Below are 72,089 nucleotides of genomic sequence, written 5' to 3' on the forward strand. Positions count from 1 at the left end.
TGTCACCTAGATGAACAGGTTTGACCCCTTAACGATCCAGGGATAAACCTTAGGTCTAGCTATGGCCCAGGTCTACCCACTGGGAAACAACAGAGTAGACCTGGTATACAATTTTCTCAGAGGCTAGATCTACCTAGATCTATTTTGGTGGTCCTTGTTTCCAGGCTTTATCACTGCTCAGTCACCAGATCTACCAGGAATGGTAGGCCTGTTCTCTGATGCTAACAGGACTTTTTTAAAAAAATGTGCAACACAAAATGTACAGTTCAAGGAAAATATGCAAATTTCAAAAGAACATTAGTTCAAAATTCAAGCCATGCAAAAGTTGTATCGTTAGCGGATGTAAAAAAAAAGGCTAATAGTAATGTGAAAAGTAAAGTGAGTAGTCCAGGTTCCTCTAGAACACTAAAATCTGATCAAGCATACTCATTTCTCTTCCCAGTGCTAAATATACTCCCCACAGACTCCACTACTACTCTCTAGGGTTGCCTTCCCCAACCTGATCCCCTTCCGTTGTTTCAGAGGGCACCATGTTAAGAAAAACTGCTGTAGGGAGTGTTCACCAGTGTTTCCAAGATGAAGTAAATTATCCTAGGACGAGCGATGTGAAGTTGTCAATGCTATGAGATGAGCAGTGATGCCATAAAAGAAATGATATGATATTCTTAAGGCAGCTACACTGTGTTTGTGCATTTGTTTTTCAACTTGTTCCTAGGTGTGTGTGGTTTTGTTTTTTTTAATCCCAAATGAATGAACTTTTGTTGGAGTTCAAGATGCTTCTTGAATATAACACTCTTCTGCATTACAGCTGTTCAATTCCCAGCACCTTCTACTGCTCTGTGTAGGCTTCTAAATGTCATAGAACGTGATTCTCAGCCAAAAACAGCAGCACACACAAGGAAAATGCACGGGTGTGATGTAGCGGTGCCCATGCCTTTACAGCCTTCTCAGAAGAATCCTCCCTCAAATAATCAAAAGAGTGAGTCCTCTTTTAGATCTGACTAAGATGTTTGTGAAATGGGTACTCCTTCCAGCTCAGTGGCCCTACAGAACACATTATCATAAATGTGGAACTCACCCTATCTTTCATAGAACAGCTGAAACTTCTTCAGAAAGCCAAACTATGTGTACATTGTAAATATGAATATGGAACAATCAAAGAAGCACTCACACGGCAAATAATATATCAGCAGTCTGCAGCCTAGAGCAGGCTAGTATCAAATATTTGTTGTACATTTTTAGGTAAAAGGGTGGGTGGAGAGAAATAGAACCACACTGATGGTCTTGGAGTGTTTTCTTTCTTTTTCTTCATTCCCCCCACCCTAATGAATTATTTCATGGGAGCTATTTGTCCAGCTACTGTATATATTATTTACATACTTAACATGCAACCAGAGAGGAGGATATTACAACTGTCTCTGCAGAGGCCATCCATGGGGGAGGAAGCAGCAGCCAGGTACCTCTCCATCGTGCCTGGGACCAGCTCCAGCGGAGAGCCCCCTCCCTCCTGCTACCAACTGTCACTGCTGAGCTTTGCAACTAAGGCCTTAGCTAGGAAAAAAGAAAGGAAAGGAACCTCTCTTGCAAGCACTGAGTCATTACTGACTCTTGGAGGGATGCCAGCTTTTGCTGACGTTTTCTTGGCAGGCCTTATAGCGGGGTGGTTTGCCGTTGCCTTCCCCGGCCGTTATTACCTTTCCCCCAGCTAACTAGGTACTCATTTTACCGACTTCGGAAGGATGGAAGGCTGAGTCGACCCGAGCCGGCTGCCTGAAACCAGCTTCCGCTGGGATCAAACTCAGGCCGTGGGAAGAGTTTCAGCTGCAGAAACTGCTGCTTCACCACTCTGCACCACACGAGGCTACTTAGACCTAAAGTTTATCCCAGGGTCGTCCCTGCCTGCTCCCGGGATATCCTGTGTGTCATAGGCCTTAGCTGGACCTAAGGTTTATCCCGGGATCGTCTCAGGGTCATCCCTGCCTGCTCCCAGGATCCCCTCTGTGTCATTTACATGAACAGGGATGACCCCGGGACAATCCCGGGATAAACCTTAGGTCTAGCTAAGGCCTAAGAATCTAGGGCCTGAATTTGCTTTTCTTTTTCTTTCCCTCCTCCCTCCCAATCCCCTTTCCTTCTGTGTCATTTTTTTTTTTTTAGATTGTAAGCCTGTGGGCAGGGGGGGCTGTCTTAAGAAATATTTTTGTAAGCTGCGTTGAGAGTCTTTTTGGCTAAAGGGCGGGATAAAAATGCATATATATACACACACACACACACACACACACACACACACACACACACACAGAGAGAGAGAGAGAGAGAGAGAGAGAGAGAATATTGGTGTTGAATATCATAGAGATAATGAGAGGAAGAAAACTGGAGGCATCAGGATGTAGAGGTCAAAGAAGTAGATGAAGATAGTTGACATAATTTTTCAGGAAGTGTTGGCAAGTGTGCCACTTAAGCAGTGAAGGAGGAAAGGAGTTCAATTGTTCCTTGTCTCTGACTGAATGTGATTATTCCTCAGGTGTATTTATATCTGTATCATTGTCCAGACAGCCCACTGGAGAACTCAACACTGAACTGAAGAAGATACTGAACATTATAAGGAACACATGGTTGCCACTGTAAATGACCGGCCCATGTCAACTTCTCCATATCTGTAGTGTGTGTTACAAGTCAACTCATACCCTGACATCACAATATTGAGCATTCTTTGCTCCGTGTCAGCCATGGCGATGATGCAAAGCATAACAATTTTAGGTTGTGAGGTACAGAGAAGTCAGCCTGGGGCTGCCATGTGTGGTAGAAGCCCAGTGTAATTCCTTCCTGAAATTCAGCTTTACATAGAATTTGACTGCAACTCGAGTGAAAACTATAAGCATCATCTCTTAGCAAGGGTGAAATTAGGGATCTGCTCTGCTTCTAATCGGACCAGCGAATTAGAAGCGGAGCGGGGTGCTTCGCCTCCCCTTAGGGTGGAGACGAAGAGGATTGGGGGGCTGGCGGAGCGTGGCGAAGAGGATCGAGGTGAAGTCGGATCCTTTGCCTCGATCCGGAGCTCCGCCGGAAAGGTAAGTGGGGTTTACCGGGCCCTGCCGCTGTCGCCCATGCGACGACAGCAGCAGGGCCCGGTAAACCCCCTCTCTTCTCCCTTACCTGCCTCCGTCCACGGTCCCTCGGCTTCTTCAATTGAGCCCGCGGTTCAACCAGGAAGTCTAGGCTGCACTTGCGGCCCAGACTTCCTGGCTGAACCGCGGGCTCAATTGAAGAAGCCGACGGACTGCGGATGGAGGCAGGTAAGGCCCCCCTCCCCCTTGGTCCCTTACCGGGCTCTGCCGCCATCACCGCACGGGCGGCGACGGCGGCAGGGCCCGGTAACCCCCCCCCCGCCCTCCTCTCCCGGCCTTACCTGGCACCACTCCCCTCCACTGCGGAGCTCCGATTCGGAGCTGGAGCTCCGCGGCGAAGAGGAGTGAAGTATGGGCGGAGCGGCGCGGGCCGATCCAAAATTTTTGGATCGGCCCGCGGGGCGGAGCAGGGGGTCCGTGCACACCCCTAGGTGAAATGAAAACAACAGACTTTTCATAACAGAAAATGGAGAACATGGAATAAATATTTTCCAAAAGTAAAAGATAAATGACAATTATGTTCAAAATCAACAAATGGAAATTAAATGCAAAAGACATACTTTGAACATATTGGTGGAAAATGTAAATAAATGAGCATGGCATTTTTTCCAGTTTGGTGGAATTTTAATTTGAATGCTTTACAACTATTCAATGTTATATTATTAATCACTGCTTTCCCTCCTCCCTGTAATAGTGTATCATCATATTTTTAGGTTTGCCTTGCTAAAAAGCTGTAACCATGCCTTTGCCCTATTCATGTGGATTTGCATGGTCTGAGAGAATGTTCTTTGCTCTTAAAGTCTCTTCCCCCATTGAGAAATTTCACTAGTCTTGACAAAGCTATGCTTGCTTTTCTCAAAATTTCCCTGATGTTTTGCCTGAGCAGGAAATACCAAATTTACCTTGAAATTTCACTTTAGACAAAATTGGATGGGAATATCTATCTATCTATCTAAAGGACAAAAAGCATCAATCCAAATTCTCAAGATAACCTTCAATTTAATTTTTAGAAGGAACAGCTGTCCATCAAATGTATATTTTCCAAATGCAGTTATGCAGCCTCTGTAGTTACTTCTGCAACTTTGTCCTGCATGTATCCTGTCAGAAAAAGATGCAAGAGTTACTAATCCCATCTTTAATATTTTTTGAAATATTTATCCAGAAAACCACCACTTCAGCAATTCATAATGCCCCAACACTTAAAGTTGCAGACACTGTGAAAGGGAGAGGTGTCTAAGAACAGAGAAAGTAAATCAAGGGTATGTTTAAAGATTTGGTATCTGAACTTTAGCCAGCTGGCAACAAGAGGGAAGAAGCTGATAGGCAGAACACAGAAGAGAAAAAATAAAAGAGAGGAAAGTATTCATAGTGCAACTCATTGAGTCCTGAATGGTTATACATAACTTTATGCATCTTAAGACATGGTAAACTACATGTGTGCCTTTCAACACCCTAGGAAGAGGACTCCACATTGCCATCCCTCATTCTCTACTCTGTCCCAGAGGAACAATTTGGATCCATGGAAGGGCTGTTCATTTTCTACGCCCAGTCAAGATTTGGGCTCATTGCAGGGATGAATACATTGCATTGCCCAGAATAACTTAACATCAGAGGCCCCCAGAAAGGTAGATTTTGGTGTCTAGGCCACAATTCTGAAGTCAGCTCACTTCATCTCAAACTGAAGGTGATTTCTTGTTCTTTTCTTTCTTTCTTTTTAATATTGAAGCCCATAGTAGTCAATGGGGCACTTCGTAGTGATGAAGCATGCCCTTGAAAATGTTATCAGCGAACACAACTTGTAAACAGTAAGCTGCTCTTTAGAGCTGGGCACCACTTCTAGCTTCATCACACCAGGGTTATACTGTGCAATCACTGCGGATTGCGTGCAAAGGACTCCAAGGTTTTCCAGTTTATAATCTGCTTTGACTGTGAAGTACCCCCATGCATCCTGATTTGATTGTGCTTCTCATATAAAGGAACTGACCTATTTAACTACCTCTTTAGCGAATCTTTTGTTGTTCTCCGAGCGGCCACTGGGGGCGCAGGAGAATGATTTGATATGTTTAAAGTACAAATTAAACAAATGCTTACATCTGTGTAAGTTTTAAAGATAAAGACATCAAAATTGGCACAGTAATAGATATTAAGGAGGGCTTTAAGCATACCAAATTTGAATCAGATTGGGTCATCCGTTGATTTTTTAATGAGTTTTTACATTTCTCCCCCTTAAACCCTTTTCCTGGTGTACAAAGGATCTTAGGAGCGCCGCCGCCCGGGATGTGATTTAGCTAACAACAACAACATCAACTTTATGCTATGGGGATAATTCGAGGGAAACGGGTACGTGGGATGAAGCCCTTTGACTCCGGATCTGAATCAGTCCGGAGCAGGAGCAGGTTGGAGTAGGTCACCATTACAGGTATAATATTGCATTCAAGGCAACTTTATGGCCACCATTTCTGCAGAATTTTTTTCATGGAAATAGATGTCACCATTTCTAAAATAGTGACTTCCTTGAAGAGGTGCAGATGGCTGTGGGCACTCACGATGGAGCAGGGGGCTTGCAAGGCTCAGCAGGCATGAGTGGGAGGGGGCGGGCACCCAGAAAAGACAGGCGCCCAGCTGTCCAGCCTGCCGGATGTCCAAATAATTCAGACATCCAAATTTTGCTTTGGCTCCAGAGTGGGTAGGATCTGGTCCAAAGCAGGCTCCAGATCGGAATCCAAAGCAGGTAGGGGTGCCATGCTCAGCCCTACTGCTTTCCCCCTAAGAAATCCAATGACGCCAAGTGATGCTTTGCCATTCATATGTCTTCAATCCAAATATAAAGCATACATTTGGCTTAACTCCCTTGTCCACATCCTCAACTGAAATGATGCCAAAGTATAACTGCGTTTGCTCATATTTGTCCCTGACTATGCGTCTGTCTCTTTTTTCCTCCTTTTATTTTCTTTCCGCCTCTGTTGAGGTTTAGTTTGTCAGCTCCTTGGGGCAAGGACCTATCTTTTTGTTCTCTAAATCTGAAGGGTGTCCCATGTACTGATAGCACAATATAAATAATAATAGTAATAATGATGTCAACTATCTGATCACCATCAGGTGTGTGTGTGGGGTGTGTGTGTGCAGCTGTATGTGTTTGTGTAAGTGTGTGTGCATGACAGAGAATCTCTTCAGTATGTATATGAATGCAGGAGTGTTTTTTTTATTGTATTTATTAATTTCTATCATGTATACTCAAATGTTCAATGGCCAGTCAGCATTCCCTGGGAGGCTAGGTATATGAGTCTCTCCCTCTCTGGGCTCATCTACACCAAGCAGGATATATAAAAGGCAGGAGTCACACTACTGCTTTATAGTGGGACTGAAGTGCACTGACAACAGTTGGGGCCCATTGACACATCTACAGCCAGCAGGATATAACACTATGAAAGTGGTATGAAAGCAGTATATGGTCTGTGTCAATGGGCCCCAACCGTTGTCAGTGCACTTCAATACCGCTATAAAGTAGTAGTGTGGCTCCTGCCTCTTATATACCACTTTCATAGTGGAATATCCTGCTTGGTGTAGATGAGCCCTCTGTGTGTGTGTGTGTGTGTGTGTGTGTGTGTGTGTGTGTGTATGAAAAATGAGGAGTAGGCACTGAGTAAATGTTTTCTACATGCTTAATTCCTTGACCGTATAATGCTTATTGGCCCGGTTCAGAAGACACTTTAAACCATGACTTTAACCATGGTGGTTAAGCAAGAAAACTGGGCTGTGTTCAGAAGACACGTTAAATCATAGAATCATAGAATAGTAGAGTTGGAAGGGGCCTATAAGGCCATCGAGTCCAACCCCCTGCTCAATGCCAAAAAAGCCTTATTCACCATGGTTAAAGCCATGGTTTAAGGTGTCTTCTGAACTGGCCCTTCGCGATGCTCTGTACTGTGTGGTTCACTTTCTGGAGTGCTTGCTCTGCATGAGCGTAGAGTGGTGCAGGAAGTAAACATGCTGTAGCAACTCTACACTGCAAAGGCACGGTCAGAAGGGGCCCACAGGTTGCAGAGGTCCTGGTTTTCCATGTAGCTCTTTTCAGAACTGGGTCCCTCACAGGCGCTCCAGATGCTTCTTCAAAACAGGAAATCAGCCTATGCACCTCAACATGAAAAAATGATTAAATACACAATCCTATGCTTGCTTAGACAGAAAAAAGTCCTACAACTCCCAGCATTCCCTATCCAGCCATACTAATTGAGGAATGCTGGGAGTTGTGGGTGGGTGTTTTTTCTGTCTAAACACGCCCTTAATTTAAAACCATCTAAACTGAAAACCAGTAACAGCAACGTAAAAAATAAATGTTTTTTTTTTTTAAATGTAAACCATTAAAGACGAGATAGCACTTTAAAAATATCCACAGATTGGTTGGGATCGATCACATGTATGAACAAGCTTTGGGAAGGCCCAGACGTTGCATTTCCTTTGTCTCAGTGTAACAATAACAACCACCTGCAACAGATCCCCTCCTTGCAGAGACAGGACAATGGACTAGATGAACCATTGCCCTGACCCAAGATGGCTGTTGTTAGGTTTTCATGAACATTCTTTGTCTTCCCCTTTTGTTCAGGGGCTAAATTAAGACTTGTTTTTAAAAGCACTCTGCAATTCACAGATGGGGTGTGTACTGAACAGTCAGGGCAAGTCATTATTTTTCAACTTATTTTTGTAATATACTGACTGCAGTTGAGAGAAAGCTGTGTCGAAATATCTGAAATACAAAGCCTGTTCTGTTTGCCAGTACTCTGCCTTTTGCCTTATTCATGAGTGAAGGATGCAATGGCATGACCTGACATGTCAATCAAACTTCAAATTGGGATTTCTGGGGCTATCATAGCAAGGTTAAATGGCATTGTATACAAAAATATTCCACTAATGAAACTACAAGTCAGACAGGGTTACTACAAGCAAATAGTTTGCGGCAAAAGAGAAAGAAAGGAAAGGAAAACACCACCACCATATATGAAAAGCATACGGAGTTGTTATAATCTAATTCATAGTGTTCTGTCCCCCCCTCCCCCCTTTTTTCCACCCAACTGTCTCTAATGAATACTTTTCAGAACATTTGGTGAAAATTCAATGGCAATTTAATATTTCTTTATTACATGCATCAGGTGAAATATTCCTTTCCCTTCCCTGATTGTTTACAGGGGCAATTCTGTGCTAGGGATGTGTATGAACGCCGCTCCATCAGATTTTCTTGGCGATTTCCCCCCAATATGCATTGCCCAGAAACAGATGTGGGCCAGATGCAATTTGCGTCTGGAAATCCATACATTTCCCGAGTTGCAACACATTCTGCAAACCAGGAAAAATGAATCCTAAAAAGAACATGCAGCTTTGAAAAACAACATTAATGTATCTTAAATGTATGTGACGGTATCAGTACCTCAGAGAATCAGGCCTCACCTTTGAGATGATTTTCTTTTAAGCCCTTTTGGTGACCCAAGGAAAACAAAGTAAGAGATGTGCACTGCAAATGTTTAATGGGACTTACTCAGAAACAAACCCTGCCGTGTTCAGTGGGGCATATTTGGTAATAAGTGTTAAGGATTGCAGCGTAATTTGGTTGTTTAAGTAAATGTATGTATTTATTTATTACATTTATATACCGCCCCACAGCCGAAGCTCTCTGGGCGGTTTACAACAGTTAAAAATGGTAAACCTTAAAAAGTATACAAAAGTTAAAAACCATCAAAAACATAAAAACAGTATAAAAACAGTATCCATTTAAAAACAGCAATTCTGGGGTCCATTTAAAACAAACTTAACTTTGTTAAATGCTATTAAAATGCCTGGGAGAAGAGAAAAGTCTTGACCTGGTGCCGAAAAGATAACAAGTTGGCACCAGGCGAGCCTCATCGGGGAGATCAGGGGCCACCACCGAGAAGGCCCTCTCCCTTGTTGTCATCCTCCGAGCTTCCCTCGGAGTAGGCACTTGGAGGAGGACCTTAGATGTTGAGTGCAGTGTATGGGTAGGTTCATGTTGGGAGAGGCGTTCCATCAGGTATTGCGGTCCCAAGCCATGTAGGGCTTTATCGGTTAAAACCAGCTCCAAACATACGTGGGACAACCAAAAAATAAAGGTAGGTCTCAGAGGTGGACAAAGGCCCTCCTCTACCTTGGATTAATTGGACTGTTTATCTGGACATCTGAACAAGCTGGTGTTTCACTTCACCCCTCTAAAATAACACATATACCCCCTCTGATGTTTAGAGGCCTCTAGACTCTGAAAGCCTGATCTAGTCTTATTTGGGCCAGACTCCAGACAGTCTAGAGACCAATCCCAAAGGAGCCAGACTCCCAGTTTTTCTGCCCAGTTATTGAGTATTCCAGAATTTGGCAGCAACTTTTTTTTTAGGCCATTCCTAGCCCATGTTTTAGAAAAAGGTTGCAAGACAGAAACATAATACGTTAACGTCATTCTCTGCACAAAGAGCACCCGGTCTTCCTTTTTCAGGGGCCTGAAATAACTATAAAGGCACGGGGGGGGGGTGTCCTGAAGCTTGCAATGTGTGTAATTGCTGGCTATAGAGCCAAATGCAATGATTTAGCACTCTATGAACTATGCATATATCATCATGATGGGGCTTGCCACTGCGGCTTAGCCCCTTGGCCGCCTCTATCAGAAGCGTTGTTATATTTGTTCAAGATTAAGTGGTACGAGTGAAACGTAGCATGTGCCAGCTTTAGTATTCATCTCAGGCTGCAAAAAACAACAACACCCAGCACTTTTGCAGGGGGGGTGGGGAAAGGTGTTCCGATTGCTCTTCTACTCCGCAAGTGCTTAAATATTTTGGCATGTTTATTTCTCCCAGAACAATGATGGCAGTTGCATTAAAAAAAAAAAAACACCCACCCCACTGATGATGTGCCATCTAATAAAATGGCTGTGTCATTTCTACTGGCTTCTCATCACAGAGAAGGAAAAAAGAAACATCCATGTTTCAGTGGAAGAGTGACTGATGTATTTTTCCTCAGATTTGCAGGACCACTCATTCCCTGGGAAAGGGGGAAGGAAAATATTGGTACCTTGATGGGATGAGGGAGAAGCATAAAATACAGCACTTTTGATTAGGGGTGGACTTGCATCCCACCCCCTATTTTTAATTTTTTTAAAAACAAGCTGAGGTGATGCTCTAAATTATGGCTGTGTTTACTTTGAAAATATGGCCCACTGGACATGATGTAGCTTTGTTTCTAGAGGCGTTCTTCAGCGGGAAAGGTGGCTGGCCCCACGGTGATCAAAATGTAAGTTCACCACCATGTAAAAGTACTGTGATACTCCCCACGCAAAGAATAATACAATTTAGGGGAGGTTCCCTCCTGAAAGCACACACAAACACAGACAGAAAGCTAGGCAGAATACTTCAGTTTAGCACAAATCTAATGGTTGGGCAGTTGCCTAATTGCCTTTGCCCAGATGCCTGCACTCTTTCTCCCTTCTAATCCTACTTTATAGTATGATTAATGGTACATTTACACATGCAAAATTCATTCAGTGTGTGTGTACCTGACACAACATCCAGAGTGGCTAAAGGCACCTTATGTCAATATGTTCAAAGACAGCATCTCAGTAAAAACAAAGGCCATAGCTAGACCTAGGTTTATCCCTGGGTCGTCCAGGGGTCAAACCTGTTCATCTAGATAACACACAAGGGATCCAGTGCTCAGGCAGGGGCAAACCTTGGATGATCCCAGAATAAACCTTAGGTCTAGCTCTGGCCAAAAACAAAAAAAACCACTTTCATTTTGCCTCTGTGATCAAGGCCACTATGGCCTGGTTCAGACAACACGGTAAACCATGCTGCTTAACCACAAAATGGTTAATGGAATGCTTTAAGGTCAAATGCATTCCATTAACCATTTTGTGGTTAAGCAGCATGGTTTAGCGTGTTGTCTGAACCAGGCCAGAGACTGACACAGGGAGGTGTCGCTAATGTTTAGGGGGAGCACCTATATCTATGGTCAGCTCACTGGTTCTCCACACTGTGAGCATCGTTATAAACAATTTCATGGTCTTACATATAAATATGAATGCCAGACACAAATGGCCTCCAGCTTGGGTGCTCTTATAAGCTAGAAGGGTGGTCAACTGTTTTAAGAATGGATAAAATGGATAAAACTATTTGCTTAAAGTAGTGGGGGAGTTTGCCCATCTTGTGTACCCGGTTTTATCAGAGGTATGAAAAATGACAATATATGCCATGGGCATTTTTGTACTTTAACATTCAACACATACAATAGCTTTTGGACCTTGCTCTGAAACATCCCCAACCCCAACCCCAACATGGCATCTGTTGCTTGCTGTGTGCTATAAGAATGTAGGTACGTCTTAGAGATGTGTGGGGCCTCTGAGGACTGTCTGGTCCTGGTGAAGAGTTACCCTCACCACTGGGAATGATTAAGGAACGGAAGGGTGGGGAAAAGTTTTTTGAGGGCAAGGTGTAGGGAACGCTTCAGGGAAAGAGTGGTGGAGATAGGACTTCCTCGCTGTACACCTGGATGTTCATACAAGCAGGAAGGGAAATTTAGGGTTTGAAGACTCACCTCTCCTTTTGAGGTAGGTTTTCTAAAGCCACAAGGTCTGTCTCCAAGCCAGGCTCAGCCGATCTCCCAAATAACCTCCATTTAAAGCCATCCAAATTGGTGGCCATCACTACACCTTCTGGTAGTGAATTCCATAGTTTAACTGTGTGAAGAAGTCCTTCCTTCTATCTGTCCTGAATCTCCCACCAATCAGCTTCATGGCATGACCCAGATTCTAGTATTTTGAGAAAGGGAGAACGGCTGTATGTGTGAATGCATCTTAGTACTGCAAGAAAGAAAATTAGTCAGAATTAACCATTTGGCAAGGCAGAGTTTTAAAACGATGAAAGATTATAACAAAGCAAGTCAGAAAGGCAAAAGTATTCCAATAGCACAGTCTGTTGCAGGTTTAATCACATGTGTACTTAGTCCAATGCAACTGACTCCCAAATAAATATGCATAGGATTGCAGTCCTTGGAAGGTAATAGGAGAAGTAAATGATCCCAGATATATATTTTTAAAAGAGGCATGCTGTGCTTGTAGAAGTGAACCTGTAGAAATGTGAGGGATCTTGTCTGTTTAATTCTTTCTAATACTCCCCAAATCTCATCTTGCATGGAGAGAAGCAAAACAGCAGGTGGTATCTATTAGTATTCTCAAATTCATCACTGTCTGAAAGAGAAGAGATTGATAGGATGAATTTCTGCATTAACATGTGTTTTAGAGTAGAAGCCAAGGTGGGTTGAAATATTTAAAAACTGCAAAAGATGGGAGCTACCCACCACCATCAGAATAAACACATTAAAGAGGAAATTACTGCATGACATTCAGTCTGACTGATCCTAAATATGAAAGAGAGAAGTTTGGGAGGGAGGCAGAGGACCTGAGATAAGTAACGCATATGCTTAACCAAGATAATGTTAGGTATGAATACTGTCATCTCTTATTGAGAAAGCTCATCGCATAATACTTGAAGTAAAAGCAATACCTATAGGTGACTGGGATTTTACTTGGATTAGGCTGCAATCCTACGGCCCCTGAGACAGCAGCTCAGGGCCATACGACAGACTGGAAGTCCCCTTCTGAGTTGAAGGCAGAGCAATGATCTCGGATTCCCTTCCCTGCCTGCATGGAAAGTTCTGTACCCCTCTCCTTTCTGATGCTGGATAGGGCTAAAAGTGAGGTTTGGAGAGGTGATGTGAGTGGAGCAGGGGAGGTTTTGGATCCACAGTCCTTGATCATGCCTCCAACTGGGTCAGAAATATGGGCCAGCTCTGTGAGCAATGGGAGGGAAATTGCTTTTAGAATCAACCACACACACACAGGCAGAAGACTGGCAAAGGCTCCTCCTCCTTTTCTGCCTTGCAAGCAGGAGCCTAGCAGGGCACTGGATGCACTGAACAGTCCAACCTCAGAGTGTTCTGATACTATCTACACATTTGCTCTTCCCATCAGGAGATTAATCAACTCAAGTGTTAGTTGATTAATTGGAGAAGCCTGGAGCTGAAATGGATATTTAAAAACATATCAATCGTCGAATGTAAAATATTGAATTCATATTTGTATTCTGATGTGAAATTATATCCTGACATATCTTTGGCCTCCTTGGCGTTTCTTTATTATTAGGATTTTGTCAAATATCAAGTATATCGTCTCATCAGCTGTCAACCCCATATTTAGTCAGCATTTAACAGATAAACCCATATGCAAAAGAGCATTTTCGGAATCAAATTCATTTCAGCTGTACTGAGGAGACTGTTAGAATTCTTCTTTTCAAAATGAACTAGCTCAGCCCTCAGTGTGAGGGGCAGACATGCCTTCCATCAGCTGAAAAGAGCAGAACGGATTGATGCTATCAACACTGGCAAAGTCCCTGGCAGCATTAATAAAGATGATTGACTCATAGTTGATTTGCTTGATGTTCAACTTCGTAGCTCATTAAAAGTCGTTCGTGAAACAAAATATTTTTTTTAGTTCTGTTCCAGCCTTAACAGAAATGGTTTAGCTTCATTAGGAAAATAGAGTCACAATTTCCAGCTCCTTCACATCTCAATCTAAATTAATACTGGGGGGGGGGGGGGAGTGATAGCATCGGTCTTGTCACTGATGGAGAATAAATTGAATCCTCCAAATCCTTGCATTTAAATAAACATGAAAAAGAATTCTTCCTGAACAAAAGGTATAAAAGCATCATGCTTCCCCTTCTATGAGTTCCTTCCATAGCTGCATCTCTGTGCTTGTGAATGGATCCTCCTAGAAATTTGGCAAAGTCCATAGTACTCTTAGAAATAAAGGATGCTGCCTTATACCGACTCAGACCGTTGGTCAATCCAGCCCAGTATTGTCAACACTGATGGCATGCACCAATCACAACAGCAAAACTCAAGCTCCCTGAAGTTCTCCAAATCCCATCTTGCCGATGACACTAAATTATTTAAGGTGGTTAAAACACAAAGGGATTGTGAAGAGCTCCAAAGGGATCTCTCCAAGCTGGGAGAGTGGGCGTCCAAATGGCAGGTGCGGCTCAATGTAAGCAAGTGTAAGGTGATGCAAGTTGGGGCAAACCCCCTCCAACTTCAAGTATATCCTGCTGGGATCTGAGCAGCGGCCTACTTCTGTTCATACGCATCGGCAGCAGCAGAAGCCGCCAGATGCAAGGGCGGAGGCGGTGGTGGCGGCGGCAGTGGCAGGCAGCAGCAGAGGCAGCAGGTAAGGGACTGCCGCCATCCGCCACCATATGTCACCACCGTCCTTGCGTCTGGTGGTGGCGGGCAGCGGGTGGCAGCAGCAGGTAAGTGGGGAAAGGGAGCCTTTTCTGGGTGCCGGCTGTGCAGCCAGCACCCAGAAAAGTCCGAGTCACCTAGGAGGGTCCGAATCTCACCTTGGCTTCGGCGCTGAGGCGGGTCGGGCAACCCCCCAAGCACCCCCGAGCTGAACCGGGGCTGCTGCTTAGGCTCTGAGCCAGCCTCCAAGGCAGACCAGGGGGTGGGTACACAGCCCTCGTTGGCTCACTATCTGGCCATACAAACAGAGAGAGAGATTATAACGTTTGAATTTCAGACAACATCAAATAGCAAAAATGATCACCTGATCCTCCACTCACCCAGCCCTAGCTCAAGGTATCTCAGTGCCTGAGGCGAGAATCCATGCTGCTGCTGCTGCTGCCCACTCACCTGCTGGACACCACCTGGCTATGGGGCTCCCATGAGAGCCTGGCCAAACTCTCGTGGGACGGGGTTGGACGCTTGTGAGACCCACAGCAGCAGTAAGAGAAAACAGGGAGTGGGCGATAGGAGGGCAGGCAGCTGCTCCAGAGAGACTCACCAGCCATTCTCTCACTTTGGCAAATGCCATAATGGGAGAGCAGCTGGTGAGGCTCTCCAGAACACCTTCTGCTGGTGGTGGGGTGGCAGCCGGCCTTCCTGTTAGGGGTGGTGGTGGTAGGGGTGGTGGTGGGGAGAGCAGCACAATTCACCACTCTACCCGCTTCACCACCTGATGGGGGCACATCAACCTGGGCCACATGTTGCCTCCTCCTGCTCGGTAGCACCATTCTATTAGGCAGCAGGAGAGGGGACATCAGCTGTTGCATATGTGGAGGAGCTTTGTGTGGAAGAGCTTCGTGGCCACACGGGGGCTTCTTTCGATCTCATCCATGCTATAAGAAACTGCCATGACGCAGCACAACCTTCTCCAAACTGGTGCCCTCCAGGTGTTTTGGACTGCAAGTCTCAGCATACCTGCCCACTGGCCATACTGGCTGGAAGTGATGGGAGTTGTAGTCCAAACCATCTGGAGGGCACCAGTTTGGGAAAGGGTGGTGTAGCCTATTGAACCTGCAGAAGGCCTCTCCTTCTTAGGTTTCATTGTGTTTTTCCATTTGAAATATAACCCTTGGAGCACCTGTATAGACCTATTTGGATCCCAGCCCATAAAAACAGCACATTTCTGTGCTGTAATGCCTCGAAACGTGTAGCATATTGGCATCAACAGAGAGATTCACCTTTACATTTCATTCAGTTTCCCATTTGGAATACATCTATGAACGCTGAAGACTGTATGAACTCACAGCAGTCAAGACAGACTTACACACATTTAAAAACACATACTAAAATTACAAATTTAATTTTTTTTATCCCAGTCACCCCTCATCTCGACACTGGTTATTCCTTCAGCTGTGATTGTTCTTTAGCAACGGCGTTCATTGGAAGGCTGATTGCCCTTGGAGGTTTGTTTATTGAAACTGCTTGCCTCCTACTGTGTTGTCTCCGCTCTGAAGGGGAGCATTCTTTTAAAGCTTTGGCAGTCAGGATGGTTGTTGTGGTCTCCCAGGAACTGATCTCTTGAACTGTGAGCAGTTGGACGAAAGCCTTCTGTTCCGAAGCCACATCTTTTTCAGCCACATAATTCCATAGACCTCTCTGTTGGCACAGATTTCCTTGAAGGCAGCAATGAAGATCTTTAATGAGTATTATGCCCCTGTCTGCTTTGGCCATATCTGAACAATCATGGAAGAGAAAAATGAGAAACTGTCCTATGATGATGATGATGATGATGATGAAGAAGAATAAGAAGGTTAAATCCAAAGGGGTCAGTTGCAACTCCAGTGCAACAAATGCGAAAGCATTACTTGATCCAGGTTTTGTAGACAAGAGTCCACTTCAGGTTTTTTTATTAGGTAGCCTATTATCATAAATAAAGTAATTTAGACCTGAACTTAATGGGATTTACTTCTGAGTAGACATGTTTAGCATTGCAGTGTCAATTTGCCCTATAGCAGTAGGGTGGCCAGGCGGAGAAACACATAATTCTCAGCTCATGCCTTGATTAATCCCTGACACCTCTGGATCCCTGGCACAGAATAAGAGATTTACACCAAGCAAAAAGCATCACTTGCCAAGTTTATTACTTGGAAACACACAGTGGCCAACTCACCTTTCACAGGGAAAAGTGGGAACGCACGACATGTATGCAAAATTCCAGCGTCTGCATCTATTCGCATAATAATGTGGTTATCAGATTTTGTTTTGAAGTCAGATGTTTTTACAGAGATAATTCAACAGCTAATCAAAGATGCGTATGTATTGGGGACACTCATTTATCAGAGAATTTTCAACAACAATTTTATAAACTATTGTATCATTCTATTCTCTATTTCTAACACAGGACTAATAGTTATTCGCTAACAGTTATGTGCAATTCAAAATATGTCTGTACGTAATTCTGCTTCCCAAACTGTTGAATATGTAGGAAAGTGTCTCGGAGCAACAAGTCTGCAACATTCCAACTAGCAAAAACACCTTTCTCAGCATTTGATAACTGCCTGAAACCTGCCTGCTTGTACCATCGTCTGCCCTGGCTTGGAATTCACAAGGTTGAATTGCACAAACAATCCTTCAGATTAAATTCTTAGCACCTAATGCTTGACTGTAGCCCCCAAATCTTAATTGGAAAGTGCCCACGTTTTCCTGGCCACTGTTTTCCATTCCAATTTTTTTACGTTTCAACTACAAAATACAGAAATCAGCTGTTCCCTCTTCGTCACAACAGTTAAAGCTGCAGGGGCCCTGCCCTCTTTTGTATCTGGTCACTCTAGTATAGCTCCTGCAGCTTTAACTGTTGTGATGAAGATGGCATTTCGCCAGGTTCTCCATATATACAAATGACACCTGCTGAAATTCCCTTTTCTATGCAACTGTTAAAGATACAGGAGCCCAGTCCTCCTTATCATATGGTCAGCATAAACTGTACGGCTATCTGGCACAACACTAGTCCCTATACACATATTGTTTAAAACGTGTGAGCAAAGTATCTGAAAAGGGGTGCAGTGACAAGGGATGAATGAATTTGTCAATTTTGGTTTCTCCCCGTTTCTCACTTTTCCAGTTTAATGTTTGGTTCATTTCAAGCATTGGCAATTTTTCAAATCTTAATGTTGGTTTGTCCTGAACTCTGAGAGTTTTTATTCATGTTCACATGAAAAAATGTGTGCATTTTTGTGCACATTTCACATAATACATGCGTTTTGTATGCATTTTTTCCTAATTTTCCTTATAACAAATGTTTAACATCATCATTATTTTCAAAAATGCACTTTTGTATGCATGTTCCCTGATGTATGCATTTTGCATGCATTTTTTTAATTATTAGAGGGGCTCCATTGCAAAATAAAGAGAAGTGCGAATTTCAAAGGAAAACTTCAGTTTTGCCTCACATATTAGTTTGAAAGTGTGAAATTAAGAAAGTTCTCATTATATTATGAATTGAACAAATTTCTTCCCCATCCCTGATTATTTCTGCACTTAGTTGTCCATTTCCTAGAAGTTAAATGTTCCAAGGACTTTAGCTTTTGTTTCCAATGTCCTGAGAATTGTGATTCCACTTTTCTGCACATTTTCAAGCCCCAAAGCAGTTTTTTGAGATATGCCTAATTGTGATCAATATATAATGGTCATTTTATTTTAAACCCTTTTGCTAATAATTTCCAACATGGAATTTGCCATTTGTTTTCCACAGCTGATGCAGAGTGAACATTTTCATTGTACTTTCAACCATGACCCCAAGAACTCTTTCCTGTTCAGTCAATGCCTGTCAGATTCCATGAGGTTATGTGTGAAGGTAAGGTAGGCTGACCATATGAAAAAGAGGACAGGGCTCCTGCATCTTTAACAGTTGCATACAAAGGGGAATTTCAGCAGGTCTCATTTGTATATATGGAGAACCTGGGGAAATTCCCTCTTCATCACAACAGTTGAAGGTGCAGGAGTTAAACTAGAGTGACCAGATATAAAAGAGGGCAGGGCACCTGCAGCTTTAACAGTTGTAGTGAAAAGGGAATTTCAGCAGGTGTCATTTGTATACATGGGGAACCTGGTGAAATTCCCTCTTCATCACAACAGTTAAAGCTGCAGGAGCTATACTAGAGTCAGCAGATTTAAAAGAGGGCAGGGCACCTGCAGCTTTAACTGTTGTGATGAAGAGGGAATTTCACCAGGTTCCCCATATATACAAATGACACCTGCTGAAATTTCCTTTGCAATACAGCTGTTAAAGATACAGAAGCCCTGTCCTCCTTTTCATATGGTCACCCTACTTTATCACTTGCTTATATTGAATCGCATTTGCTGTGTCGGTACCTATTCACCCAGTTTGGAGAATTCCCCAGAATTCTTGGGATTTCACCCTTCTGAACAATTCAGTGTCATTTGCAAGCTTTGCCTCTTCATTGCCCACCCCTAATTCCAGGTCATTCCTAAACAAGTTGAATAGCACTGGCCCCAATGCAGATCTTTGGGGGATGTCACTCCTTCCTTCCTTCCTTCCTTCCTTCCTTCCTTCCTTCCTTCCTTCCAGTGTGAGATTTTCCTGTTTAAGGGGTCATCTACACCAAGCAGGATAGTCCACTATGAAAGTGGTATATAAAAGGCAGGAGCCACACCAAGCAGGATATAGCGGTAGATGGTGTAAAGGAAGCACGCCCCAGCAAAGCTGGCCTTTCCACTGGATTTTGCACAGATCCCTGGAACAAACGCACACAGCTCCCAGTTTGGAGGGTTAAGCCCAATTTTATTCAGGATAAGGGTAGGATATACAGGATTAGCATTTCAAACTGATAAAACATGCAGATAAAAATAAGAACCCAAACCAAGCAAACTAAAAACTAAGTTGCAAACCATACATCACCCAGCTATGATGTCACCCAGCTCAGGACAAAACCCCTTTTTAAAGCATACTCTTTATAGATACTTTTCTCGCTCCTTCCCCCCTCCCTTCGAAGATCTTTCACACCTTCCCCTGAGATGTTAATTTTCACTCAAGGCCGGTCGGCCTTGCCCCAAGCGGTTCCAGGATGTACCAGAATGCCCCCATGCAGCTGGCGCTTATCTGTTCCGCTCCTAAAACCATAACAATAAAATAATTTAACATATTAAAAACAGCCATTCCCAGTATGATTTTACCCCTTCCTTACACCTTCCCGCTTAAGGTGGCATTTCTAGAAAATGCCACCTCAATTGCACTCTTTTATGTGGTTACACATTGACCCCTTTTGTTACTCTTTCTTTTGTGCCCACGCAGGGGCAGGGGTTCGTCCCCCCCTCCCAATCCTCCCTCCCCCTCCTGGCTGAAGCTTCGGGATAGCCCATCTGCCACTACGTTCTCTTTGCCCTTAATGTGGGAGATGGTAAAATCGAAATCCTGAAGAGCCAAGCTCCAACGCAACAACTTCTGGTTAGTGTTCTTTACACACGCCAGCCAGCAAAGCGGGGAGTGATCCGTCTGAATTTGGAAGGGCCGCCCCCACAAGTATGGCCGCAATTTCCCCACCGCCCATACTATAGCCAAGCACTCTTTCTCAATTGTCGCCAAAACCCTCTCTTGGGGCAAAAGCTTTTTACTAACAAACGCCACAGGCTGCAGCAGCCCCTCCTCTCCTTTCTGCAACAGCACCACACCTAAACCCGCCTCAGAGGCGTCCGTTTGTACTACGAAGGGACGGTCAAAATCGGGCGCCCGGAGTATCGGGGCCCGCTTAAGCTTCTCCTTTAAGCCGTCAAACACTCGTTGACATGCCCCGGTCCACTGCACTTTTATCGGCTGCCTTTTCTGGCACAACTCGGTTAAAGGGGCCACCAACTGGCTAAAATTCAGGACAAACCTCCGGTAATATCCCGCCAGCCCCAAAAAGGACTGGACCTGCTTCTTGGTCCATGGGACGGGCCACTGCTGGATTGCCTCAACCTTGGCCTCCATAGGTTTCAATGCTCCCTGTCCCACTCTATGGCCCAGATAGGTTACTTCCCCTCTTCCAAACTGGCACTTTGAGGCCTTCACGGTTAACCCGGCCTCTCGCAGCCAGCTCAGCACTTGCGCCAAGTGCAGTAGGTGCTGTTCCCATGTGTCACTAAACACCACCACATCATCCAGGTAAACGCACAAAAAAGCCCCCAAACCATCCAGAACCTGGTCCATAAGTTTCTGGAAGCCTCCCGGTGCATTCGAGAGCCCGAATGGAAGAACCGTAAACTGGTAGTGGCCCCGGGGGGTTGAAAAAGCCGATTTCAAAGCAGCATCCTCATCTAACGGCACCTGCCAATATCCCTTGGTCAGATCTAGGGTGGAAATGAACTTAGCTTTCCCTAGTGTCTCTATCAGGTCATCCGTCCGGGGCATGGGGTATGCCGCCACCGTGGACACACTGTTCAACTTTCTAAAGTCCACACAGAAATGGACCGATCCGTCCTTTTTGGCCCCGAGCACCAACGGGGAAGGCCATGGGCTCTGGCTTTTTTTAATCACGCCCATGGCCAGCATCTCCTCAATCTCCTTATTAACAATCTCCAACTGCCTTCCGTTTAACCGATGGGGAGGAGACTGGATAGGGGGATGCTTCCCCGTATCAATCGAATGCGTGGTTAGCGACGTCCACCCTGGCAAACCCGAAAACAGCTCTTGGAACTCCTGCAAACACCGCTTCAATTGCTCGTGCTACAAAGCGCTCAATTCCTCGGGGACCTGAATGTTCGCCAGCCCCTCCTTCCCCTGGTAGCTAGCTAAGACGTCCAGCCCCGCTCCTTCGCCCAGCAGCTCTCCCCGTCCCACCTGGTGGACCCGCACTCCCCGCTCCCGGAACGGCTTCATCATATTCACATGATAAACCTTGGCACTGCGTTGACTCTCGGGATCTCTCAGCAAATAATTCACCTTATTCAACTTTTTCTCTACCACCAGGGGCCCTTCCCACTTAACCGCCATCTTCTCCGGCTTCAGTGGCTTCAACACCAACACTCTATCTCCTTCCTGAAACACCCATTGCCTAGCCTGCCGATCATACCACCTCTTTTGGGTCTGCTGCGCTTGAGCCAAATTCTCCTGCGTGGCCTCCCCCACTTCCTTCAAGAGATTCTGTAGGTTCTGCATATATTCCACTACCGACACCGGGGTGGGGGTGGTCTGTCGCTCCCAGCCTTCCCGCAGCAACTTCAGCCGGCCTCGTAGCTCTCGTCCAAAAACCAACTCATTAGCCGAAAACCCCAAGCTATCGCTTTTAGCATCTCGGGCCGCAAAGAGAAGGTAGGGCAGGGCTTGATCCTAATCCGCCGTATGCTTGGCAGCATAGGCTTTCAACATTTTCCCCAGTGTCTGATTGAACCGTTCCACCAACCCATTCCCTTCATGATGATATGCCGCGGCTATACACTGGTGTACCCCCGCCAACCTCCACAACTCCTTTAACAGTAAGGACATAAAATTCCCCCCTTGATCATGTACCAACACTTTGGGGACCCCCACCCGGGTGAAAATCGTCATCATGGCCTTCACCACCTGCGGCGCAGAGATGACCGAAAGCGGCACTGCCTCTACGTAACGGGTGGCGTAATCCACCAGGGTTAGAATATACTATTTCCCTGCTCAGGTGGCTGGGCTAAAGGGTCCCAAAATATCCACCCCCATCTTTTCGAACGGCACCTCCATGATAGGGGAAGGGCGCAGCGGGGCTTTGGGATGGTCCTGGGGGAACCCAACTCGTTGGCACGTCTCACAGGAATTGCAAAAATCTCGCACCTCCTGAGCGACTCCAGGTCAGTAAAAATCCCGACTCACCCGCTCCAACGTTCAGCATATTCCCAAGTGTCCCCCCCACAGCTGCTCATGTGCGGCTTCCAACACCTTCCCCCTTAAGGATGTGGGCACCACCAGTTGCTTCCTCTCCACCCCCCCTTTCCTTTGGGGGAGAACTGATGGTATAGCTTTCCCCATTCCCAAACGAACACAGCCATCCCCACCTTCCCTTGCCCTTCCGCTGGGCCTCCCACCGCCTACCGGCACTCCTGTACTGAGGGATCCTGCTGCAACTCTTTTTGGAACTCCTGGGTACCCCATCCCTCCAGGTCTGGGCCTCCCGCCTCCCGTCCCTCACAGAGGGGCTCCTCCCTTAGGCTCCCCGGTTCTTCCTCCCCTTGGGTCTCCTGCTGTCGGGTGGCTTTCCCCCGGGTCGTTACTGCCAACTGGGTAACTTTAAAACATAAGTCGTTGCCCAGGAGGAAGGCGGGTCCTTCCGTATGCATGAGGATAACTAGCTCCCCTTTCCAGCCTCGATATTCGATGTTCACTCGGGCCAGCGGGGCCTCAAATGGAGGCGCTCCGTACGGGGTCACCGTTACAGTTCGACCCACTAGTCTCTGTCCGGGTTTGAGTAGACCCACATGGGCGCTACTAAGGTCTGCTCCAGTATCTCTCTGAGCCCGCACCGTCCTCCCATCAACCACCACGCACTCACAGAATTTCCGATGACTCCACTGGAGCTGGGCCGGGGTCACCAACCGCATGGAGACGGCGTTCGCTGGGCCGGGACTCCCGGGGCCTGTTGCGGCTTGGGCCACCCTGCAGACTCGGCACACATATACTCCCACTCCAAGTCGGCCACTTCTCCCTCGCTATCGTCGCTCCAGTTGGAGGCCGGAGAAGCCGGCATTGTTGGTGCCACCGCCGCTCGAACCACCGGTCGTGGGGTGGGACCTCCACCTCCGCTCACCTGTTTGGCCGCCAGCTTTGGGCATTCCCTCTTCAGGGGCCCTGGCTCCTTGCAGTAGAAGCACCCCCCACTCATCTGGGGTCCAGCCACCGCCACGCCGCTAACCGCACTACCTTTCTCCCGATGCTCCTTCCCCGGCCACGCCGCCTTCCTTTCTCCTGTCGCTCCGCCGAGACGCCTCTCAGGGGTCTTCGGGGTCCCTCCGGCCCCTTTCCGCTTGAATGCCTGCAGCCAGTCTGCCATTTTCGCTGCCTCCATCAAAGTCGGGGGATTCTTTTCCCTGATCCAAGCATCGTATTTCTCCGGGAACTGGCGGTAAAGCTGCTCTTTAGCCATCAAGTCCTTGGCTCCCTTCAAGTCTCGGACCCCCTCGGCATCCATCCAAGCCTCCACAGCCATCATCATTCGGGTGGCGAATGCGGCAAAAGTCTCTTTTGGGCTCTGGGTCAACTGACGAAACTTCTGCCGGCAATGTTCCGCCGTAAGGGCAAACTGCTCCTTAGCCAAGTTTTTGAAATATAGGTAGTCGTGGCGCAGCTCCCTCGGGATGGTTGCTATCATTTCTCGCAAAGTTCCGGTAACCTGTGGTCGCAACAGACTCATCCTCTGGGCTGGCAATACCCCCAGCTCGTCACACGTGTCTTCGAAAAGGGCCAGGAATGCTCCCACATCATCTCCTTCCTGATACATGGGAAAAGTTCACCGGTCGAAACGCGGCCCTGGGGTTCCCCCCCCCTCTCTCTCCACGATCCTTAGATGGCGGGACATCAGCTCCAGACATTCCGTGTACATCCGCTGAACTTTCCTTTCCTCACTCTCCTCCCTGGCCCCCACACCTGGGCCATTTCCCTCCGCCTCTCTTGGTGGCTGAGGGGGTTGCGGCAGCGGCATTCCTCACAGCCGTGGGACTTGCACCCTCCGGTTGTCCCCTTACAACGTTACCGCCAGCGCTAGGGTCGCTTGCAACTGCGGGCCCTGCATTCCAGAAGTGTCCCCTTCCAGCATCGCCGCCGGGAACGACATCCTCGGCTCAACTTCGAACCACGCTCTTTCCCGCTCCTCCTCTGGCCTCCAGAGTCGTGCCACATGATGCCTCCGGGCCCCTCCTTCGGAGCTGGGCGTCTCTTGCATCCCCCACTCGAAAGTAGACAGATTGGACTCCCCTTCCGCTCCTTCCTGAGGTTTTGCCCCCAAAAACTCTACTCCTGGAGCTTCCGCTCCCTGACTCTGAGACAAAAACTCTGCTCCTGGAGCCACCGCTCCTTGATTCTGAGCCATTCTCGGCTGGCCTACTCGGCTTTGCTTAGCCTGGGTTCAAACCTCTGCTCTCCCTTTCCTACCAGCGTTCCGTTCCTCCAGATCTGTGTCGAATCCCAGCGCTGCCCACCATGTAAAGGAAGCACGCCCCAGCAAAGCTGGCCTTTCCACTGGATTTTGCACAGATCCCCGGAACAAACGCACACAGCTCTCAGTTTGGAGGGTTAAGCCCAATTTTATTCAGGATAAGGGTAGGATATACAGGATTAGCATTTCAAACTGATAAAACATGCAGATACAAATAAGAACCCAAACCAAGCAAACTAAAAACTAAGTTGCAAATCGTACATCACCCAGCCATGATGTCACCCAGCTCAGGACAAACCCCCCTTTTTAAAGCATACTCTTTATAGATACTTTTCTCGCTCCTTCCCCCCTCCCTTCGAAGATCTTTCACACCTTCCCCTGAGATGTTAATTTTCACTCAAGGCCGGTCGGCCTTGCCCCAAGCGGTTCCAGGATGTACCAGAACGCCCCCATGCAGCTGGCGCTTATCTGTTCCGCTCCTAAAACCATAACAATAAAATAATTTAACATATTAAAAACAGCCATTCCCAGTATGATTTTACCCCTTCCTTACAGATGGTATGTGTCAATGGGCCCCAACAGTTGTCAGTGCACTTCAATACCGCTATAAAGCAGCCGTGTGGCTCCTGCCTTTTATATACCGCTTTCATAGTGGACTATCCTGCTTGGTGTAGATGAGCCCTAAGTCTCAGCTTCCTGGTTTTTAACCAATTATCAATGTATAATTGGACCTGAGCCCAAATCTCATGCATTCTAAATTTATTTGCGATCCTTTAATGAGGGATTTTCTCAAAAGCTTTTTTGAGAGGCTCAGTATACGATGAATATCAGATCAGCCCTAGCCGTATACACTTGTTGGCCCTCTCAAAGATCCCCAAAATGTTGGTGAGGCAGGACTTCCTTTTCCAGAAGTCACGCTGATTCTTCCTCAGCAAATCTTGTCCTTCTATATGCTTAAAAATACTATCTTTAATCACGCTTTCCACCAATTTACCTGGGACTAACAGGCCTATCGTTCCCTGCATCTCTTTTTGCAGATTGGCCTTGCACTGGCTAGTAGTTTCCAATCCTCTATTATGGAGGCCAATTTTAGGGAGAAGTGAGCCACGTACCTCTGGAGGTTCACAAGCAGAGCTTGTACAGTGGCTGGCCAGAAGCCTCTAGAAAGTCTACAAGCAAGGCACAATGGCCACAGGATCCCCCACCACCACCACCCGGGTGTGCCTCTCTTGTATGGGAACAAGAAAAGGGAGAGTAGAGGGCTTGAATGGTTGTCAAGCTACAAATCCCTTTCTCCCTGTAGCTGCCCAATGAATAATGCTAGATGGATAGAGAATGCTGGTGTAGCCTGGGATGCATTGTGACATTGTAAACCCCCCTCCCTACACTCGTACTAAAGAAAGATGCATGGAAAAAACATATGGGGTCCTGCATTACAAAATCTTCTTAATTTCACAAGCGCTTTGCTCCAGCCATTTGGGAGAAATGTTAGCAAGATAACTATTAACAGAAGGGTCCTGTCACCAGATTCCCCTCCCTCCTTCCTGAAACTACCACCTTTTATTACACTCAGGAGATTTAATTCCCCCCCCCCTTAAAATCATCTTATTATTTGCATGGCTTTAGAGAGCCTGTTTTTGCTGGCTCAGACATGCTTGAATGTAACATAAAAGGGACCTGGCTTAACCCTAGTGCTAAAATATGCGGGGAATTGCCTTAATGGGCCAGCCAGATTGAAGGAAATATTTTAACCTTGGCAGGCTTCATAGATTTGGGAGTGGTGTCTTTTGATCAATGTCAACTTCAAGAGCAGCCAGACTGCTGTTTGCAGAGTGTGTTCCAGACTGGGAATTCCTTGGCCCCTGCGATTCTGGCTTTGGATTGCAAAAACAGCAGAGAGCAATCCAAAGGAAATTTAGGAGGATTCTGAACGATGAGGAGATGTTTGTGGAACATCTGGACTCAGCAAGGGGACTGGACATCTTGAGAGCTGGACCAATTACCTTTTGCAAGGAGAGATGGAGAAACCAGATGCTTCTTCCTGGACTGATATGCATATAGGCACTGGGAGACGTCTGACAGTTAAGGGCTAAGAGAAATGGCCTCTTAGTTTGCAAGCTGTAAGTGTGTCTTGGCAAAATTACCACGGCCAAAGAAGTAGTAACTTGGGAAGCTTTAGCAGAAAGGTGAGGAAGAGATGGAGAGAGTGGGGAGCTGAGAAAGGCAATATTTTTTACTTATCTGCTCAAGCAGAGGGTTTAGTTACAGGCCGTTAATGTCAGTCCATAAAGAAAAGTTGCTTTTAAGGTAGCAAATCAGCCCAGAAAGTCTTCATTTGAGTAAATCCAGCTTTCCAGGACCTGAAGCTGCAGCTGTGCATGTATTTAAATAAACTGATGCAGACGAACATCCGGTGGCTTTTTCTTCCTTCTTAAGGATATGTGGAAGGGACACCGTCGCCCCCACCTCTGGGTGATGTTGCCAGTCACATCAAATCTCTTTTGGCTTCTGTAAGAAGGAAATTGAAGCCCCACCCAGGACGGCATCTTCATACCTGGAGCTTGAGGAGTTGTTTTAATTAGTCTGTAAAAACGAGAGAGTGTTCAACAGTGATGGGGGTGATATGTCAATTGGGTACTTAAAGAACGCAAGTCAAACTAGCATAATTCTTGCTGGAGCAGGGTGGGTGGGTGCGTTTAAAGCAAATTTTCCAACTGCACAAATGCCCTGTCACACACACACACACAGAGCTGCCCCCACCCAAGCCAAACACATTATTTCTCTTTCACGACTGGACAGATTATCACCAACACTAGTAGCGCCTTAAACGTAAAGGTAGATTGACGGGGTCTTTTGGATTCCCAGGAAGGACGACAGACCAAGAGAAGCCGTTGGGAGCGGTCATTATGGGATTTGGAGCTAAATGCCATCAATACGCTGATGACACGCAGCTCTATCTCCCTGTGACAACTGAATCAGGTGAGGCTGTGCAGGTCCTGAACCAGTGCCTAGACTCAGTAATGGGCTGGATGAGGGCCAATAAACTGAGACTGAATCCTGGCAAGACGGAAGCCCTGTGGGTGAGTGGTTCCCGAGTCCAGGAGACAGGCTCATTGCCTGTTCTGGATGGGGTTGCACTGCCTCTGAAAGAACAGGTTCGTAGTTTGGGGGTACTCTTAGACCCATTTCTGTTGTTGGAGGCTCAAGTAGCCGCCACGGCTCGGAGTGCCTTTTACCAGCTTCGGTTGGTTCGCCAACTATGGCCTCTCCTGGATAGGGATAGCTTGGCCACGGTGGTACAGGCATTGGTAACCTCAAGATTGGATTACTGCAACGCGCTCTATGTGGGGCTGCCCTTGAAGCTGCTCCGGAAGCTGGAGCTAGTGCAGAATGCTGCAGCTCGGCTGTTGTCTGGAGCTGCCCCTTTCCAGCATGTAACTCCTCTGCTGAGGGAACTGCACTGGCTGCCTATTCGCTACCGGGCCAGGTTGAAGGTTCTTGCACTTGTGTACAAAGCCCTAAACAACTTGGGACCAAGATACCTGAGAGCGCGCCTTCTCCCTTACCAACCTGCCCGGTCACTGAGGTCATCCGAGGGCCTGCTCCTGGTGGTTCCACATAGATCCATCCTCCGTTTGGAATCCACCAGGGGAAGAGCCTTCAGCATGGTGGTGCCCCTCCTGTGGAATTCCCTACCTCTGGAGGTCAGACAGGCTCCAACCTTGTACTCCTTTTGGCGCCTCCTGAAAACATCTTTACTCCAAGAAGCCGTTCTTTAACATGCAGCCTTGGATTTCTGTTTTTGCTTCTTTTAAATTTTGTTTTAACTGTTTTATTTTGTTTTTGTTTTCATTTTACCTTGTACACTGCTCCGAAATTTTTCAATGGGGAGCGGTATATAAATATTCTAAATAAATAAATAAATAAATAAAGCACCCAATTGAAACCTCTGCAGCAGATCATCAGTTAACTCCAACCCATCATCAGCACAGACCCTTCTCTCTCACAAGCCTTAGGAGGCTGTTGCTGCTGCCTACCCCCTTACCAGTCCCTCTGGCCCCAGCCAGTACAACTTTCCAGAGAGAGGGGGGGGAAGGCAAAGTGGGTTGAGGTTTCTGCTCCTTTGCCTTAGTCCTCCCATTGCTCACTCAGGGCTTTGCTAGACCTACCAGGTGTTCCGTCGTTGAGGAGCGGTGAAAGTGGATTTTCCCGTTCAGCCGTGATGCCTCATACTCCACACCTGCCTTCGATTTGTGGTGGAAGTTTGCGCCGGTTGTGCTGCCGCCGCCGCCGCGAGCACGGTTGCACAGCCACACCGGCCTGATTGCTGCGGCTTTTTTTTTCACTCGCTGCACGGTTTGCGCAAGTCCGAAAGACCGCAAACTTGCGCAGCCGTCAGTGATGCCGCCGCCGGCCCCAGCGGCGGCAGCAGCACCGGAGCCGGAGGCGGCAGTGGCAGTGCTAGCTGAAGTGCTGCTGGTGCTGTTGAGGGTCAACATTGATGCGCTCACTTCCTGATGGGGGTCGTGGCGGGTGTAATATGACCCGAGGTCAATCGTCTGCATGGGCACTGTGTGCCTACATCTCCCATCATGCCTCTGAGGTGTCGGCGGCGATGACCGCCTCTGTGCCCTGTGCCCCATCCCAAGGAGCCAACCCACATCTGGCCGTAGCCATAGCAGCAGCCCACAAACAGCTCTGCCCTCTGCCAGCCTGGTACCCACACTAACAGGCAGCGTACAGCACCGCCATTATGCGGCTACGGTAGCTGCCCACCGCAAGGAGTAACCAGCCACTTTTCCGTTCCTCCATTCCTGCGCAAACTGTCACTGGGGGAATAATAAAAAAAAGCCGCTCCACCGCGCTGCCCCAGCTGGCGGACTAGGCGCAAATGGCGGAGGCGGCTTGACCGAAGCCGCTGACCACTCCCCCTTAGCACGCCTTTTCCTGCCCAGTGACCTCACATCCTCCCACACGTACTCCGAATTACCGCGGGACGGCAGGAAAAGGCGCAGTAGAACTCACTTTTTTAAAGTCGGGAGAAAGAGGCTTCACCGCAGGATAACGGCGGATCCTCGTGAACGTCATCTGGAAGCCTCGACGTGACTGCGGAAGGTAACGCGCGCTACAGCCTCGTCTAGTAACGCCCTCAGAGAGGGTGGGTGAATAGGCAGCAACAGCAAAGGTAGAGCAGGAAGCTTCAGGTACTGATACTCCTGGTGGTTCCACAGGGATCTATGGCTTGATTGTCGCCCACCAGGTGGGAATCTACACTGATGTTATTCTAACATTTTGAATGGGTTACTGTGATGCACAGCGTCACGTGACCCTGGGTCTCTAACGTTGTAAATGAGTTGTACTTACAGGTTCTATTTCTTAGTTCCAGCGGCTACAGATTCATGTGCCTCGTTCTACCGGTAATTTTCCTCTCCCTCTTCTCTGAGAGTAGCAGAGTTACTGGGTTTGCTTCACCCACTTCCTGTTCTCCTTCCTTCGCCCCGTTTGCTATCTTATCTGCCACAGCAGATAAATCACACCAGCGTTATACTGTGCAATCACTGACAATTGCATGCAAAGGACTCAGAAGTTTTCCACCTTAGAATCTGGTTTTATTGTGAAGTAGTCCAATGCATCCTGCCTTAATTGTGCTCCTTTTGCAAAAGATTCGCCCGAGCCACTGCTGTGGGCGCAGGAGCAGGATTTTAAACAAATGCTTACATCTGCGTAAGCTTTATAGATAAAGACACCAAAATTGGCACAGTAATTCAAATACCAAATTTGAATCAAATTGGGTCATCGGTTGATTTTTTATGATTTTTTTTTAACGTTTCCTTCCTCTTTGCAAAGGAGCTGAGGAGCGCTCAAAGGATCGCTGTAGCTCCATGCAGGAAAATTAACAAGGGTCTCTGCACCCAGTACAAAATGGGGCTGCTGCTAAAACTTTTCAATTTGGCCACCCATCCAAACCCTGACCAGACCCAGCCCAGCTTAGCTTCAGCAAAGTGGCTGGCTCCTATGTATTCAGGCTATTCCCTGGGACTTGTGTTAAGATGTTTTGGGAGGGGGGTTGTGTGTACTTATAACTATTGCCCTGCACTGCTGGCTAGGAATGAGGCAGGCAGTGGGCGGAGCAAACCCAGCAACTCTGCTACTCTCAGAGAAGAGGGAGAACAACGGAAAGGATTTAACAATGTGCCCTGCAGTAACGTTACAGCTAAACGTAAGTCACGCTAGTGTGCCCCGTGATATAGAGAACCGATACAGAGAACCACGTTAGAAAGGGACACTAGCAACATTACAAGACTAGTGTAGATCCGGCCCAGGAAAAGAGCCTTCATCGTGGTGGCCCCCTTTCTTTGGAACGCTCTGACCCTGGAGGTCAGGCAGGTGCCAACACTGTGTTGTTTCTGGTGCCTCCTGAAAGCAGCTCTATTCCAGGAAGCATTCCACAGTTTTTATCGGCATTCTGTGTTGTTGTTTTTTAAAGTACAATTTTAATGGTGTTTTAAGTTTTGTACTGTTTTATTTCTTATGTTCACCACTCTACATTCTGTTTCTGATATGGAGCAGTATACAATTTTTTGTAAATAAATAACTACTGAGCCTATTCTGAGGTGCAGATGCTCAAGGATGGTCACTCCATGACAATGGGTAGTTTTCAACCCACATGTACTTTTTTTAAAAAAAAAAATCCGAACATTTCTATATCACTTTTCATTTCTATATATCCCGAAGGGCTCCATGAAGTCAAATCCCAATAAAATACGATAAAAGTAATCAATGAAATAGTAAAACAGTAATAAGGCAGTAAAATATCCCATTTAAAATAACCAGGGGTAGCTTGTAATGCTAGCAGTCAGGAAAACGCCCAGGCAAACAAATACATCTTAAGATGGCAACAGGGACATTACATAATAGGGCCCCGCCTGATTTCAATGGGGATATTATTCCAGATGTGGGTGCCATAATGGAGAAGGCCCTCTTCCGCACCATGACCAAGCGAATATCAGTAGGAGATATTCTCCTCTCAGAATGTAAAGTTCTGGGTAGCCTATATAGGAAGTGTTTTAGATAAACTGGTCCTGGGCTGTTTAGGGCCTTATGAACCAACAATACCACCTTGAAAATGTCATGGTAGCTAATTGGAGCCATTGCAGAGCTTCAACACAGGAGTCATATGTGGGTGATAGGCGCTCTAGCAAACCCATTCAGTTTCTAAACCAATTTCAAGGGCGGCTCTGCATAAAACGCACTGCAGTACCTCAATAGTAGAAATGTTAAGTGTTGTTTCTTTGGAATGAATTAATCGCACAGAAAGGAAATGAAGGGGTGACACTGAGAAGAGGTGAAAAGGTGTCTTCTTTTTTGAGTTCTGTTAGTAGAACGGAAAGCTAGGTTTGGTTGTCATTATTAATATGTTCAATGCTAATAAGGAAAACATGTATTTAGGGAAACAAATCATTTGAGGGCTATCATTGAATAAAGCAATAGAGGCACATGGATGATCAACAGACTTTCTTTTGTCTTGCTCAAGGATATGAACTTCCAGTCCCATGCCCTCTGAGGGATTTTGCTAGCCATGTCAGACTTCTTCAGGCTTCCTTTGCAATTCCCCAGGTGTCATGCCCAAGCAGGAGCATCAAACTCAAGCAGGGTTGTGCAGCACCTTAAAAATGTGGAAACCATCACCTCTACAACCCAGAGAAATGTTCATTGTTCCTATCCCTCAGGTCCTATGGAACGCAGTTGAACTTATTTCTATCCTGAGCAGACATCCAAAGGATCTGGCTGTATATTTCCTGCTAATTTCTCTGGCTGAAGTGTGAGAGAGGGGTTGTTTCTTCTGCAGTGCACATCTCCCATTCTGTACACGCTATGGACTGATCTACATCAAGCAGCATACACTATGGCAGTGGTATGAAAGCGGCATATAAGAGGCAGGAGCCACACCAAGCAGGATATAGCACTGTGAAAGTGGTATGGAAGTGGTTTGAAAGCAGTATATGGTCTGTGTCAATGGGCCCCAACAGTTGTCAATGCACTTCAATACCACTATAAAGCAGTAGTGGGCTCCTGCCTCTTATATACTGCTTTCGTACCACTTTCATAGTGCAATATCCTGCTCGGTGTTGCCCTTTTATCAAATGATTTGGTGTATGTATGGATGTGCAACTGTATCGTATACTTAACTTTTCTTTCTTTCTTTCTTTTTAAAGAATAGTCTACAATCCCAATCAGGGAGTGGGAGAACCTTTATGTATCACAATGACTGCAAGATGGGATCTGAGCCAATAGCGGTGACTGACCAAGAAAGAGATATTGGGGTTCTGGAGGACAGCTTGGTGAAAATGTCAACCAAGTGTGCAGCTGCTGTGAAAAAGGCAAATTCCACATTTGGCATAATTAAGAAAGGAATTGTAAATCAAATTGCCAAGATCATACTCCTCTTATACAAATCTATGGTCAACCACACTTTGAATACTATGTATGGTTCTGGTCAAAACAATTTGAAAAAAGTTCTTTTAGAGTTGGGAAAACTGCATAAAAGGGCAACTGAAATGATGAAGGTGCTAGGAGGGAAGATTACAACGTCTGGGACTGTTTATGTTAGAAAAGAGGGGAGGGAGGGAGACGTGATAGAGATGTACAAGGCCGTAGCTAGACCTAAGGTTTATCCCAGGATCATCCCAGGTTCGTCCCTGCCTGAGCGCTGGATGCCCTGTGTGGCACTTAGATGGACAGGTTTGACCCCAGGACAATCCTGGGATAAACCTCAGGTCTAGCTACGGCCCAAAATTATGCATGGTGTGGAGAATGTGGATAGGGAGACATTTTTCTCCCTCTGTCATAATACTAGATCCCGTGGTCATCCCATGAAACTGATTGGTGGGAGATGCAGGACAAATAAAAGGAAGCACTTCTTCACATAGCACATATTTCAACGATGGAATTTGCTACCACAAGATGTAGTGATGGCCACCAATTTAGATGGCTTTAAAAGGGGGTTGGATAAATTCCTGAAGGAGAAGGCTATCAATGGCTACTAGTCCTGATGACTATATGCTACCTGAAATATCAGAGGCAGACACTATGCCTATGTACACCAGTTGCTGGGGAACATGGGTGAGGGGGCACTGTTGCACTCATATCCTGCTTGTGGGTAGCTGGTTGGCTACCGTGTAAACAGAATGCTAGACTAGATGGACCCTCGGTCTGATCCAGCAGGGCACTTCTTATGTTCTTATTGAAGTGTAAAGAAATATTGCATATTTAGGGCTACAGCTCCCATCAGTCCCAGCCAGCATGACTGGTGGTGAGAGATGACTGGAGTTGTAGTCCAAAACATCTGGAGGGCATCATGTTGGGGAAGGCTGTCTGAGGCCTTAGCTAGACCTATCTGCTATCCGGCGACGGAGGAGGGGACATCTCACGTGGTGTTTAACACGAGATCCCTGCTCTGTCTACACGTGACACGCGACGACCTCAGCAGGAGAGGCGTTGCGTCCACCATTTTTTTTAAAGAACCAGCAGCGCATGAACGCTTGTGCGCTAAAGGGAAGTCCTTTTAAAAATTTAAATTAGTATTCCTGCTCCCCCCCACCCTACCCCCAATTGGTGCAGCGTTCCTGAGGAGTGCTGCGCCACAGGCTTGGCTCCCGGCTCCTCACGAGTAATCGCGCGGAGCTGGCCACACGTTCTGCGGTCTCGGGCTCAGCCGGTACCACGGAAAAAGTGGGCCCAAAACGGAGGGCTCTGTTTTGATGATCCCTCCCTGATCCCGGGATTCCCTGTGTGTCATGTGGACGCAGAAGTACGACCCTGGGGTTCCCCACGGGATAAAGCCCCATCTAGCTAAGGCCTTAGTTGTACTTAAGGAGGTTTAATAGTAATTCCCTGAACTAGAAGTTCTGGTTCTGGTGCAGGTGAGAATTGCTAGGTGCCAAGCTTGTATATTGTGAGAACTAGAGATGTGGGAGAAATTAATTTGGTTTACATTAATATGAAGTGACCTAATTCAGATTTCCAGAACTAATATGTGAACTGGAACAGAATTATTGCTCGTTTTTCACACTTCTCAGATTTTTACTATGAAGTTCTGATTATTATTATTATTATTATTATTATTTAAAAACGCATATTTTGGGGAAATGCAAACAAAAAATCTACACAAAAATGCGTATGAATTTACATGCAGATTTATTTATTTATTTAAAAAAATAACAGTTTGAGGCAGAAATAGGATGGAATGAACTTGTGGCTGAAAAAAAGCAAAGCAAACATTATAGAAAGCAAAACATACGGAACCTGTCCATCCCTAGTGCAAACTGAAAGCAAAAACATAGACTCCTATAAAAGTTGCACGTATGAGAAAAACAGACCACTTTCCACTATATTAAGAAGGTGCAGTTGTTAAAATGTGCGTATAAACGTTCTTTGAATGTCGAGTTGCTTCCCTGATTAAGCTGGCCCTTCAGCGGGGCAGTCGGCGTTTTGGAATTTTATAAGCTATTTTCTTGATTGGCAGCAGAACAGCCAAATCTTCATTATCCTTTTATAGGTTCTGCTTGCCAGAAGGAAGTAGACCACCATGCTTCTGGTATGCAATAATGAGCCCATGCAAGTTTTTACTGTTCAAACGTTCAACCATGGCCAGGTGCAGTTGTGAGGTGAGCTATATGTGCAAAAAAGAGAATAAAAGAAGAGATAATCCTGCTCATTTTAATTCTCCAAACTGAGAGTCAAGACTAAGGGGAGCATTCATCTATCTGGATAAGTATTGCCAGGACCCTAGATCAGCTAATTCCATTCACACCTCCATGCCAGCGCTTGCAGCCAAGAGACAGGAAGTAACTCTACTGTCACTTCCAGCAGATCAGCCTCCAATGGTAGCTGTTAAGGCCAGAATCAGAAGTGATTTATTTAGGGCAACCCTATGAAAAGGAGGACCGGTCTCCTGTATCTTTAACAGTTGTATTGAAAAGGGAATTTCAGCAGGTGTCATTTGTTTATATGGGGAACCTGGGGAAATTCCCTCTTCATCACAACAGTTAAAGCTGCAGGAGCCCTGCCCTCTTTTAAATCTGGTCACTCTAGTATAGCTCCTGCACCTTTAACTGTTGTGATGAAGAGGGAATTTCACCAGGTTCTCCATATATATAAATGACTAGGCATGTGCTCCACTCCTATTAGAAGCGCAGAAGCAGGAGCGAATTGGCCTGCTCCGCCTTGCCCAGAGGCGGAGTAGAAGCGGACCGCGGACCCCTAGAAGCAAGGCGAAGAGAAGCGACCATTTTCGGAGTGCTTCTCTTTCCGCGGAGCGCTCCGATCGCCATCTTGAAACATTTCGCCCATAGATAACTGGGTTGTTTTTGAAGCTATCGTTCTGAAACTTCTTGTGCTTAGACAGTCGTGGATGGGGGTCATTTTGAGACTACTCTCAGCTCTCTGCGTCGTGCGGGTCGCATGCTATATTTTTTTAAAAATCGGGTCAACAAACAGGGACAGCGCGGGTCAAACGGTGGTTTTCGCCCATAGGATTGCATTGCGGAAAAGAATTGGGGATAACTGGGTTGATTTTTAAGCTATCGTTCTGAAAATTCTTGTGCTTAGACAGTTGTGGATGGGGGTCATTTTGAGACTACTCTCAACTTTCTGTGTCCTTTGGTTCGCGTGCTAGAATTTTTAAAAACTTGGGTCAACAAACAGGGACAGCGCGGTAAACCGGCGTTGTTGTTTTTTTGAAGCGATGACAGGCACATTCAACTCCCAATCCTGATGAGAATTGATCACCTCATGAAGCATCCTCCAATCCCAGCGTTGGAGGGGGGGACTAAGGCAGAGGCACCCTCAGAGCTTTCTGCTTTGTGTCTCTTTGTGGGTTGGCGTTCGTGGAGAGAGGAGTTAGTTATAGGTGCTGCTGCTGTGTTTGGACTTTGGAGATAGATTAGGATGTAGCTTAGCATGTGTGTGTGTGTTTGTTTGCTTCTTTCTGACTTTTAGCTTAGTTTGCTCTGTGTTTTTCCCTTACTTTGATTTAATATAAACTTTATTTTTAAACTTTGGAGTGTGTGTTTGTTTGGTTGGTTGGTTGGTTGTCCCCCCCCTCTCTTAAAGCCTGACTGTGTTTCATCTTCCTTCCTTCTATATACCAAAAAATACAAAAAAATACCAAAAAAAAATATTATTCTCTATTTCTTCTCTCTGTTACTTGGACTCTGTGTGTGACTGTGTGATTGTGTGAGCATGCTGTGTGTGCAGTGCACTGTTTGTGAAGTGCAACAGCCACTGATTGAGCATTTCAAATCCTGTTTGGGCAAAGCATACACACACTTCTTGTCCCATTTCCCTACATACAGTAGGATTAGACACATGGATTAGCTTTCATGGTGCCAAGTTTGAGCTTTCTAACATGCAAAATGACAGAGCTATGGAAAGGGGTGTGAATGGGGTGCCCAATTTTCATAAATTCCCCAAAAATCAGGGGATAATGGGATTGCCTTGAAACTTGGCGTCCATGTGGACATGTGGATAAGCTATCATGGTGCTGAGTTTGAGATTTCTAATGTGCAAATTGACGTAGTTGTAGAATGGGACAATTTGGGGTGAGTTAAGCCGCGCCAAAAATCAGGGGATGATGGGATTGCCTTGAGTCTGGGCGTCCATGTGGACACATAGATAAGCTATCATGGTGCTGAGTTTGAGGTTTCTAACATGCAAATTGACGGAGCTATCCCAAGGGGTCTGAATGGGGTGCCCGATTTTCAAAAATTCCCCAAAAATCAGGGGATGATGGGATTGCCTTGAAACTTGGCGTCCATGTGGACACGTAGATAAGCTATCATGGTGCCAAGTTTAAGGTTTCTAACATGCAAATTGACAGAGCTATTGAAAGGGGTGTGAATTAGGGTTATGGGTGGTGCGTTAGAGGTTAGAGCCGTGCCAAAAATCAGGGGATGATGGGACTGCCTTGAGTCTGGGCATGCGTGTGTGTCCCTGGATAAGCTCTCATGGTGGTGAGTTTGAGATTTTTAGCGTTGAAATTGACGGAGCTATGGAAAGGGGTGTGAATGGGGTGCCCGATTTTCAAAAATTCCCCAAAAATCAGGGGATGATGGGATTCCCTTGAAACTTGGCGTGCATGTGTATACCTGCATGAGGTGTCATGGTGTCAAACATGAGGTTTCTAACTTGAACAGAAAAAAGTTGTTTACTTTTTTAGCTTTCAATGCAAGCCTATGGGGGGGGGGGAAACGGAGCTCCGATCCGGATCCGGAGCTCCGAGCGGAGCGGAGTGGACATGGGTGGAGCGGGGGCGGGGCGAAGCGGCCGATCTGAAAATCGCGGATCTGGAAGTGAAGCGGAGCGGGGGGTCCGTGCACACCCCTACAAATGACACCTGCTGAAATTCACTTCTCTATGCAACTGTTAAAGATACAGGAGCCCTGTCCTCCTTTTCATATGGTCACCCTAGATTTATTCATTGGTTTGTTTGCTTGAAATCTCTCTACGCTGCCCTTCAGCAGAGCTTCCAAGGCAGTATACAAAATGAAATAAAATACAAACGAAAAGTTAACAAAATATGACTTAATTATTAATGCATTAAAATACATTAAAACACCCAGGAAAATGGAGGGGGGAGTCTTTGCCTGGTGCCAAGAAGGTAACAAAATTGGTGGCAGGCGAGCCTCTGTGGGGAGCAAATTCCACAAGGTGCCACCACTGAGAAGACTCTTTCTGGCCTAATCTACACCAAGCAGGATATAGCACAATTAAAGCAGTATGAAAGCAGTACGTAAAAGCCAGGAGCCACACTAGTGCTTTATAGCAGTATTAAAGTGCACTTACAACTGTTGGGGCCCATTGACACATTCCATATGCTACTTTCAAACCACTATATCCTGCTTGGTGTGGCTCCTGCCTTTTATATACCGCTTTCATACTGCTTTCATAGTGCAATACCTTGCTTGGTATTAGGGCTCTCTCTGGCCTTAGCTAGACCTAGCAGTCTAGCGGGGTGGAGGGGTGAAGATCCCGTGATAGTTTTATCACAAGATCTCCCCGTCAGTACACATGCAGCATGCGATGACCTCAGAGGGAGAGGCATCACGCCAGCCATTTTCTTTCTTTTTCTTAAAGAGACAGTAGCGCACGAACGCTCGTGCGCAAAAGGTAAGTGATTTTATTTTAAAAATTACTTTCCCTGCTCCCCCCACCCTGATGGGCCCAGCACTCCTGAGGAACGCTGCGCCCCGTGTGTGGTCCCAGCTCCTCGCGAGGAATCGTGAGGAGCTGGGACAAACCGCAGTGCCCTGCCACAGCTTCTGCAGAAGACCATGGAAAAACCAGGCGTAAAGGGGAGGGCGAGATCCCGGGGCAAGGAAGGGAACATCCCTCCATGTTCCCAGGATTCCCTGTGCGTCATGTGCACAGGGACAATCCTGGGGATCACCCCGGGATTTCACCCCATCTGGCTAAGGCCTCTCTCTCTCTCTGGCTACCTCACCAACTGCCTTATTTCAGGTGGTGGGGGAAGCTGGAGATGATAATTACATCAGTAGGCTGGCATGGAAGCAGGTGTTCCTTCAGTTACCTGGGCCCCAAGCCATCTAAGCTTTAAAGGTAAGCATCAGCATTTAGGCTCCTCGCCAGCCTAAAAGTTGGAGGGTGCCAAAAATGTAGCGGGGAGTATATCTAATTTGAAGGCCTTTTAAAGACAAAGGCCATAGCTAGACCTAAGGTTTATCCCTGGATCATCCAGGGGTCAAACCTGTTCATCTAGGTGACACACAGGGGATCCAGTGCTCAGGCAGGGGCGAACCCTGGATGATCCCACGATAAACCTTAGGTCTAGCTGTGGCCTACATTTTATTAAGCAGTCCCCATTAATAATCTGGCTAACTCTGTCCAAATAGGGTCGAGGTTATCAAGCTTGGCTGATAAAAGGTGGTTTGGGCTGCCAAAACAATCTCTGTCTGCAGTGACAAGGCTGGATCCAAGAATATCCCAAACGATGAACCTGGTCCTTTATGGGGACTGCAGCGCCTTGCACCAAAAGAACTGTAATCTTCATTGGCCCTTGTGTCACTTATCATTTGAGGAGTTAAATCCCACTAGAAAGAGTATATGGCCCTTTCTACACCTAAGGATTATCCCAGGAAAATGGAGGGGTTGTCCCTGCCTGCTCCCGTGATCCCGTGTGTCATTTGGATGCACAGGGATGATCCCAGGATATAGGGCTGGTGTAGAAACAGCCTATGTTATGCATTTTTACCACTGATAGATAGATAAAGAGAAAGAGAGGTGGACTTGATGGCATCCTTTTCATATATGTAAGCCAAACAATGGTATATATGGCTGGGTGGTTGGGTGTGCGTGCTAGAAGGACCATGAAATTTCCCTGAAGAAAAAGAAGCATGCTGGGTGAAGTGGTTCATTTCTTAGAGCTGATACTGATGCCTGGAAGAGAAGCTTGAATGTAAAGAGGGAACCAGAGGTAGCAAAAGTCTTTAGGCCTTGCTAGACCTACCAGATAATCCGTGTGGGAGGAGGGGCCAGGCCATGCTAGAAGTAGCGCGTCCTGTAGGCCCCGTCCACACATAAGACGCGATGGGGCCGAGGGAAGCCCCGTCGCATCCTCCATTCCCCCCCCCCTTAAAGGGCCATGTGCGCAGGAGTGCACCAACAAAAAGGTAAGTATTTTTTTAAAAAAAATTAAAGGGGTCTTTAATTTTTCCGGTCTTTCCCCCGGCCCCCATCTCCCCCCGTGATTCCCCCCCACCCGATGGGCACAGCGCTCCTATGGAGCGCTGTGCCCAGTCCGTGGCTTCTCCCAGCTACTCGCGAGTAAGCGAGCAGCCAGGAAAAGCCACGGACCCTGCTAGACTTTCCTCAGCCCGGGGCTGCGGAAAAGCCGGGCCATAACCGCATCCAGTTATCCCGGGTTAAGGGAGGACTTAGCTCGGCCTGACCCTGGGATCCCCTGTGCGTCATCTGGATGCACAGGAGGGAGACCGGGCCTTACACCGGGCTAACTCCTCGTCTAGCAACAGCCTTTGTTTCAGGAAAAGGAAGCAGAAGTCAGTTCAGCTTTTTGAATCCACAAAGAGCTGATTCTCTCCCTTTTGCTCTGAAGTATGGCAGCCTAAAGAAAGCAGAACAAAGATGCCATCAATTCCACCCCAATGGGGACTGTACCAGTAAACCCAGGAGGAGGGTGTTATTGAAAAGCAGCAGTAGATTTCTCCCTGAGAAGTAGAGCCAATGATTTGGAACAACCCAAACAGAGAGAGAGGGAGAGAGGGAGAGAGAGAGAGAAAGAAGTCTGCTGCCTGCAATTTGTTTAGTAATAAGAACTTTATTTCATTTGTTGGTGGGTTGACATTTTCTGTCATTGCACAAGTCATATTGTGATTAATTTCTTATTTATTTGGATATGGATTTGTTCTTTGTCTTGGTGTGTTCTATTAAGGCTTTGGTTGACACAGGCTGCAATTAGAGATGTCAAAGAAATCTGCAATGGAATCAGATGAATTCAGATTTTTATGAAACAAATCTGTGGATTCCGCAGTGGACAGGCTTTTCGCACGGATTCCCTGGACTTGCGGACTAATTTTTTAAAAAATGTTCTGGAGTTTTATGCAAATTTTGTCATAGAAAAATACATAAAATAAAGAATCACCAGCCAAAAATGTACATCTCCTCAATAGGCTAAAGCATGAAAATGCTCGTTTTGGGGTGATTTGTGCATTTGGGGGAGAATTGCACATTTTTGCAAGTGCAGATTTGTGCAAATGCAAATTTTGGCAAATTTGGGGAGTTCGGGAAACTCCCCCTTCTGTCAATGAGCAGACAATTGAACAAAAGGCACCAGACAATCCACGAAACACAAATGGAAATTTTGTAAAATCCATGCATCCCTAGCTAAGATCCTATGCACACTTTCTTGGGAGTAAAACTCACTGAACCCAGTGGGATGTACTTCTGAGTAAACTCACATAAAAAGTTGGTATTGTCAAAGTCCTGTCACAGATATATTTTTCAGTGAAGCTAGTCTGAAGGCCTTAGGGCTTGTCATTTGCACACTACTTTTCCTCTATCAAATAAAGTAAGACCTTGTTCAGCTCTAAAAATCCACATCTCAGTGGCCTAATGTCAGTTGTTTTTGTTGCAGTTCCGAATATTAAAACAGAGAATGGGCAATTCTGATGTGATTTGTTTTTGGGGAGCTCATCCTTTCAGGGAGCTATGGTCCTCAGGGGAGGGGGGGGACATCCTTTTCTGTCCCTGCCATGTCCTTTTAAATAACTATTCCAAGAACCAGACCAGGATTTTTTACCCACCAGCATCTTGCTGCTTAGAATGCATTTGATCTTCCTTGTTTTCGAAGGAGGGGAAAAAAGAGAGAGATTTGATTGGCAGCAAAACTGAAGCCACAGCCTATGAAGTATAAAAAGTCTAATATATGAAAGACAAGAGCGTGCAACTGTGTGGAATCACTGTTCCTGCACTTTGATAATTTTTTCAACAGTTAGTTACATCATTAATAGACATACACAGATGCTGTGATGATTACAATATACATTAATCAAAGCTATGTTATGCTGCAGGACAGAATTTACAATCACAGTCTTTAGAACTATCGCTAAAGCTGTCTTTTTTTAAAAAAAAGAAAGAAAAAAAAAGAAATCTACTTTAAGAGCATTGCCATATCAAACCAAGGTATATCTAGGCTAATACTGAGGCCTTTAGACCTAAGGTTTATCCCAGGATTGTCCCGGGATCCCCTGTGTGTCATTTACATGAACAGGGATGACCCCGGGATGCTGGGATAAACCTTAGGTCTAGCTAAGTCCTGAGACATAAAATTTCTAGGAATATTGAAGCCATGGGGAAATTTTTTCCCTAGTTTCCCCCCACCCAAGAAAGAAACTGGAAATTTGGGGGGGAATTGAAAAATAAGCAAGGCCTTAGCTAGACCTATCTTTAAATCTGTGCTGGATGAGGGGACACCCCATGATGCAAGTATCATGGGATGTTGCCCTCGTCTACACATCAGGCGCGACGAGCTCACAAGGAGAGCAGTCATGTCCGCCATTTTTAATTTTTTTTTAAAGGGGCCGGATGTGCATGAACGCTTGTGCGCTCAGGTAGGTGGATTTTTTCCCTGCTCTTCCAACCCTGCCCCCGACGGGCGCAGCACTCCTGGGGAGCACTGCGCCTTGTGCACGGCTTCTTCCGGCTATGCGCGAGTAATTGCATGGAGCCAGGAAAAGCGGCAGAACAGGCTACATGCTTTTTTAGCACTCTTTACCGATCTAAAGTCGCTTTCATCAGCCTCAGGCAGGATGGCTGAGGGTTGGGAAAGGCTTGACGCTTTCAAAAAGTAATTTAAGCAAACGTCTCTTATCCCGTCTTGTAGCAGTGAATTGCATAAGTTAATTATCTGTTGTCCGAAACCGTATTTCTTATGGTATGTTCTGGATTGGGTGCCCTCAAGGTGTAGCAGTGGAGAGAAATTTTATCTATCATGTTTTCTTTCCATACCATGCATAACTTTATATACCTCTGTCACCATTTTTTTCTAAATGAAAAGGCTCCAAACAATTTAGCTTTCCCTTCCAGTGAGTATGGGTACTCCAAGAGTTCACTCTTACACCCACAATGAGACTTATTTTTGGATAGACCCATATTGGGGCCATAGCTAGACCTAAGCTTTATCCCTGGATCATCCAGGGGTCAAACCTGTTCATCTAGGTGACACACAGGGGATCCAGTGCTCAGGCAGGGGCGAACCCTGGATGATCCCAGGATAAGCCTTAGGTCTAGCTGTGGCCTGGGTAGCACTGTAAGTCAAGCCTTTGATTGTCCTTTTTATTTTATTTTTTTGGACAGAGGTTGTGCCCAGTATTCAAAATGGGGCTGCATCATAGATTTATTGTTTATTTATTTATTTATTACATTTTTATACCGCCCAATAACCGAAGCTCTCTGGGCAGTTCACAAAAATTAAAACCATAATAAAACAACCAACATGTTAAAAGCACAATTACAAAATACAGTATAAAAAGCACAACCAGGATAAAACCATGCAGCAAAATTGATATAAGATTAAAATACAGAGTTAGAACAGTAAAATTTAAATTTAAGTTAAAATTAAGTGTTAAAATACTGAGAGAATAAAAAGGTCTTCAGCTGGCGACAAAAGGAGTACAGTGTAGGCTCCAGGTGGACCTCTCTAGGGAGCTCATTCCACAACTGGGGTGCCACAGCGGAGAAAGCCCTCCTTCTAGCGGCCACCTGCCTCACTTCCTTTGGCAGGGGCTCATGGGGAAGGGCCCCTGTAGATGATCTTAAGGTCCAGGCAGGTACATATGGGAGGAGGCATTCCTTCAAATAACCTGGCCCCAAACCGTTTAGGGCTTTAAATGTTAATACCAGCACTTTGAATCAGACCCGGACCTGGACTGGCAGCCAATGAAGCTGGAAAAGGACTGGCGTAATGTGAACTCGCTGGCCAGTCCATGTTAGTAAATAAGCTGCCCTGTTTTGTACCAGTTGAAGTTTCCGGACTGTTTTCAAAGGCAGCCCCACATATAACGCATTGCAGTAATCCAAACGAGAGGTTATCAGAGCATGGATAACTGTAGCTAGGCTATCTCTGTCCAGATAAGGGCATAGTTGGTATATCAACCTAAGCTGATAAAAGGTGCTCTTTGCCACTGAGCTCACCTGTGCCTCAAGTGACAGTTCTGGATCCAAGAGCACCCTCAAACTATGGACCCGATCCTTTAGGGAGAGTGCAACGCCATCCAGGACAGGGAAAACATCACCTCGCCAGACAGATGAACCACCCACTAACAGTACCTCCGTCTTGTCTGGATTGAGTCTCAGTTTGTTAGCCCTCATCCAGTCCATTACCGTGCCCAGGCACTGGTTCAGAACAGCCACTGCCTCACCTGGGTTTGATGAAAAGGAAAGGTAGAGTTGTGTATCATCCGCATATTGATGACACCTCAGTCCACATCTCCGGATAACCTCCCCCAGCGGCTTCATGTATATGTTAAACAGCATAGGGGATAAGATAGAGCCCTGTGGAACCCCATGGCTTAGGAGCCACGGCACAGAGCAATAATCCCCCAGCACCACCTTCTGGAATCGGCCATCCAAGTAGGAGCGGAACCACTGCAATGCAGTACCTCCTACTCCCAGCTCAGACAACCTATCCAGAAGGATACCATGGTCGATGGTATCAAAGGCCGCTGAGAGGCCCGGGAGAACCAACATAGTCACACTCCCCCTGTCTCTCTCCCGGCAGAGATCATCCCACAGGGCGACCAAGGCAGTTTCCGTTCCAAAACCAGGCCTGAAACCCGCTTGAAATGGATCTAGATAATCCGTTTCATTCAAGAGTGCCTGAAGTTGTCCTGCAACCACCCGCTCAAGCACCTTGCCCAGGAAGGGGATATTAGCCACCAGCCTGTAGTTGTTAATGTCCTCCGGGTCCAGATTAGGCTTCTTCAGGATATAATTTATATAATTCACTGTAACAAAATATGAGGTCTCTTCTTCTTGTAGTAGCAGTGCGATGCTCAAGGCAACTTTTTAACAAGAGACCATCTTAAGTAAAGGACAGCACACTTTTGAAAATGAATTTGCATATGGTTTTGTAAAAAGAGAGGATTCAGAAAATTGGTTGCAATACTAACCCCTACAAATTCTGGAAACCTGCATGGCTTTCTCATATTACATCACCACTATGTCAAAATAGTTGGGCCTACCAGTCAAAGAGACGTTTAATTTTAAATTTCCCTTGTGATTTCTTAGCTGGGTTGTGAGAAACTTTTCTGTTCTTTTGTTTGTTGGCTTCTTAATTCAGTGGCAAAATTACATAATCCCATAAAAGGAGAGATGATGATGGAATTCTGTCAAATTTTCTAAATCTGATGGGTGAAAGGGTTTGGGAAAGTAATACTTAAGGAAAGGAAATGGCATTGGGAAGGAGCAATGTTCAAAGGGAAATGGAAGGTTAGAACTTTGGCAGAGCAGCTGAGAATGGATGGACTGCAAGGAAAAGTCTGTCAGCAATTGCACTTCAAACATGAATGGCATAGACATTTTCGCCTCTCATAAACAGCTGCAGCTCTGGCTAAGAGCTCGGTTTGAGAGTTTCTCTCTTTTCTGTAACTCCACAGAGACATTTGCTTCTCCTTGCTAAGGAGATTGTGTTTATATAGCTCCCACTCCTAGCTGGGCTCCTTGCCCAGGTGTTTCCTTCTCCATCTGCAGGTGTGAGGAAGGCACACACAGGCTACAGGAAAAACCCGTTCATATTGTCATCGGGTGACCAGGTGCAAAAGACGACAGGGCTCCTGTGCCTTTAACAGTTGCGTAGAAGAGGGAATTTCAGCAGGTGGAGTTTGTCACACGAGCTTACAAGCCTATCAGCCACACTCCCTCAATACACGAGGGTCTAATCAAAATGTCTACTACAATCTTCATTTTTCAGATTTGGGATGGAGAACACAACGGATTTATAATGTCCATCTTCCTGGGGGGCGGTTCTAAGTGGGCAAAGAAAGCATGCTCATCACTTTTAATCTAAGAACAGCACTGCTAGATGTCTTTTTTAAAAAGGCAGGAATGCTCAGTCTCTTCCTCACACAATGGAGATAGCGGGGCTAACCTTGGAGGAGGAAACAGGGCCTCTTCAGGATAGCCGGATGCTTATCTCGGTACTCTGACAACGTTTTAAGGTATGTCCACACAGAAGTCTAATTTCTGTCTTAACCTGTGGATTAAAAAAAAAACCTGCATGAAAATTTTGCCTTTAAATAAACATTTACATATGTACTTTTGAATATTAATCTCAAGTTCTTTCTGCCTTGTTTATGGAGATATTTGTGAATTTTGGTCAGTTCTTAGAACCACCGCCCCAAACCAAGTGAAATTCTCACCCATTGTGCCTGCCGAATTCTGTAGCTACACGTCTTCCTAAACACGGAAAGAACTATGTTGCACCTGCCTGCCAAACAGCTGTTAAAGATAAGGAGCTTGTCTGACAAAAAGAGGTGGCAATTCTAATTAAGCACTTACCTGGTTCAGCACCTAAACATGGCTGAATACAAAGGGCTTCTTAGGGCTCATCTACACCAAGTAGGATATTCCACTATGAAAGTGGTATATAAAAGGCAGGAGCCACACTACTGAAGTGCACTGTATTGAAGTGCACTTCAGGATCTACACTACTGCTTTATAGTGGTACTTATTTATTTATTTATTTATTTATTTATTTATTTATTACATTTTTATACCGCCCAATAGCCGAAGCTCTCTGGGTGGTACTGAAGTGCACTGACAACTGTTGGGGCCCATGACACTTCTACACCAAGCAGGATATTGCACAATGAAAGCAGTATGAAAGCGGTATATGGTCTGTGTCAATGGGCCCCAACCGTTGTCAGTGCACTTCAATACCGCTATAAAGCAGTCGTGGGGCTCCTGCCTTTTACATACCGCTTTCATTGTGGGATATCTTGCTTGCTGTAGATGAGCCCTGAGATTGTTAAGAGCTGAGCACTCAAAGTGCTTTGCCTGCATGGACAAATGTGTCAGGTTTGCTTTCTCCCACATTTTTAATTATTTATTTAAAATTATTGTAGATCCCATTTATTTATTTATTTATTTATTTACATTTATATACCGCCCCACAGCCAAAGCTCTCTGGGCGGTTCACAAAAGCTAAAAACAGTAAACATTAAAAATATACAAAATTTAAAAACCATCAGAGACATAAAAACAACAGTATAAAAACAGCAGTATCCATTTAAAACAACAATTCTGGGGTCCATTAAAAAACAAACTAAGCATTCAATGCCTTTAAATGCCTGGGAGAAGAGGAAAGTCTTGACCTGGCGCCTGAAAGATAACAATGTTGGCGCCAGGCGAGCCTCATCGAGGAGATCATTCCACAGTCGGGGGGCCACCACCGAAAAGGCCCTCTCCCTTGTTGCCATCCTCCGAGCTTCCCTTGGAGTAGGCACTCGGAGGAGGACCTTAGAAGTTGAGCACAGTGTACAGGTAGGTTCATGTCAGGAGAGGCGTTCCATCAGGTATTGTGGTCCCAAGCCAGCTTATTTTAAGGATAAAACTGGCTGCTTCACATATACCTGGCATGTCATATTTTCTTACTGAACGTCACTTTGATGTGGCAACGTTTCATGCCAAGATGAGAATGTGTGGCTTGCTTACCATAATGTTCCACTTCCTCATCATTTATAATGTTCTCCTGCCAAAGTCAGGAACAGCCAGGGAGGCACAATGGTGCTGTGAAATCATTCTATATGATCGGGGCAGAACACAGTTTTCAGCACCATCACACTATTGCAGGGATGGATTCATGTGAATTATTCCAAAGTCTTTTGCTTGTTGTTTATGTGAGGTGTGACCCACAGGAAGCAAAACCAACCAGCTAGCTGTCCTTTCAAAAAGTTTATCCACAGACAGACTAAACATTGCCTCTCTGTCTCTCTGTCTCTCTGTCTGTCTGTCTGTCTCTCTCTCTCTCTCTTTTTTTTGTTTAAACTCGTGTTGATTTGAGCCATGCTGCTTCTAGCTAGGATGAGCACTCTCTGTGGCAGCCCCATTAATTCCAAATGAATTCATTTTAATCAGTGTTATTACAGTGAATTGCAAATGCATTTCTAATGATCAGTCACTTTAAATAAAAGGTGTAACCATTTTCTGGTACGGTGTGATAATGATATAAATTTAATCCAAAATAAATAAAAAACTAAAACTAAATTCAAATGAGATTTAAAAATGACTAGCAAGGAAATTTAAATTTAAGCCTTTTACTGTTGACGAATGCCCTCTGGATTCTCCTCAAGGGCATCTTTAAAGTGCAATTAATAAAATATGTAATTATGTTTTTAATCTATGTTTAATTAATTTTTTTGCTATTTCTTTTTCTTTTTTCAGGTTTTATAACCGAGCTAAAAGAATATGGCTTTAGGCTGGCAATAGACTTAAAGGTTTCAGACTAGTAAGTTTTTCTTTAAACAGATAAGAGAGTTTAGTGGTTTTGAAACTTTAAGAAGGAGAGTAATGCCACCCCCCTCTTGTAGCACGGAGTTTTTAAAATTATAATTCCGGAATTGCCTTCCTGGTGTGTGTGTGTGTGTGTGCGTGCGTGTGCGTGTGAGTTGCCAAAGCAATCACTTCTTTGGAACCAAATCCCAAAGAAGATTAGCAGCTGTTTCCTCTCGAAGAACATGGCCCCACCTCAGCAACAATGTAAACACTTGCAGATTTTAAATGCCCCAAAACTAAAGTTAAATGATACGATAAAATTATAATAAATCAAATATTGATCTACATGGATGGAGTATAGGTTAGAAAAGCTATTGTGTGCCCTTTGGCGGGGAGGGGTACCTCCCACTCATAGTCTATCATCTCTGTGATATAAAATGTACAAGCCAAAGTTTTTTCTGCGTAACTGAATTATGTTTTATTTATACATTGGACCATTGACTGCCCACCATTGTATTCAGCCTATGGCTGCCAGCTAGCCACAACATGGACAGTACATCATTCAACTATGGAATTCGCTACCACAAGAAGTGGTGATGGCCTTCAAATTTCATGGCTTTAAGAAGGTCCTTAGGCATATTGATGGAGTATAAGGCTATCAGTGGAGACTAGTCATAATGGCAATATGGTACCTCTGGAATTGGAGGCAGCATTCTTCTGGATAGGAGGTTGCTTGGGAGCAACAGTGGGAGAGGGTTATTGCCCTGTTATGCTTGTGGGCTTCTCAGGGGCATTTGATTGGTCACTGTAAGAGATTGAATGCTGGGCTACAGAGAAAGCAAATAAATCACCAAGCCTGGATGGTATCCATCCTAGGCCACAGCTAGACCTAAGGTAGGGTGACCATATTTTGGAAACCAAAAAGGAGGACAACATGGTCGCCCCCAAGGGGGCGTGTCCAGTACCAAGGGGGTGTGCCCACCCGAACATAGCCTTAGTCACATGTCTGATTTTACAGCACACATTTAAGACAAATCTGTTCTACATAACATCTTAATGTTAAAATCACTGAAATAAAGAACAAGTGAGAGATTCAATGTATCTGAAATTAACTTCACTCACTCCTACTTTTGTAGGTTTTGCTGTACTTTGAAGCTTTTGCTATACTCTGTGTGTTACATTCTCCCCTTCCCTCAAATATCTTTTCTGGCTGTATCTTCACTCATTGCAAGCTGCTGTTGTTGTTAACAGGGTTTGCTACTGGCCCCAGATCTGTTTCAAATTTGGTATGGCAAAAGCTCTACCTAAAAGCTATCATGGTGCCAACTTTCAGCTCTTTATCTTTAAAAATGACAGTTTTAAAAATAATAATTTTAAAACCTCATTTTTTAAAAAAAATCCTAAAAAATCAATGGATGAACGGATCTGTTTCAAATTTGGTGTGGCTAAAGCTCTACCTAAATCCTATCATGGTACAAAGTTTCATCTCTTTATATTTAAAAATGATGATTTTAAAAATAATAATTTTAAAACCTCAATTTTTAAAAAATTCCTAAAAAATCAATGGATGAACGGATCTGTTTCAAATTTGGTGTGGCTAAATCTCTACCTAAATCCTATCATAGTACAAAGTTTCATCTCTTTAACTTTAAAAATGACGATTTTAAAAATATTAATTTTAAAACCTCAATTTTAAAAAAATTCTTAAAAAATCAATGGATGAACAGATCTGTTTCAAATTTGGTATGACTAAAGCCCTTTCTAAGAGCTACCATTGTGCCTAGTTTCATGTCTTTATCTTAAAAAATGACAGAGTTATAAGCATTTTTGTTAATTCCCATTAGAGCTGCTCTTTGAAAAAAATCCGGATTTCCCTTCCCACTCCCGGATTTGCCATCAAAAGCCCGGACAAATACGGGCAATTCCGGTCATGTGGTCACCCTATCTGCCTGAACACTGGATCCCCTGTGTGTCACCTAGATGAACAGGTTTGACCCCTGGACGATCCAGGGTTAAACCTTAGGTCTAGCTGTGGCCAGAGGCTTTTGGTCTGATCCAGCAGGGCTCTTCTTTTTTGTTATGTAAATCCCTGAGCTGAGCTAGAAAGGGATCCTTTTAGGATGGAGAATCATTTTTCCTTTTCTGTTAACTATCTAGTATATTTCTGTGTGGAATCAAACCCAGACACAGTCAATTAGTCTGGCCACTAACAATGGTCCTAAAGTGACAAATGAGGCATCAAGTTAAACCACAGAAAATCTGGATCTGTAGAAAATAGTGCATTTGCCAGTTCAGCCTGAAGAGAAACTTGTGGGGAGGGAGGCCAAGGTAAAAAAGGTGTCAGTCTTTGTAACATCTGTAAACTATTGGGCGGTATTCAAGGGTGTCATTGTGCAAACTCAAATAGCGCTAGCAGAGCTTCGCTGAATCTTTCCATTGCACAAACAGTTGCCCATTAAGCTTGTACAACCGGTTGTGCACACAGTTGCTCAACGGGTCGCACACACATGATGCCCAATTGCTTGCCCAACAGTGCTTCTGCAAACATAACTTGAGTTGGACTCTTCTCTTGTGAAAAGTTCAGAACCTCATTTCTGCTGATGCAACATAATTTGCGCTAACGGGATGGCACGGTTGGATACTGCGCCTTTGTTGGCTAAAGCTCTGACCATTTGATTTAAACAAACCCTCCACAGCCGCTGCTGTAGCTTCATTGTTCTCCACTTCCACTTCAGCTTTCAGTGCTTCACGGGCATTTTATTTCTCCGTTGCATTCTTCTTTGAGTGATCGCATCCCAGCCAATTGATGTCACCATCAAATATAGACAAACAGATATAGCTGTGAGCTGGCATCATTAAGGGCAAATGAAACCTATTAGAGGGTTTACTAAGAACTGAACAGTTTCTCAGCCCTTTTACAATGCCTCCTGAAAAACCGCTGAAACTGGGCTTCTTACGATTTTGATTAATGCTTTTGCATAACCGCCCCACCCACCACCTACTGTCAGTTTGGCAGCATCTTGGGCAAGGTTTGCATCTCTTGTTCCGAAAATTAGGTTATGCCTTCTTTTACAGTAGCATTTGCTTACACCACATGACTGAAAAAGCCAAACCATCCTGGAAAACTTCAAAGCAAAGTGGTCTGATTATGTTCTGAATGAATAAATATCATCAAAGCACGTAGAAGGCCATCAAGCCAATTTGCTCATATGACTGCCAGCAAAGTAGTCATGTCTACTTGGCTGGAGGTAATGAAGCCATAAAGTCCAAGCAAAGTCAAATGTGACCGTGCCATATTTCAGTACAGCAGAATCCTTGAACTCAAACTGAACTCTGAGCATGTGCAATCCACTGAGAATGAAGTTAGATTTGCCATGATTCTCCTAGCAGATATTCTCATCAGAGTAACGAAGTGTGCAGTCTTGACAGTAGAGACCAAGTGTCAGACATTTCTCCTTGTGTTGCATTTACATAAAAGGTACTTGTAAATTCAGAGGGCAGCAGTTGAATTCTTGATTATGTTGCCATCGAAGGGGTCTCTCTGTCTCTCTCTCTCTCTCTCTGTCTCTCTCTCTCTCAAAACAAAACTAGGGCAGTAAATGTATAAATCCACTATTGTAACTATAGATCACTGAAAGTAGTAGCTAGCTCTCCCCAATGCAAAAACTGGGTTTCCTATACTTGAACTATCCATGATCAATACTTCTTTAATTTCTTACCAGCCTCTACAAAAGGGGATTTCACATCTTCCCTGATTAAGGACCAGATTCCATGGTCAATATTTATGCATTTCAAATATTTATAATCTGCCTTTCCACAGTGCAGGCTACTAAGTGACAAGCTTTAAAATACAACTGTAAACAAAAACATAAAACACTTTAAGTACCATAACAAACAAAGCATTGATAACTGAAGTAACAGTGGCACAGCAACCTGCCCTCCAGCCTATCCCAGTTAAAAGCTCTTTCAAATAACACAGTTTTACTTGTTGGTACTGAAATGAATCCGGCACAGGCACTAAGCGTTTGTTTGTTTGCTAAAATAAATGTTAAAAATGGCATTCAAAGTGGTTTACCCTCAGGGTGGGCAGAGAAGGTTTGGAGTCCCAAACATCTCCAGATGTTTGGGACTCCAACTCCCAGTATTCCTGGCAATAGGTCATGCTGGCAGAGGCTTCTGGGAGTTGAAGTCCAAAACATCTGGAAAACTTCCTTCTGCCCACCCTCAGTTTACACCAATTCATAACAATAACACAAAGACCCTATTATTATTATTATTATTTATTTATTTATTTATATAGCACCATCAATGTACCCTGTTCAGAGGACACACTAAGCCACGGTGGTTAAGCATTTTGAGCTAAACATTATGGCTTAGCATGTTGTGTAAACCAGTCCTAACCATGGTGACTACATAACCACAGTTTAAACCTCCTTACTAACCATTTGCTGCGAAAGGGTTAGCGGCCTAACCATGGCTGAGCATGTTGTCTGAACAGGCCCACTAAGAATTTTTTTTAATGTTTACTGTTTTAACTTTTGTAAACTGCCCAGAGAGTTTCGGCTATGGAGCAGTATATAAATGTAATAAATAAATAAATAAATAAACCCTGTAATCCCTAGGTGACTTTCCTAGGTAGGAATAGCTGAGAATTTTGTTTATCTTATCATTTTTGATAAGAACTTACAAATTTCTTCATATTTGGGATGGAAAGAAACTGAGAATTTTTAAAAATAAATTGAATGTGGGGAAAAGCCAAAACTGTCAGATTCATCCATTCAGGCAGAGGGCTTTGAGTGCTTAGCTCTTAAAAGTCTGGCTGTGAATCCCTGTGTATTCAGCCTTGTTTGTGCATCTGAACTAGGGTTGCCACCTCTTTTTTCTGGACAGGCTCTTCATCTTTAGCAGTCATTTGTCACGCAGGTACACTATGGTCCTCTCCTTGTTGGAAATAGTAGTAAGTATTGAATTTAGCCAGTGCATCTTCTTTGCCCAATTGGGGCAAAGAAGGTATGCAGGGTGCAAACCAAAAGTTTTATTTATTTATTACATTTATATCCTACCTTTTCCTCTCCTTTAAGGAACCAAGGCAGCGTACATAATCCTCCTCATGTCCATTTTATCCTCATAACAACAACCCTTTGAAGTTGTTGGGATGAAAGTCTGTGATTTGCCCAAAGTCACCCAGTGAGTTTCATGGCTGAGTAGGGACTGGAATCCAGATCTCCCAACTCCCAATCCAGCACTCTAACCTGTACACCACATTGGTTCTCAGTAATTATCAGACTGGTTGTTCTGAGAAAGGCTGCAGTTCCACAGAAAGGTTGTGGAGCATTGCAAGACAACAACAACAACAATAACAAGAAAGCCCTATCCCAGGAATAGCCGGGGAAGTGGAAATGCCTCACCACCCCCCTTCTTCTGTCCTGCCAGGCTCACACCAGCAAGGTTTTGGAATGATTGCAGGCTCCAGTACCATAGCTCTTTGGTATTTTAAGAAGGCAATCCTGCCTTGAAACTAAACAGCAGATAAAAATAATAATTTCAGGACAGTGCAAAAAATAATAATAATTAAAAGTGTTGGTTTTTTTAAAAATAAATTTAAAATTATAATTTTTTAAAAAATAAATAAATCTGGAAAGCCAAAAACCTTTAGTCTTGAAGGAAAGAGGGGAAAATAAAAACAAAAGTCCCAAATCAAACCAAGCCAGCAGCAGTCTTGGGAAAACAAAACCACTCCTAAAAGGCTAGCAGAGATTTCCGCTGGCACTTAAAATGCAGGCTTGTTGGTTTATTATATTGAGCACATGTACCATTTATTTGTACACATGTTGAACTGCTCATAAGAACAAGTGTACATGTGCTGATTGTACCTGTCCGGTGAAAAAAGTTGCCTCTTGATTTTTGTTTCAACCTTGTATAATAAATTATCCTGAAGTAAGGATTGCTCTGGTGTCCATTTCATGAGCAAGTTCTTATAAGTAAAGAACGTAACTTTTTTAGTCAAATAGTGGTCTCCAGTATTGTGTTTCTAGTCCTTAGATGGCGATATCAGTGCTACCTGAAATTCATGCTCTTCGTCTACAAGAAAGACCGACCAAGATCTTTGACTAGATGCAAATACTACTTCCTAGAATGGATCTTCTAAAGATCATAAAATAAGAAAGTACCTGTCAATTCTACCTGCTGGGGCACGTTTATAAGTTTTTGATTTTAAAGGTCTTAGGAGTTAGAAATAATTTGTTAATTTAATTGACCTTAATGTTCTGTTCTGTCTGTTCTTGTTAACGAACCTAGGCCATAGCTAGACCTAAGGTTTAACCCTGGATCGTCCAGGGGTCAAACCTGTTCATCTAGGTGACACACAGGGGATCCAGTGCTCAGGCAGGGGCAAACCCTGGATGATCCCAGGATAAACCTTAGGTCTAGCTGTGGCCCTAGTTTTTCATGAAAGTGATCTAATGTTCTAAGTGTTCTAAGCTGGGTGGATTCTACGTCACAGAGGCCTTAGCTAGACCTAAGGTTTATCCCGGGATCGTCCCTGGGTCATCTGTGTTCATGTATATGACATAGGAGCAGGCAGGGATGACCCTGGGACGATCCCGGAATAAACCTTAGGTCTAGCTAAGGCCTTTATCTCATTCCATGTTGTGGCTTTGGGCTAGTCAGCCAAGCTATCAAACAAGCCCTTTTGCAGTGATGGATGGGCAGGGATTGAGAGCTGGCATGGTTGTGACTTAACACTCCATTTCAGATTTCCCCCAAGATTTTGTAGGTGGTGGTAGCTGCTAATTTGTTGGGATATTTTAAAGGAGGTTTAGTCCCAGTGATAAATTTATTTACTAGCTGTACCCGGCCACGCGTTGCTGTGGCTCAGTCTGGTTAAATTGAAAAGAAAGAAAAGACAAAGCGGATGTTTCTAATATGTTTAATTTCACAATACTTGTGGATATACAATATTTTTAGTTGTTCCATTGTCTGTATAGATATAGAGATTGTCTGGTTTGCCGACTCTAGAACACGCAACATATAATTGTCCATGTGAGAAGCAATCTGTGTCTAGATCTAAACCGCACAATTCTAAAGATTGTCCCTGAGCTTTGTTGATGGTGATTGCAAACGCCAATCAAATTGGGAATTGCAATCTCTTAAATTGAAATGGCATATCTGTTGGAATCATAGGAATGCGAGGAATGAGGACATCTTCACCTTTGAAAGGTCCTGCCAAGATTGATCTCCGACTATAACAATTGCCACTTCGTCTATAGTTGGAGCATTGAATCTTCGCACATGTTCTCCAGCAGGCGTTTTGTCAGCATGAATAACAATCTTGTGTGTATCAGATGGCATCATGTCAATTGCTGTTTTGAACAAATGTACTAAATTGTTTTTTTCGTGAAGTAGCTGTTGCAGTTTTGAAACGATGGACCTTTTCATGCCGGTATAAATTCCGCAGCGTGCATTCAATTCATCATTGCCATCACCAATGAAATACATTTGTAGGAATTTATTCTGACTATCTTGAAATGGAAGGAAGGAGCCGGCTTTATGATAAATTTGTCCTTTGACTTTGAAAGTTGGCATAAATGGAGCTGTGATGATTTCTGCGCCGAACGACATCATTTGGAAGCATGAGTTGTATTTCCTGATGTTAGATAGGAAATGCTTTGATTCTGCGGTATATCCGGCAAGCAAAGTTTGTAATGGCTCTGGTGGTTCTCCAAGTTGAGGCAGTTTAATTTTTCCAGCAGCGCAACACATTCCTTTTGTTTCTCCATTAAATTTGAGAGCCTTGCAATAAGGACACACTTCAGTCATAGTGCCGATGAGAACATGCCGCCTCAAACTATAATCATCAGCTGGGTTGTACCAGAATGCAAGGCGATTGTAATCGTGTGATTGTTTACCACGGAGTCGTGTTTGACGCTGATGTGCTGTTTCTCATTGACGTCTTTCAGCCACTCTCAGCCTGTCGCGTTCATTCTGTTGAGAACAAAGCAGATCTGAAGCTGTAGAACGCGATTGCCGTGCTCGCAACCGTGCATTCTCAAGTCTGGCTGAACGTTGCTTGGCTGGTTCCTTGGCACGTATTTGAGGCATTCTTTTTCTTTTTTTCTCATTTGCTGATGCCCATTCTTCCTAAGTCTGATTTGCAATTTCTCGTCGCAGTGCTTCCGCTCTGCGAGTACGACGACCTAAGTGTGATCTTCTGCGAGGCATTATTTGGATGAAGTAAAGCAAATTGTTTGGTTTTTTTAAAAGGATGTTTTTATGGTGAGGAGGTTAGTGGAAACTCCTGGCAGTTACCTTTCTTCAGAACGTGTAACTGTCACAGGTGTGACATCTATATTCACTCAGCCAATTGTGAGAGAACATGCAAATGTGAGAGGAGGCAGAGGCAGTGGATTGGCCTACTGGTTGGAGATGTCACAATGACCTATAAGAGCAAATAGGAGAGAACATGCAAATAGGAGAGAAGGCAGAGGCAGTGGATTGGCCTACTGGTTGGCGATGTCACAATGATCAGCAGGACTGGTTTTGAGGAGGCCTATTTCTTCGATTTTAAGACAAACCTTTGACCCCATATAGAACATAGTTACATGACAACGCTACATGACAACATTCGAATGCAATGTTGTGTCAAAATTTCAAAGCAATCGGTGAAGAACTTTCGGAGATATAATGTCTGTTTCGAACGAACATTTACATTTTTATTTATATAGATTACATTTTTATACCGCCCAATAGCCGAAGCTCTCTGGGTGGTTCACAAAAATTAAAACCATGAAGAGCATAAAAACAACCAACAAATTTAAAACACAAATACAAAATACAATATAAAAACCACAACCGAAATAAAACCACACAGCAAAAATTAATATAGGTTAAAATATGAGATTAAAACAACAAAGTTTCAATTTAAGTTAAATTAGGTGTTGAAATACTGAGAAAATAAAAAGGTCTTCAGCTGGCGATGAAAGGAGTACAGTGTAGGTGACAGGCGGACCTCTCTGGGGAGCTCATTCCACAACTGGGGTGCCACAGCAGAGAAGGCCCTCCTCCTAGTAGCCACCTGCCTCATTTCCTTTGGCAGGGGTTCATGGAGAAGGACCCCTGTGGATGAGATAAAGCTAGGACAACCCAAAAACCTATCTTAATTGGCTTACATAGTGACCCCCTGAGAAGCTGGGTTAAGGTAGAGGGTAAGGGCTCTCTGAAAGACCCTGGGGTACATCACAAGGGGCAAAACCACAGAAAAGGCCTATCTCTGATCACCTCTAACCTCCAAAAAGGTGGTATCTGGAGAACGGCCTTCAGGTTCATGCAGAGATGGTGATATTTAAGGTGCCTTAGCCCAAAACAATTTAATATTCATACATTTATCAGTCAAAGCCAGCACTTTGAATTGTGATCAGAAACAAACTGGGTACCAATGAAGGGAAAATATGCTTATTATGGCCTGTCATTATGAAACAACTGAAGATTCTAAAGACTTTTCAAAGGTCCACTCCCCACATATCGCAGCAATTGAACTTGCACATTATTAAAGCATTCACAACTGTGGCCAGGTCATACCTTTCCAGCAGGGGATGCAACTGGTAGACTAAATGAAGTTGGAAGAAGGTGCCCTGAGCTATAAATTAGGGCTGTGCACAGACCCTCCGATTCGCTTTGGATGCCAATTTGTGCAATTTTCCCCATAGGCTAAAGCATGAAAATGCAGATTTGGGGGGAGGTGGATGCATTTTTGTGCATATGTGTAGTTTCAAAAGTAAGTTTGGGAAATTACAAAAAAAAAAAAATCCCAAGAATTCCCTGCTCATGTTTGTATTTGGGGTTATAAACAGGACATGTTTGCATGATTTGTGAGCATGAACGAAATTCTCATACATCCCTAAGGGTGGCCACCTCTGTATTTCTGACAGGCTCTTCATCTTTAACAGCTATATGGCAGGCAGGCATGTCATGGTCCTCTCCATGCTAGAAAGAGCTGTACGTCTGGCTGTTGCAAATGCGTGAGAATTTAGTTTCAGTTCATGTTGATACGAATTGACCAAAATCTGCAAAGTTCTTCATATTTGGGAGAGAAATAAATTGAGATTTAAAAATTTGGCAGGAATTATGGTTATGGTATGGTTTGGCATAGAACCATACTTATCTTTTCTCCACAGTCATAATTTATTTATTTATTTTATTACATTTATATACCGCCCTACAGCCGAAGCTTTCTGAAATCAAATTTGGGTTTCTGAAATCAAAAACAGAAAAATTTGACCCTCCACATGACAGCTGACTTTTCATCCCCATTCCAAGCACAGGGACCAGGAGGTTGGAACAAAAGAGAGGAAGACAGACTACCTATCCCTATGTTTTGAATGCAAAGGAAGTTCTTTTTAAAACTACAACAGACTCGATTTAGAAAACAGGAAATGTCTCCACAGAGCCCTGCACAATCACTTGTCATGGCTGCTGACATACAGATTAGAACCTGAGTGCTATTGGAGGGGAATTAGCTATATACTTCAAGAGCCAATAAACATACGAAGGTCGTGGAATCCTTTACACCTTCCCTAGGGAAGGATGTGAGTCTCACAGTCTGGACTATGAGTCCAAACCATTTGACTAGGCACATAGGTACTCCTATAGCACATGCAAAGGAACTCAGCTGTTCTTGGCTTCATCCCCTGCCCAATTCTTCTTTACAGTATTGTAACACGAGCTGAAATTAAATACCTACTATTTATAGGACATAGTTGAACTACCACTTAAGATAAATTCTCCCTAAAATCTCTCTGCCTCTTTGGCTTTTCCAACTCAAAAGCTACTAGATAGATGGCTTTTGGGTAACTTACAGAACACAAAATTTTAAAACTAGTAGCACAGGAAATTAAAAGCATCACACAAATTACTCCAGTCCCCAGTATAATTTAAAAGTCCCTCTGGGGCCACCTGATATACACCACTTTGATCTCCCCTTCCCCTTGTAATCCGCACGTAACCCTTGCTCCCCAAATTAAAAACATACTGCTTTTTGATCTCCAGCCACCACAGTGGAAAATTCATTCGGTTCTGCTATGCCCTATGGCTCCATCCTCTGCTCCAGAATGATTCTTTTATTTTCCACGGTGATCTGACTGAATTAGTCAGTGAAATGACCTTTCTTTCTTTGCCGAAGAAACCACCTCATATTTGCTGGCCATGTTCATATTGAATTTTGAGCAAGGAGAGTATTTGCCACCCCAAATTCTTTACTTAACGAGATGGCTGAGCTTTCAACTGATACGCCGGGCCCGGGCCCTCATTATGGTTTTAAGGAATGGGAATTCTCATTCACATTGCTCACATCTTTGGAATCATAGCAGGGAAGGCATTTACCAATGTGTTTCAATGAATGAAAGACACATGGGTGCATACACCCACTGCTCATTAGGACCATTCATAGGACTCCTCTAAGGACTTAAACCATCACACTTGAGGATGCACAGTGTACTCCCAGCTCCCACTGTGGCCCTTTCCCTTGGGCAGCCCATTGTCACCTGGCTTGGACATGGCTGCAAGTACCTCTAAGGGCATGTCTACACCAGACAATATCCCAGGGATCATCCCAGGATGGTCCCTGTGCATCCTCATTACATACAAGGGATCCCGAGAGCAGGGAGGGATGATCCCTCCATTTCCCCGGGATATCACCATACCCTTTTTTCTTGGTTTTTCCCACACTCCCAGGACAATCCCAAGGACCGCAGGTGGTGTGGCTCCAGCTCCTGTATTCTTAAAAAACAAAATGGCGGGCATGACATCCTGCTTCCTCCCTGGATGTTGTGTGCTGCGTGTGAATACAGAAAGAGGATCTTATGATCAGCATATTATGAGATCCTCCCCCCTCCCTCCCGGTAGGTGTAGACATGCCCTACATGTTGGCCTGGACAACTGCAAGACACTCACGTAGTCTTTGACAGGACTGTAGGCACTGTTTCCCATTGGTTCAACCACACTCACATCTCACACCAGGTCCTGGGCCCCACATAGAAGGAAGTCCACAGTCGTTTCCCCTCTGGTTAGTTTCATGACCAATTGTTTTTCTTCTTTGTCAGGCACATCCAGGGTAGTTTAAGGTACTAATTACTACAGCACATCCTCTACTTTCTTCCAGATTTCATTCTCTATCTCAAGATCACCTTCAGCATTTTATTCGGTACCCATTTTGTGGATCTGCCTCCAGTGCTTCTTCCAACTCAGAGCTCCATCAGCCAACTCCTCATGCTCCAACATGGACATATTGATATTTGATAGTTATATCAGAGGTGGCACATAGCCATCAGGACTAGTAGCCATTGATAGCTTTCTCCTCCAGGAATTTGTCTAACCACTTTTAAAAGCCATCCAAATTGGTGGCCATCGCAACGTCTTGTCACAGCAAATTCCATAATTTAACTATATGCTGTGTCAAGAAGTATTCCTTTTTATCTGTCCTGAATCTTCCACCAATCAGCTTCATGGGATGACCCCATGGTGGTTAGATGTATTGCGTTTCTGTTTAAATGAGAGCAATTATTTCTAAATTTGGAACTGCATATGCAAATGTTATGCCAATCACTGACCTCTTTGGTCTTACTTTTTTGGTGATGTGTAAAGTGGCCAACCTAGGAGCAAGAGCTTTTTTTGGTGAATCCAGAACTCGGGAAGGCCCGTTCCCTGGAGCTCTGCTCGTCTTGCCCTTTTGCATCCTTTCAGAGACAGGAGAGGACATTTTGATTCCCTGGCACCATTGGGGACTAGGTTTTGATGAATACATTTTCTGCTGATTTACTTGTTTTGGTTTAAGCTTAGTTATGTATTTGCTTATGAGAATATCTATCTATCTATCTATATATGAGATCAGCATATGGCTGTAAAATCACAGATCTGAAATTGGTGGGTCATTTTTGAGATGGGTTAGGAGTTGAAATGGGGAGGTGACATGCTTACCATGGCAATGGCCCAGCTTCCCCCAGTTCCCATAACCCCCAATCTGCTGGCTGGAGGATTATGGGAATTGTAGTCCAACACATCTGGTGGGGCACCAGGTTGAGGAAGGCTGCTCTAATTGCTTTTGCACTTCGAATAGTTTAATGTTGCTGGTCCACACTACCATCATTCTTGGGTGGCTTTTGAGCTGTGTAAAGGAAGAAGAGGGGTGAAGTTGCACTGCCACTTTGAGATGCCCCCGAAACCATTCTAGGAGCCCAAAAGCATGTCCTGAAACAGTCACTTAAGTGATTCTCCTCGGTAGGCCACCTACTTCAGCCCAATTTATTTTTTTCTTTCTCAGGCCTTAGCTAGATGGGGCAAAATCCTGGGACGATCCCGGGATTGTCCCTGTGCATCCACATGATGCACAGAGGATCCTGCGATCAGGGAGGGATGATCCTTCCTTTGCCCCGGGATCTCGCCCTACACTTTAGGCCCCGTTTTTCCATGGTCTCGGGCTGAGCCTTAGTCTAAGGCTAAGGCCTTAGTCTATCTGGAGAAATTTGTGGTTGACATGTGGCATATACATATTGTAAATGAATGCTTATAACAAATGGGTCATCACAGCAAGAGCAAGGGAATGGAGAGCAGGGGGGCCCTGGCTCTACTACTATCTGGATCTAACGATACAAGTGAGCAATAGACAGGATTCTCTTTAAAACAGATCAAAATAATTTCAGATATGTAAATGATAAATGGAGCTATGTTGCAGACACACTGCTAAACACAGTGCTTAAAATGTAAGCAGAAGGTGATCACGGAAAAAAATTGAACCCAGGTTCTTTAATCAATTTCAGGCTCTGAATTAACCAGGACACTTATTATCAGCCCCTTTGCATCTATGGGTTGTCCGATTTTGTTTCATCCAATTAGACGGCTCAAGGAGGAGAGTTATACACCAGGCAAGATCTTCACTAGAACTGGGGAGCCATTTATCTCAAGTATTAAAGTCCCAGCCACTTGTGACCATGCAGCACTGATCAGTTAAATCCCCGATGATTCCTCAGAGGGAATGAAGCGTGGCGCTTGGATACTAATGCGTCCCTGGTGATGCATTATTTTTAGTTCTTGTTTGGATTTGCTCAAGCTTCCAAGAGTCGCTTGGCAAAGTAAGGTCCCAAGGCAGAAATCTTAAAGATAAGTGAGTGCTACTGACAAGTGGAATCCAATTGTGCCTCCTGGGAAAATGCTGGCATAGCTCCCTCATCTTGCCAAGTTTAGAAAATATACCAGATATGAAGGAAGAGAGGAAAAAAGACTCAGTATTAGGGAAAGCATGAGGGTCAGACAGGGCCGTGCATCCTCAGGGCTAATACAAAATAATCACCAATCAGCACTAGGGTAACCCTGTACCAAGAAAAGCCAGATCCTGCTGCCAATGTAAATCATGAAAATCAAGCAAAATTATATTGCCCTTATTTTCTGTACTTTTTTCCCTGCAATTCTTACTTTTTTATATAATCCAACTTTCTATCCATAGTCAGTCAGATGCCTTAGAGAAGCTCATGAACAGGAGATTTTACTTGTCATTATTTAGTATTAAAAGTGTTCTGTCTCTAAACATGGAGGATTCACTTCGCTATCATTGCTGACAGCCATAGTTAGACCCAACCTTCAGGAATTGGTCTAGTCTTTTTAAAGAGCCATTTAAAGTTTAAACAACAGGCTAGTGCAAATTCCATTAGGTTCAGGCATGACTCTTGAGCAGAAGTACAGATAGAAAGCGGACCAGGCTGCCATGTAATAATGAAATCAAGGACGGGTTGTCTGGATCCATTTGTCCTGTAATGCATTCAGTATGATTTAAATTTTCCAAGATATGGAGATTTAAGATATGGAGCTTAAATATGAACAAATTTATGTTATGGATATGAATATTTCAAGCAGAAATGTAAACATGTTGTGGGAAGCAAGTTAAAGCCACAGGATTAAGTCCCTGGGTTGACAATGTTTCTGTTTGGGCCAAAATCAGTAACAAAACCTTTGCTTCTAACAACAACTTCCACTGCTAATTATTTCTGTTTTTTAAAGACTCGTTGTTGTAGCTACAGTGATGTACCTTAGAAACTGATTCTGCTTAGATCTTGCACCAATAGCGAAGGAAAGCACATGATAGTGATGTGAAGGATGGGATTTGAGTTGCCTTTGTCAATCAAAGGAAACAGTAGCACTGATTAGAATGCTCATTTTGTCTGAAAAATATCATTAAAAGGATTCTGTAGTAATGCTATTAATAATGCTAGAGACTCAGAACTAGTTTACATACAAGATGATTGTCCGCAATATTGGCTTGGGAGCATTGCGGGTGGCGGTGGGCACATGTATTCTCAGTCAGAAGCACCATGTGAACTAACGCCAGTGCCACATTGTGAAGGCCACAATCATTTCATTCATGGATCACACAAATGGTGGTGGCCTCTCATACTCCAGAGGCACCTGTGAAAACATCCATAGAATGGCTAAGGTTTGAAATCTGGATTTTGGTTTGCTCATGGAATGAAGATTTTGCTTGAACAGAAATATTAAACAGAATTCTATGGAAAAGAAAGAATAAAGTCTGGTTCAGAGTGATATATCATGGTGAAACTAAGTTCACTTTGTAAATTGGAGTAGAAAAACAAACAAGGTTCCTTGCTATTGTTAAGTATCTTAAATGTTTTACTTTGAGTGTTTAGAGTGTATCCTCCTCCTCCTCCTCCTCCTCCTCCTTCTTTTCATAATCATGCAACTTCCCCTTTCCAGGACCATTTCTGGCTTCATTCTGAAAGCATGTGGCTTGTGCCACAATTCCTAGTCTCTCAGAGAGGCATTTATATTGAAAGAAAATAGAGAAAATAAAGAAGAAAATGCTTAAAAGCCCCTCAGACCACCCTGTATGACTGTAAGTTTAATTGTATTGCTTTTAAATCTAGTGATGGGTGAACTTATCCTGAGTGAATTCATTATGTATTTGGAAAGCAATGAATTTGTCCACGGGAGTTCAGAGTTCTCCTTTAATATGAGATCTCCTTCCATTAATATGAAGCTTTGCACATGCACAATATCAAAATTCATCTTGGGAGCTGTAGTTTGAGATTGCGCAGTGCAGTATAACATGACAACCCTGTTCAGACGACACTCTTAGCCACGGTGGTTAAGCATTTTGAGCTAAACATTGTGGCTTAGCATGTCATGTGAACCATTCCTAACCATAGTGGCTACATAACCATGGTTAAAACATGCTTACCAGCCATTTGATGCAAAAGGGTTAGCGGCCTAACCATGGCTTAATGTGTTGTCTGAACGGGGCCACTGTGTCACCATATTATGTGCACCCTTCCTGATTGGTTATTTTTTCATAGTCTGCCTGCATGATGGTATCACTGATTGCTGGTATGTGGAGGAAAGAATACTTAAAAGGCACTTAAAATACTTAAAAGGTTCAAATACTTAAAAGGTTGTCACACAGAGGAGGGCCAGGATCTCTTCTCGATCCTCCCAGAGTGCAGGACACAGAATAACGGGCTCAAGTTAAAGGAAGCCAGATTCCAGCTGGACATCAGGAAAAACTTCCTGACTGTTAGAGCAGTACGACAATGGAACCAGTTACCTAGGGAGGTTGTGGGCTCTCCCACACTCGAGGCCTTCAAGAGACAGTTGGACAATCATCTGTCAGGGATGCTTTTGGGTGGATTCCTGCATTGAGCAGGGGGTTGGACTTGATGGACTTATAGGCCCCTTCCAATTCTGCTATTCTATGATTCTATGATTCTATGTACCCACAGAGTACTCTTCGCAAAGCCAGGGCAGCAGCAATGACAAGGGAAGCAGCAGTGGATGCATTCAAGGGTTAAACCAACTCAGCACACATCCAGAAACGGCATTGTTTAGATGCAGACTGCACATGCTCCAAAACTCACAATCAATGCCAAACATAACAGTGAATTCATAATACATCGATCCACACTCACTACAAAGGTGAGCGTTATGAACAGATGAGTTTCAACCAACGAGCCAACTAATTACGAAATTTTGTGGCAGTGCTTCTTAAATCTCATTATAACAGAGAACTTCCATCTGAACTTCAAATGTTTGATTCATAACATGACAAGCAAATCACGAATTATGATAGGGTCAGTTCACCCATCACTAGACATGACCAGAAGCCACTGATAGCTGTGTCCTCCATGAATATGTCTCATCCCTTTTTAAAGCCATCTTGTTGCCGCAAATTGTGTAAATACTATCCTAAAAGGTACCTGGTAAGTAGCCTAAAAATACCATCATCATCATCATCATGTTGCGTTCTTGCTAAATGAATTATTCTCACACTTTCCATGCATTTGGCCGTATATGCTTCCTCCCTCTATTATTTGTTGTACCAATCTAAACAGGAAGCAGAAATGTTGCTATGGCAACAACCAGAGGTTACCACTAATAGCAAATAGCAAATGTGGTGAGCACTATTTGTACGCAATCCATGATTCAAAATGTTTGTTGAACTGCTCTACATAACAGATTAATAGAAATCAAAGCAGCAATAACAAACAAGGCATTAAGAATAAGAGGCATTATACTGTTTGCTGCAGACAATTTCCCCAGATCTAATTTAGTTGTTCATTTGTTTATTCTTTCTACTCATAGATATCTGTTTTCTCATTCCCACTGCTGTAGCTTCCATATATATTCACAGGGGATTAGCATTTGTATGTTGGGTTTTTATTTCAGCGTTTACGGCTGATTTGTATTTTATGGAGCATTCCTTTTTCTTACTTAGAACTGCACTGTGACTCTACTTTCTGGGAAAAGCCGGTCGGAAGAGAAAACTACTGCTGTTAGAATTGTCACAAAGCCATTTGTCAATCTCAGAAAGCATGGACTAAGACAGGAATAAGCAACCTTTTAGACTCGTGAGCACATTTGGCAATGTGATAATCTGTCCTTGGAACGACCACAAAATGGCTGCCAAGGGAGCTGTGGCTACTTACGATGGACAAGTACCCGCCTGAAAGACTGAGTGCAAGGCAAAGCTGAGGTCTAAGCCCCAACATGCGAAACAACTCTTTGAACCCAGTTTTCAGTGCCAAGAGAAGCCTATTTCAGGGGTGGAGGAACTGTTTCTCTCCAACGCCCTCTGCCAACCAGTGCATCCTCCTCTACCTCTTTTGTATCTTTTACTTGCCCAAGCATAAGCATACCTGACCTCCCTTTATCATTTACACTGTCCGTTGTGCAGCTTTAGAGTAGACAGGTGGGAGCCTACGGCATGACCTACTATGCCAGGGGTGCAGAAGCTCAAGCCTGCAGGCCTAATCTAGCCTGAGGGGCACCCCAAGCTGGTCCATGGACCTTTTTGGGATTCCTTCAGGGGACAAGACTTAGGCTCCAACCGCCCCCCCAACCCCCAAAGGCTCCTCTTGGAGGGCATCCTCCCCTCCTCCATCTCTGGTCTGAAATCTGAGGTAACAGTGGGAATTCTCTCCCCCCCCTCCCAGCATGTACCAGCAGTGCAACCCTCAATGTTCTCTCCAGTCTCAGAGCAGAGATGGCAGCAAGGAGACGAGGAGCAGTGGGTGTTGGGACTCATCCATGCCAAGGAAAGTGGCTACTCTCCCTGTGCATGGGTGAGGCCTTTTCTGCTTAGCTAACCCCACCTCCTTCCCTTAATGGTGGAAGGAGGTGGGGCAAACAAAGTGGCTGAGCCTCTTTTGCCTGGTCCCTAGCCCAAGCACCCAGCACTTAGGCCAGGAAACAAATGATGTCAGGAAGTGTGGCTATGCCCATCTGGCATCTTACAACCCATGCAGGTCTTGGTGGGAGAGTCATTCAGCTCTCTCTCTCTCCCCCCCCCCCCCATCAAAGTAGTTCTTCACCCCTGTCCCATGAAAATCATAAAGCAGTCTGATTTCATATCATCAAGCAGTAAAGAATTTGATGGTGCTGATGGTGAAGCTAAGCAGCATTTGTGTGCTACAGAGGCAGGCAGGCAGGCCTCTGTCACGTTCGATGACTGGCTCTTCATGGTGTCCGGCTAACATTGACTGAGCCCCTTAGAGCCAAGCCAGAGAGGGTTGCCTGGGAACTTCATAGCCTGCGGCTGGGATCAAACCTATCTGGAACTGTAGATGCTCAGGGCCAAATTACACAGTTCGCTAAGTGCACCACCTGCAGCTGAGTCTGATAGTTGTATTTACTCTAGTGTAGCCATGGATGGTCCCAATTCAGATCCCAAATGTCACATTCTGCCAGCTGCACTTCCAGACCTCAGTGCTTGATTGCTTTATGCAAGATATATTACTTCATGTCAGGGGTAAGTAAAATAGAAGCTGGGGAACACTATGAGGGTGAAAATTAAATATGGTCTCTGCTTCCAGTGATCCCAGTGTTTAGAGCAGTGGCTCCCAAACTTTTTCAGGTAACCGCCCCCTTGGTTCCACAAACTCATGCCCAGTGCCCCCTACCTTACCTTATAAAAAAAAATATTATTCAGAATAGCAGTTTTCAACGACCCAGTAAGGAAGATAACAATAAAATTCAAAACAGTAACAATTAATTGAATATTTATTCAAAATCCAATTACATTTTTTTAATTTATTCAATTAAACATAATTGATGAACTTGATCTAGTGATATTATTTTTTTCAAAGTCTGATAGTCATTTAGCAAGAATATTAGATATCACATTTAGTAACTAGGGTAGAGGACCTCACTATTCTGTAAATTCTTAATGTGATGGATGGGCTTGATGAAGCGATTCCAGTTTCCCAATGTCTGGTTTAAAGTCACTTCACATGAGTCTTAAATCACCACGTTTAGTAATCTGGAGTCGATTTCTTTGCTTGGAGAGAAGTAGGCAGACCACACTAAAACCACACTCCACCAAATATGGTGTTGGAAATGCAACCAGGTACTTCTGAACCACTCTCCATAGTGCAGGACAGCGATCAGAAATTTCCTTCTGTAACCAAAACTCCTGGTACGGAAAAGACCACCTCAAGCGCCCCCCTGCTGGCCCTTTGCCTCTTAGCGCCCCCCTGCCTCCCCCTTGCCTCTTAACGCCCCCGTGCAATCCCACCGCCCCCAAGGGGGCGGTACTGCCCCCTTTGGGAACCACTGGTCTAGAGTAAGGGCAAGCTTAGCCCCTTCTCTCCTGTGTTGCAGATTGCATCCCATTTATTTGTCCCATAGAACTTAATGGGCACCATTGTGAACTCAGCCAGTCCCACATTTGCAGATCCCATTTCTTGGTCATGAGAGCACAATGCTAGACTGTGACGGAGCTAGATTTTATATACAGCCGGCCCAGACAACCACCCGTACTGGAAACCTAATCTTTTTCTTCTCTGGCTGCATTGTTCCCAAATATTGCCATGCAGGGAAGCTAATGCACAGAGATATTTAGATGCCATTTCTTCCTGAAGAACAACAAGCATCTCTCTTCTCCAGCCTCCTTCCCTTCTCTCAGGCTCTCACTGGCTCTCTTGGGAATATTTATTTCTCAGCGGGTGGAATTATTATGTTTGACTTGGCAGCACTGCCACAGCATCACATGGCTGGTAATGAAGGCCCAGAGTGCTGTTACTATTGTTGGTAGCCGGTTATGTCATCCAAATGGTCTCACATGTCAGGAGCAGGTGTCTCCGCTGCTGTTATAAATAAAATAATTTTCGCCCAGGCTCTTGATTTAAAATGAAAGGAGCAGCAAGGAGCCAAAGAGTTCCTCCCTTCACAAAAACATGCAGGCAAAGCAAAACTGTGAAACAAGCTATCTGTTTGGACTTAATATGGCAGGAAAGGAAATATATTTTAAAGTCAACTACAGTTAGGGTGAAGATCAATTATACTGGAAACGTTTTAGGTTTCTTCTAGTTATAATTCTTCAGCACTTTGGGGGAAGCAATGAGGCACCCAAATGCGATGTTCCCATGATGTCACAATGCTGCATCTGACATGATGTCACTCAATGTCAGTACATAAAATCAGATGAGTCAACACAATGATGGTCCTCATTTCCTCATTCCCCAAGTCAGATCCCTTTCTACCGGCTCAGAAGGGACCCTCCCCACTTCTCATCAGATCACCCAATGCATATAATTTCCTGAGCCACTGGTCTCTATTGTTAGTTGACAGACAGACATGTGGGTTACAGAGCAGTGACAGGGATCAGTAAAGATATGCAAATATCAAAGGGGCCTGTTCAGACGACACTTCAGGGTCTGTGGTTAGCAAAACTGTGGTTCTCTGGGTTTAGCACTAACCACAAGCCGTGCGGTCACACACAACACTTTAAGCCATGGTTCAAACTACTAACCCTGCTGCAGATGGTCTGACTGTGGTTAGTGAGTGAACAGGGTTTAGCAAAACACATCGCACAAGATTCCTTAAACCCTGCTGTGTCACCAAAAGCCTTAACCGGCAGGGTTTAAGGTGTCTTCTGAACAGGCCTGATGCAGAGCAGTGAGGTAGATTGGTAAATATACCCAAATTTCATGGAAAAAGCAGTAAAACGGAGGGGTAAACTACTCAAATTTCATCACTGCAGACTTTCAAATGTGTGCGCTTGCACAAAACCAAAAAAAATTAAATCCTTTCTTCATGATTTTTAGGTACACAGGGTGGAAGGGCACTGATAAGGGCTGGGAGAAGATGGAAGCAGCACTAGCAAGCTCACGAGGAGTAAAGGTTTTTTTTTGCTGTTCTTGCCAGGTGGCTCTCTTTTTGCTGTTCTTGCCAGGTGTCTCTCTAGCCATTCTCTTGCCAGGTGGCTCTCTCTTGCCAGGTGGCTCTCTAGCCATTCCTGACCACCACTGATGAAGTTGTTATGCCAGGTGGGATACGTCCAACCACCCTGATCAGCCCAACAACAAGCCATGGGTTCTCAGGGTAACATGTTTGTGGAAAACAATCCACAATGTCTCAACAAGCTATCCTGAAACAACTCATGGTGAGAACCCATCATGTCACGAGAAGCAAGTCGTTGTCTTGCAGGAACATGATGAACAAGTTTCATTGAGACCATAGGGTGTTCAAACTATATCATTTGCACTTCTCCCACCTGGAAGATGCACAAGTTGTTGCTGGGAGCACACATCTCTCTCTGGTGGCTGAGATACAGAGGCTGCTGCACATCGTAAGAGCCATGGTTACAGGGAGGAAAAGGAAGTGTTGATCTTGAAAGTTTTTACTATTTTGCATAATTTAATCTGCAGTTGTTACTTGTTTTCATAACATATTTGGATTTTCTATGCTTCTTGGAGAGGCTATGAGCCATGCAGACTGTAGAAGCCCCGCATCCAACCATGTGGAAACCCTTTTAGTCACCCCCCTCTGACTTGAGGTCCACAAAGTTTCCAGTCTATGTTACAAGAAATGTCCTTTTCTACAAAAAAATGAAACTAAAAGGTGAGATTCTACAGATACTGGATTCTGTGCACAATACTACATTCTGCACTTTGCTTGTTCCTGCTCTCTATTTCTTTAGCCTGGAGAAGAGAAGATTGAGGGGAGACATGATGATAGCACTCTTCAAATACTTCAAAGGTTGTCACACAGAGGAGGGCCAGGATCTCTTCTCGATCCTCCCAGAGTGCAGGACACGGAATAACGGGCTCAAGTTAAAGGAAGCCAGATTCCAGCTGGACATCAGGAAAAACTTCCTGACTGTTAGAGCAGTACGAGAATGGAACCAGTTACCTAGGGAGGTTGTGGGCTCTCCCACGCTAGAGGCCTTCAAGAGGCAGCTGGACAACCGTCTGTCAGGGATGCTTTAGGGTGGATTCCTGCATTGAGCAGGGGGTTGGACTCGATGGCCTTGTAGGCGCCTTCCAACTCTGCTATTCTATGATTCTATGATACACTGTGGCCTTAGTTAGACCTAAGGTTTATCCTGGGATCGTCCCGGGGTCGTCCCTGCCTGCCCCCGGGATATCCTGTGTCACTTACATGAACAGGGATGATCCCGGGACGAGCCCAGAATAAACTTTAGGTCTAGCTAAGGCCTCCGTGTGAGAGAGATGGAAAAGCTGTAATGCACCATTAATGGGGAGAACAAACAAATTCACATGGCAGGGGAAATGCCTCCACATCTCACATTTACTCCAGGCCTTGAATAAAAGACACCAACTGTTCACACTAAAGCACAGTTAGCTGAGAGCAAGAAAATCCAAGTCTGTATTTTATATCTGTCTTGATCAAAATTTTGCTCTTGTCCACCAATTTATACAGCTGATGGAAGAAGTCAATTATAAACATAATCATTGACATGTATGGATAAGAAACAAATGTATGTGAAATAGCTAAGCTTATTGTGCCATTGTTTGAATTATGTCTGCTGCACCTCTCTTGAACTTATTCTTATCCCTCCAATGAACTCAAAGCAACAAACACATAGTGATCCCCCTTTTATCCTTACAGTGGACCCTGTCCGTGAAGTTAGGCTGGTAACTTAGCCATAGCCATCCAATGTGCTTCAAGACTAAGCAGTGATCTCCCAATGCTGTATACC

The sequence above is a fragment of the Elgaria multicarinata genome, chromosome 8, assembly GCF_023053635.1.
Source record: "Elgaria multicarinata webbii isolate HBS135686 ecotype San Diego chromosome 8, rElgMul1.1.pri, whole genome shotgun sequence".
In the NCBI taxonomy this organism is placed as follows: domain Eukaryota; kingdom Metazoa; phylum Chordata; class Lepidosauria; order Squamata; family Anguidae; genus Elgaria; species Elgaria multicarinata.